General features: G+C 35.1%; 1 pseudogene; it reads right to left on the bottom strand.

The window, feature by feature from the left end:
* Positions 1 to 13,910: 13,910 nt before the first annotated feature.
* On the bottom strand, positions 13,911 to 47,855 carry LOC129494602 (5'-nucleotidase domain-containing protein 2-like; annotated as a pseudogene).
* Between the last annotated feature and the right edge of the window lie 24,234 nt (positions 47,856 to 72,089).

Consider the following 72,089-nt stretch of genomic DNA (forward strand, 5'->3'; position numbering starts at 1 on the left):
CACTGAGCCACCCAAATGCCCCTCTTTAGCTTACTTATAATCTGCCAAGTTCTTTTTGCTATGTAAGGTAACACTTTCAAAAAGGTAGGAGGGGCATTATTCTCTTTAGCATGATGAGTAGAGTAGACATATTCAGGTAGGGGTATAGGTAGCTGCCTAAACTAAGTCTATTTTCTTTCCTGGAAAACTATCCCTCCATCTATAGTGTGGATTCCTCTGTTTTTCTTATTTCCTTGAGCTACCAGACTCCAAATATTTCTCAAGCTCAGGCACACATACAAACACATGCCCCATTACCATTACCACCATCACCATTTTAATAGAGGGATGGTTATTACATTCTAGCTGACCTAATAATTTGTTCCTCGAAAAATTCTGTAGACTCAGGATTAAGAATTCTTATCAGTATTTTCTATAGCTTGAGCAGAAATATGATCAGAAAACCAAGATGAGAAGGCCTTTTGGGGAAAATGTGTACTTATGAAAAAGGGAATAATGCCTCTCTGCCTATAGAAAAAAAAAACTGAAGGTTATATTGAAAGATTAATAGAGAAAGGACCTTGCCTGGTCATTAAGAAACACAAAAAGTAGGCTTGGATATTCATGGCTTTCTAGTTCAAGTTTTCAGTTCTCTTGAAGCCTGCCTATATATCCTGTCCTTGAGTTTTATGTCTAATAAGTAGTCTGATAGAACCAGCTTTTAAGACCCAAATTTGTACATGTCTTCCCAACTCTGCATTTGGTGGCATCGTGCTCATGGCTGGAAATTGACTAAGGTGGGAATATTTACACTATGGAATTAATAGATGCTATGGATGTGGGATGGTGAGCGATTTGTGAAATATTTACCAGCATACTATTGATACAATTGGACATAATCTTAGGTCCTGCAGTCAGTTTCTGTCCTTTTTATAAGTTAGTTGAATAAGCTTCCGTACTTGGAATGAAAAGCACTTTAACCAGAATAAGGATAATAAATATAGGATGTTTATTCTCCCAGGCTGTTACATATTTAAATACATATGTACTTTCCTCTGGAAATTTTGAATTTTTATTCACTTTCTTAATGTAGTCAATTACCATATTTTGGAGAAGACAGGCAAAAAGACAACCAGGTGAAGTAGAAAAAACAACAAATGCTTCTCTTATTCATTACAGTTAGCAGTTAAGGGGTGCCTGGGTGGTACAATCAGTTAAGTGTCTGCCTATTGGTTTTAGCTCAGCTTGTGATCTCAAGGTTGTGAGATTGAGCCCAGAGTTGGGCTCTGCACTCAGTACAGAGTCTGCTTGAGACTTTCTCTCAAGTCTGCTTGAGACTCCCTCTCCTTCTCCCCTCCCACCATCCCCCTTTCTCTCTCTCTCTCTCTCATGTAAATAAATCTTTTTTTAAAAAAAAGATAATTAAGTTTGTTCAGGACTATTGGAAGAGACTTCTAGGATAAGATGCCTATTTGACAGAATTTTGTACAATGGGTTGTATATTTACAAGTGTTACCACTCTGAGGAACTAATGTAAAGCTAATGCATAGATGGAAGAAATTACAGAGTGTAAATGGCTGATTAAAATAATTGTTTCTTGGGATCCCTGGGTGGTACAGTGGTTTAGCGCCTGCCTTTGGCCCAGGGCACAATCCTGGAGACCCAGGATCGAATCCCGTGTCGGGCTCCCGGTGCATGGAGCCTGCTTCTCCCTCTGCCTGTGTCTCTGCCTCTCTCTCCCTCTATGTGTGTGACTATCATAAATAAATAAAAATTAAAAAAAATAATTGTTTCTTGGTTGGCATGTCTTGCTTATTCAGAATAAATTAAGCTCAGGTTCTGAATTACAAATATTAAAAAGGGAAACACATCCTCAAATATTTTCTACTCCAAATTACCATCTGACCCTTGTTTATACAACTTGTAACTAAAAATGTTAAATGCAGTGATGAATACAAGGTAGAAAGGTGACATGACCCAGTTAAGTTAGAAATTTTAAATACCAGATTTGCTCATTAACACCATTGCTCAATAGTTTGTTTTCAATCTGTAATTTTATTTGCCATTACTATGGATGATCAGTAGCTCAGCAGTGATGACAGAGAATCATGAAAGATAATAATTTCTTAGAAATTGTAAAATTTGACTGGTTATATTGACTAATCACAGGACACTGTTTCTAAAACTAGACATTTGGGAGGCTCATTTGGATATAGGAGTGTTCATTGAGTTGCTCAGAAATGGATATTCTTATTAAAGAATGAAGATGTGATTTTTTTATGTTTTCAATAAAAGTTACCCCAGTATGCACAGTGGTTTAAACGTTAAAATATAGAGTTTTAAAATGGAAAAAGGATTGACTTTCTAAATTATTTTGATGACATTTTAAAGAACAATTTATTTCTTTGAAACAGATGTTATCCATTTCTATTTCAAGGACTTTAAATGTTAAAAAAAAAAAAAAAGAAAAAAAAGTTGAGACCAAATTGCATGAAAATAAGTATCAGAGACATGCCCACAATGAGCATACCAAAGATAAGGGTGAGTGATAGCAATTAAGACATTTTCCATTTGGTGGCATCTACCCTTGTTAACAAAGATGTATTTAACTTGGTTAATTTTTTGTTCACAAATCTCCATTTTATATTTATAACCACCTGTAGTGTTTATGACAATGTGAAATAATAATTAAAATATTCCCTTGGAGCTATTGAGCATATGGCATGTTGAATCCTCTGTTGATTTCACTGTGACACTGGTTCTATTTTTTATATGTTTTCTCAACATGGTTATTTTAAGTTTTGCTGAAGCTTTAGCAATGAGACAACCATTTAAAAAGAAAAGAATTAGACTTCTCATCTTTTTTGGTTTTTTTTGCTTGTTGTTGTTTTTGTCGTTAGGGAAATGGGCTGTGTGGTTTCTTTGAATTACACTTTGTCCAAACTTAAAAACATAACAACTTGTTGTATTTGAAATAATTAGGGTAAGATATCAACGTGTCCTAAATACAGTTAAGACTTAAGAGTCAGGAGCCTTACACACTAATGTCTTTCAGTCATCTTATTTCAGCGTGACACACTGATTTTTAACAATCAGCCCCGTATCTAGATACTGAATTTCCTGCCTACAATAGAATGTTTTGATTTCGAATATTGGGATTCTATTTTTTAAGGGCAAGGTTACATATTAACCTTAATAATTGTGTATTAAAAGCATTATATAAACATTAAGAGTATAAAATGTACCATATTTTTTTTAAACTGCCCATCAAAAAGAGACCTAGAAGATTTGTTTCAAAATCACAATATGTTTCCAAGCAGTTTTATCATTGGTAAATCATTCACATCCTTTTCCTCGATGCTGAAAATTCTTATGAGATATCATTAGACTGTTACAACTTATAATGGAAAAATCAATGCAGTAAGAAAATTAAATTTTACTGATAGCCTTTAGGCAAAATGCAATGCTAAAATGCATTTTAGCTTCCCATGTGGTTCATAGGCAAAGGAAGAAATGGAATCTGGGTTAGCTGTCAGTGCAAAATATTTTTTTTAGAAGCTGACAGGCCTGCCTGTGAACCAAACTCTTTCCTAATGCATTTGTTTCTTGATTACTTAATAATGTGAAAATAACCATCCTAATATGATAATTTGAAAGGTCAGAAGTCTGTTCTACTTAAAAAAATAATAATAATTCCCTAGTCAAAATCAATGAGGAGATTCTCAATCTTCCCAGGAAGAGGAGTTAGCAGAAAGAAAATGGATTCATCTCCTGAGTAATAGAGGAATGACATTTGGACCCCTAGGGAGAGAAAGAGTGGGGCAGAGATACAAAAAAAGATGGGGGAGAAGGATAGACAGAGAGACTTGCACTAGAAAAGAAAATTCATCAAGCTGCCACCTGCCTTCTGTGAAGATGTGACACATAGACTAGGCTTGATGTGGTTTGTAATCACTGTAAGTGACCACTTTCTTTTGTTGGCAGACAGATATAGCAGACATGGATTGATATTCCTGTATTTTATTCATCCTGCATCTATAATGAAGTCATGCTTTATAAGAGTGATTTAATGACAATGTTCTTTGCTTAATCACCACGGGAAATGTGCAAAGTTAATTTCTAGATCATAAACAAAGAGAATACTGCTTAATAACACCTTTTCTACTTTAGACCATGACTAAAAAATTCATTTATTGCCCTCATTAAATGCAATGACTAAGTATGAACAGTTTTGACTTCTAGAAAAAATTAGGTTTTTTGAAACCTGCATGTTCTTTAATAGTAAAGATTAATAATTCTTTCTTTCATAGAAAGAGTGTTTTCTTTCTTCAAAATAGAATATTTCATTATATTTAACATTAATATAGTTAATATTTGAAAATTGTTCATAGCTTTAAATTCTAAATAATGGGGGATCCCTGGGTGGCTCAGCAGTTTAGCGCCTGCCTTTGGCCCAGGGTGCAATCCTGGAGAACCGGGATCGAGTCCCAGGTCAGGCTCCCAGCATGGAGCCTGCGTCTCCCTCCTCCTGTGTCTCTGTCTCTCTCTCTCTCTCTGCCTATCATAAATAAATAAATAAATAAATAAATAAATAAATAAATAAATAAATCTTTAAAAAAAGGAAATAAACTTATAAATAAATAAATTTTTCCTAGAAGATAGCCAGTGATTTCAGTAATCTAAAGGATATTGGTTATGATGATTAATATCATCACAATATTATAAATATTTTCCATATTTAAAAATAATTTTTGTGTTTTTCCTGATGATTTTTTGCTTTGTTGATTTTCTAGCTCACACTGTACCTTTCTAAGGTTGCTTACTGTGAGATTTATTTTCAACAACTTGTAGAAAGTCTTTTTAAACTCTTTTAGAGAATCAAGTGAGAAAAGTTAGACAACAAATTATTTAACAGTAGTAATAGAATCTAAGATATGCATTTGAACTATATATAATTTATCTAAAGTAATATGAATTTGATTTAAATTAATATACAAAGTATACTTTTTTTTGAACAGATTGTATAAGGATTCCTTTACTCAATTTTGTGGTAAAAACTTCGTCTGTTGCATTGTTTAAACTATCTGAGAAGTATAATGAACTTTAACTCACAAATTTATTGGAATCATAAACTTGTCATATCTTGGCCAAGTCTTAGAAGTAATAGAATTGACCTTTCTCTCTAGTTGCTTCTTCATTTTACTGATAAGAAGTAAACTGCAGAGATGATAGGTAGTTTCTCAGTAGTCACAGATTTGGGATTCAACCCTTACTTCCTGTCTCACCTTACAGTAATTATTTCAATATACTCTGCTGATTAATTTATTGAGAATGAATTAATATTTTGAGGTTTGGTGGTCCGTCTTCTACTTTCCTGAAAATCTGGGTAGAAAACTATAATCGGGTTGAAAAAAAATCGGATTGGCCATGAAACTACAAAAGTCATAAATTCATTTGCCAATAATTATAGAGAAAATAACCAACTATACTTAAAGTGTTACACACTCTACCTATTATCTATCTATCATCTATCTATCTATCTATCTATCTATCTATCATCTATCATCTATCATCTATCACCTTGGAGATTTTCTGAGCTCTGTGTTCCCACCAATTTCAACGAGATACTTTAAAAATTATTGAATTTGTTGCAGATGCTTTACACAGGACACCTCCTCCCATTTATTGCATTATCTAAATGTCTACTTGAATTATACAGCTAATATTATTGACTTTAGCATTCTGAATCCTTCTATGGTATACCCCATGCATGGCCCATGCCTGTCTAGCATCATCGTACTTCACTGGTTGGGTTTACTCATACTCTTATTTTTTTACTCTTCTAATTGTTTCACTGAAAACAATTTCTGTTCTTTCATATATGCCTTACTTCTCTCTATTAATTTTTAAATTTCATAATTTTCGTAATTATTATTCTTTCTTATTTCTTATTCTCAACATATGTTTGGGATAGAAGTAGTATTTCTCATTCCCAACAAAAATGACTTGAAATGTAAGCAATACATGTATATATCCGAATCTAAATGTGTAAAGTTACTGGATGTGTATACAGAAGTAAATTTGTTGAATTAAGGGTTTTGAGTTAGGGAAACTTGCATTTGGAGCTGGATATATTTGTCAGAGCTAAATAGCATTCAATATCTATGTTTGTGTTTTAACTTTAGAGTAAAAACATATTGAAGTATATGGATATAGGGCAGCTCAGTCAGTTAAGTGCATGACTCTCCGTTTTGACTCAAGTCCTGATCTCATGAGATTGGGCCTCACATTGGGCCCCAGCTTCCCATTCAGTGGAGTCTGCTTAAGTTTCTGTCTCTCCCTCTGCCCTCTTCCGACTCCGGGCATAGGAGCATGTTCTCTCTCTCTCTCTCTCTAATCAGTAAACAAATTTGAAAAAAAAATAAAAAAGAAATATACAGATAGAATTAAAATCATTCCATCTAGTAATATTAACATGTATTTCCATTTCCAGGATTTAAAATCTTGTTTTTCTATTTTTGTGGCCTTTAAGCCTGCTGTATCAGGGACTGCTTATATACTCACAAGTCAGAATTTACGTGCAAATCAAATATCTGAAAATTCTTTTGGAGGTTGCATAGATTCAATCACATTTCATTTGCAACTCAATGGTCACTTTCTTACCCAAACTAAAACATTAGTTCTACATAATACCCTTCCTGGAATAGATTCCTTCAGCCTCTTTTCACCTTAAATCCTCTTTTAAAAAAAGTGGAGGGGCATCAGCAACTAGGCCAGCGTGTGAAAAGGAAGAGGCAAGCTCTGTGGATGGACAGTAGTTCATTCTGGTTCTAGAGAGACACTAATTTTTATCAGTGAAAGTTATTCACCATATTTTCTTGACTCTTAATAGAGCATTGAATACATAGAATAGTTTCATAGAACTATGGAAATTATTCTTAAAGTTTATTCTTACTCTGAGTTATTATTATATCACAGGCATGAACGACTATTTTTTTTTTAATTGGTAAGAATAGCTCTTCCCTCATCTACATGCTGACATCTTTATAGTTTGGATACTTGGTGGAATGGCTTATGATTAGTTTTAAGCTTTGGGAATATTGTTTTCAGCTTTGGGAATATCATGCTTTCTTCCAGCTTATCTCATAGGAATAAGTTTAAGATTTGGTTAAATCATTTTCTTCATAGTGTGGTATTGAGATGATTTGTCCAGAAAACAATTCCCTGTCAGTGAATTATTTCACCGTAATGTACTTTGTGTTTTACTTTGTGTTTTAAACAACTTTCCTTCTCCTCCAGGAACAATAGTATTATAGAAGAACCTATGAATCATGACCCCTTGTGGATGTATAATAGTCCAATGACCTAGACATATTGGCCTGATGGTCATTTTAACTGTTTCACAGCTTTAAAAACACTCATTTCACTGTAATTCCCCCCTTAAGGCCCTTGAGTTGGGAAGAATTAATTATTCTCTAGAAGTATTGTACTTTTCAGATACATGTGTTTCTAGATCTTATCTACTGAGAAAATATGATTTGTTTTAGTCTATAAAAATTTAGATGGTACTAAAAATGTAAAGTTCGTTGTTTCCTGTTACCCACTCCTATAGGGTCCTTCACTGGGAGGAATGCACAGTAATTGAAAGCTTTTTCTTCTTTTTTTGGAAAGCTTTTATATGACTGCTTTTCACATATGCAGTTTTAGTGTAGCATTTTAGGGTCATGATTATGACCAAGTAACAATGCGGATGGGGGCCCACAAAGAACAATGAAATTCCAAGATCACTTATCCAGGTAAGTGACAGAATCTGGATTTAAATCCAGACTTGTCACATTCCAAAGCTAATCTTTCTACTATATTATAGAAGCTTTTTGAAATTAATGAAGCATTTATGATATCTGATGATAACACATAAAATAAAGGTAGCATCCTCTAAGATTATCATCAGGAAAATACCCAAGTGTCTTAAAAATATGAGTGTACTGAAGACAGACATAATGTAAATGTCAGAACAATGTAGCATTAGTTTTTAATAACTGTGGTAAAGTCTCCATGATGTAAATCTTTCCAAGTTAAATTTTTATATCCATAGATAACCAAATATGATATGTTGGTACCTTCATAAAAGAAAAATCAAATTTAAAGACTAGTGAATCATTAACATCACATATTTTTATAGTATTATATGTTCTTAAAATAACAATATGCTGCATTTTATCTGCAATGCCATAAATATTAACAAAATACTACACTATAATGCAGTAGTCATAAAACAGCAAAGCAGATGAATGAAAATGCCACAGCAACTGGCAGCATGACCTTCTAATATATTCTGCTGCACATTTTACAAGTTTCAGGTAGAGTTCTGGTTTCAAAATCCTTCCATTCATTCCTCTCCCCTACAGTGCTATGGACTAAGGGACATGTACATGTGGGGGAGGGGGAGAAAAGATAGCCATATAGGAAAAAAATTAACCCTAATTAACAAGTGGGCAAACCTCCAGGCATGCCCAAGAATGTTGACCACATAGGAGATAATAAACAAGCAGAGAACACAAAGCCTCAGCTCCAGGCTTTAAGACATGATGACCTGTAACCTCCACTACAATAAAGCCAAGTGAATGTCCTGAATTTGGATCAATCAGATTTGCAATTTTTTTTGGCAAGGGAAGGAATTTAATTGGCAGCTAGTCCTGGCTAGGAAAATGCTGTAGAAAGCTATCCAGGGAGTAAAATAGGTTCCCTCCCCACTGTGAATGTATGCATATGTACATGCAGACAACAGTTTTTTCTAGCATTTGATCTAATTCCATTTCAGATTTTTAATCTTACATAAACATTATTCTGTTCTTCCTCTCAGCACCTTCTCCATCTATCACTATTTTCCTTTTTCGTATCTTTTTATAACAATATAGTTGTAAAGAATTATGTTGCCTTCTCATAGGATTGAAAGAGAAAGCGTGCATTGCTAAAATTAAATCTCAGTTTAGCTGTTTAAGCTCACCATGATCACTTGTGACCTTTAGGCTACTTTCTTATGGCGAACACTGGATAATATCCTCTAGAGTTCTTAGTAATTGAGACTGATAATTGAGACTGATATTATTTCTTGAACAGGAAAATATAATGGATATTTCTGCACATTCTAGTTTATCAAAATAGGGAATGTGAGTAACAAATACAAAACAAGTGGTATAGGTCCAGTGGTTTGTGAAGAGGATAGATGGGTGAGAGAGAGTTAGCTAAGGATTCTTTTCTTGAGATTCTTTCTGAAAATCTAGGAACATAAATTAAGAATTTGACTTAGCACTTTAGACAAGATATATTATAGTGTGATATGAAAATGATATATTTAATATATGTAGACAATTAGATTAATTCTATATTATAGTGATCATACTAACCTTGCACAAAGACTATTTTTATATGCTAAATGAGAGGAGTTTTAACTTTACCCATATATTCAGTTTCCTCAGACATTTTATGTCTTTTTAACTATTCAGGTTTTTTTTTTTTTTACCCATAACATTTTTTTCTACCTTTTAAAGTGTGTTCCATTGATTTTCTACCTTTGGAATGCCTTTAGAATCATTCTTTACATGATCCAAACATATGGAATTTCACTTATGATAAAATCTCCTCAAACTCTCTTGGAGAAACCCAATAACTTTTCCTTTCCACGTTTATCATTACAGTCTTTACATTATTTTTTCTATTTGCCAAAAGCTCCTTAAGAACAGAGACTCTGTCATTACTGTCGTTTTAGCATGTAGAACAGTCTGGCATTTATAGTGTTCTAAAACTATTTCATAAATTAGTGAAGTGACTTGTGGCCACATCTATTGCACATAGTTATTGTTTAATATGGCATTTTAAAAAAAGAAATGAGGGATGCCTGGGTGGCTCAGTGGTTGAGCATCTGCCTTTCCCTCAGGGCGTGAACCCCAAGTCCAGGGATCAAGTCCCACTTCAGGCTCCCTATGGGGAGCCTGCTTCTCCCTCTGCCTTTGTCTCTGCCTCTCTTTCTGTGTCTCTCATGAATAAATAGTCTTTATAAAAAAATAAAAATAAATGAAAGTCCATTGAGTACCTATGAGAAAAATAGTTGAATTCCCTTATGCCCTAAAAAAAACTTTATTTCCCCCCTTTAATTTAAAATACACTTATTTGTAACTTCTTATGCATGGTACACAATGTCAAGGGTTACAGGAAGGTATAAGAATTAGGTGCCTGCCATCATATCTCAACAGGAATATACCCATAACAGAAATATCTACCATGCACATTTGAATGTGATAAATGTTATAGGGGAGCTCTGAAGAAAAGATTATAGGCATCCTTAAGAGAGAGAACTATTTCAGCGCTGTTTACTTTGTCTTCATTCATTCAGTAATACTTGTGAAATGATTATTACATGCCAAGGCACTACAGATACAATGGTGAACAAGATATCATCTCCACCTCTAAAAATTTATAGTTTAGGTAAGGTTGGTGTTATGTTGGAAATGCAGGTAAGTGGACAAACAATTCTAATACAATGCTGAATGCCATGGTAGAGACAGAACAAAGGAAACATCTATTCAAAGTAAGGCAGTAGAGGTATCACATGAATAGCACTGATGCATCTGTATCACATTAGATTATCTACTATGTGGAAAACATTTTTCTTTCCATCCATAAATATGTTTCAGCTTATTACTTTTACACCTGATCTTAACTCATTTAAAACTCCCAAAATATGATTTATCTGCAAAATACTTGTTGCATGACAAATAAATAAAGCACAATTTCATAATTTCTTCACTTTGAAGAAAGAAATATGTTTGTGATTGAACCTGACAGATTTAGAAAATTAAGAAAAAGTGGGATGGAGACAGAATATTATAATGAATTACATAGCTATGAAAACAATAATAATTTATCAACCTAGATGCTAGGTAAATTTGCAATATATTTAGATTGCATCTAGTAAATGGAAGTAAAGGCTGTTGTGTATATGCAGATATACACACAAATATAGAGGATGAATTTTTAATAAATTAGATCAAAGAGCATACCTGCAAATAGGTTAATATGCCAATAATTAAAGAACCAGAAAACCAAAACAACAACAATGACACAAACCAGAAAACCAAAGCTGGAAGGGGAGAAAGTACAGATACCTTAACTAAGAATGTTGGCATAGTTGTTTGGCATTAGCTGAGCCTCCTGGAAATAAGAACAGAGACTTATTCTTATTACAATGCAAAGAACATATTAATTAGTTTCAGTCACTGAATGATGGAAACTGTTGCATTTATTTAAATTATGACAATTGAAATTCTGAACTGCATACATATATAATCAGAAAGTTAAATATCAAATACCAAATATGCAATAGACTATCAAATAGAACAAAAATTCAGAGATTATGATATTTTGGTTAATGGAAGTAAGGGTTTTTAAAAAGCAGTATGAAAAAAATAAATAAAAAGCAATATGTATTTATTTATGTATGTCTATACTTCCCATACTACATATTGGTGATTTTTGCACTGTAGTCCATTTAGTTCTTAGCAAAGAGAGAACTTGTTTTGTTTTAATTTTTTAAAATATTTTATTTATTTATTCATGATAGACACAGAAAGAGACAGAGAGAGAGAGGCAGAGACACAGGCAGAGGGAGAAGCAGGCTCCATGCAGGGAACCCGATGTGAGACTCAATCTTGGGACTCCAGGACCACACCCTGGGCCAAATGCGGCTCTAAACTGCTGAGCCACTGGGGCTACCGCAAAGAGAGAACTTTAGAGATAAATCATGGGTATCAAGGAAAAGGGTCGGGGTAGAGGCCCTCACCCCCAAATACAATCAGACTTGCTTCAGATTGTTTTCCAAAAGAAGATCATACTGCAGGGAGGTACTTTGGAAACTACTTACAGAGAGTATATGCTAGAATTACATTGGAAATCTTATCACATAAGTAAATGGAGCTCAGTATTATTATTGCTTTAATTTTAATCTAGCTATATTTTCCTAGATAACACCAAAAAGTGAGAATTTGTATGGTTATGAATATGCAATAGATATTCCTTTTAAAAATTAAAAATATTTAATATTGAAAAAATATTAAAAGGCATTTTAATTTGATTTTTTGGCCAAAATAAGATTTAGAAGAGTATGAATTCTTGGGGCTCCTAGGTGCCTCAGTGGTTGAGCGTCTGCCTTCAGTTCAGGGTGTGATCCTGGGGTCTTGGGATCCAGTCCTGCATTGGACTCCTCACAGAGAACCCTGCTTTTGCCTCTTGCCATGTCTCTGCCTCTCTCTCTCTCTCTGTGTCTCTCATGAATAAATAAATTATTTTTTTAAAAAGGGAAGTATGAATTCTTGTACCAATCATTCTAAAAATGATTCTAAGCATATAAAATATAATCTTTGCTCTTAAAGGTACCCAATATGCAGATTTTTGCAATATTTCCTATTTTAGGAAAGAAAAAGGCAAACATACTATGGAAACAAATGGGGGGAGGGGCATGTGACCATGTGACATGGAGATTGCTTAGGAAGGAAATAGGGGATTTCACATTCTTTGTAGACTAAATAAAACCTCTTAACTTAAATCTTAAGAATTAACATTAAATGTTAAGTGGGAGTTAGCCATATGAAAATGGAAGGGAACATTTAAAAAGTATACTTTTCTATATGTTTGTATAACAACAAGAAATGTTTAAAAGAATTTGTACCAGAGCTAAGAAATTGAATATACAAAAGCTCAGCTGTATAAAAGAATTCTTAAAAATAATAAATCTGGGGATCTCTGGGTGGCTCAGTGGTTTCGCGCCTGCCTTTGGCCCAGGGCGCAATCCTGGAGTCCCGGGATCAGGTCCCGCGTCGGGCTCCTGGCAGGGGGCCTGCTTCTCCCTCTGCCTGTGTCTCTGCCTCTCTCTCTTTCTATGTCTATCATAAATAAATAAAAATAAGTCTTTAAAAAATTATATAAAAAATAATAAATCTGTAATATACTAGTTTGCTGTATTAGATATAAGTTAGGTAAGAGAGAAAGCCAGGTTACTGAAGTTTTTATATGTAATCCTAATCCTAAGAAGTTCTTTTATTTTTATGTATACATTTTGATACTTTTTTTTTTTTTTTGAGAGAGAGAGAGAGAGAGAGAGTACCTGTGCGTGAGAAAGGAATGGGTCAGAGGGAGAAGGAAAAGAGAGAATCTTTAGCAGGCTCCACACCTAGCAAGGAGCCCTACAAGGGGCTGATTCATGACCTGAACCAAAATCAAGAGTTAGATGATTAACCAACTGAGTCACCCAGGTGTCCCCCTCAATAGTCCTTTTAAAATAAAAATTGCAATACTTACCATAAAATTTCATAAATTATTTGTTGAATTTGTTGATTTTTTTAAATATCTATCTCGTTTAGCAGATCATATACTCCATGGGGGCAGAATTGTATCCAATTCACCTATCTCAAGACATTCCACCTGGTGCATAATCATTGCTACAAAAATATTTGTTCAGTTATAGGGATAAATCTCAAAGATAATGAAGAAGCATTGATGGATTTTTATATATTTCAAGAATATATTAGAACAGTGAAGTTGAACATCAGGGAGACATGTTAAGCTTCTATTTCAGTAGTCTAATATGAAAATAAATTCAAAGTTTATAATTTGAGCAGTTAGGTAGATGATAAGGTCTTTGGTGAAATAAGTCTTTAGACTGAAATTTGTGCCTATATTTGTGTATAAAATTTCTGTATATTCCAAATTTTTAAATTTCTATATTAAAAAATATTGTTGAGGTATAATTGACATACAATGTTATGTTAGTTTACGTGTACAACATAAGTGATTCATCTTCTCTCTATGTTATGTTCCCCACAAGCATGGCTACCATCTGTCACTATACAATTCTTTTATTTTTTATTTATTTATTTTTTAAGAGGGAGACCACTTTTATTGCCCGCCCTGGACTGGAGCCCAGTGTGGGTGGGACAGGAGGGGTTAGGACCTGCTGTGGACAATAAAGGTGCCCTCAGCGGATGTGAGCCATGTCGCCAAGAAAGGGCGTGTTCATGCAGCAGGTGCAGAGCTGGTCCATCCAGAGCGGCGCCTCATGCTGCAGGGGCGTGCGCGTGGGTAGAAGGTGAAGTCTACCCGGTAGCTGAGCAGACAGCGGAGGGAGGCCAAGTAGAGGTCAGAGGAGCGCACAAGAAGCCGGGAGAAGGAAGGGGGGCTGTGGAAGGTGCGGAAGATGCTCCCAAACTGAGCATTGAACAGGGCCTTGGGATGCACCTCAGCTCCTGCCGCTCCTTCATCCGGGCAGCCGCGCCTGCCGCGACTCGGCATCCCGGGAGGTCTGCGTGCGCTCCCGCAGCCCGGGGAGCGCCTGCCGCCACGTCGGGGAGCGCATGCACTGCTCCGTGTTGATGATGCGGATCTTGCGCTCCAGCTCGGGGATGATGTTCGCCAGGTCCCTGTACAGGTGGTCTCCGGAGTAGAGCACGCGGGGTCCCCGCCGTTCCGTCAGGCGCAGGAAGTCCTACAGGTTTCCCTGCCGGTAGATTTTGCTCTTCTCCAGGCGGGTGATGCGGCCCCAGTGCAGGGAGCCCTTCTCACCGAGTTTTCTGAAAGGCTTGCGCTGCTCGGTGAAGAAGCTGGGTTTGTCAGCCGGACGATGACCGCGTCAAAGAGCCTACGCCAGTCGGGACCCACCATGTGCCTCATCCCCTTGTCCACGAAGCCGGAAGGGCTGTTGGTGATGAGGAACAGGTGTTTCCCATGTGCCACCAGGCGGCTCAGGACAGCGAACGTCTCGTCCCCTCCCAGGATGTACTTCTCCATATCCCGTTCAGTCCACTGGGTGCATGAGGCCCTTCACATGCACGTCTCGAATGGCATCCGTCACATCCTTGTAGAGATGCGCTTGGTCAAACCCCAGGCCGTGACCCCGAAAGTGGTCTACCACGCAGGACAGCAGCGCCGTCTCCGGCAGCGAGAAGATGTCCATGAACTGCTTGATGGAGGGACCCTTGCCATAGAAGCCGCTCATCTGGTACAGAGGGGTGTGCTGGGTGCCCCCATATAAATTGAACACCTCCTCCTCATCAGGCACAGGCTGGAGGCCCCTGGAGGCCATCCCCAGCTGCAGGTAGTGGAAGGCGTGGGTTTTCATCAGGAGGCTCTTCTGAATGTCTAGTGAGGCCTCGGATGGCAAAGCTGGGGTCGTAGTCATACTTCGGATCCCCTCTGGGTACTAGCAGTGCTCCATCAGACGGCACGGGCAGCACTGAAGATCTCGGGGTGCAGCGCGTCTGCGTCCTGGGCCAGCGTGTAGTCGTAGTCGAAGCCATAGACTTCCACATCACGCAGGCTTATCTCGTTGTTGGCATAGACGGCTGCTGGGTTCAGGAGACTGCAGACCTCCCGGGGCAGGAGGTCGTGCACCAGCCTCCTCATGTCCTGGTGACAGGCCCACAGGTGCGCGCTGAGTTCGGCACCGCCGGCGGGCGCAGAGTGCAGGGCGCCCGGACAGTGGGCAGTGGGACCCGGGGGGCCGCAGCCAGGGCAGGAGGGCGAGGACGAGGCGGCTCGCGGCCCGCGGCGGCCCCTGCACGGCAGCCAGCGCCCAGCGGCCGCCCGCAGCCCTGCACCCCCAGGCGCCGCCTGCGCAGCCCTCGGCCCGTCGGCCAGTCCGCTGCCCTCTGCCCAATTCTTTTCATAATATCGTTGAGTATTCTGTATGCTGTGCCTTTTATTCTCACAATTTATTCATTCCATAACTAGAAGTGTCTGTCTCCCACTGTCCTTTGCCAATTTGCCCACCCCCTTACCTCCCTCCCCTTTGGTAACCAATAATTTGTTCTCTGCAGTTAAACATCTAATTATTGGGATGCCTGGGTGGCTCAGTGGTTTAGCGCCTGCCTTCAGCCCAGGCCGTGATCCTTGAGTCCCGGGATCGAGTCCCAGGATCGAGTCCCATGCCAGGCTCCCTGCATGGAGCCTGCTTCTGCCTCTGCCTGCCTCTGTCTCTCTCTCTCTCTCTCTCTCTCTGTCTCTATGTCTCTTGTGAATAAATAAATAAAATCTTAAAAAAAATAAAAATAAACATCTAATTCTGCTTTGCAGGGCACCCGGGGTGGCTCAGTGGTTTAGCGCCGCCTTGGCCCAGGCCGTGATCCTGTAGTCCTGGGATCGAGTCCCATGCCAGGCTCCCTGCATGGAACCTGCTTCTCCCTCTGCACATCCCTTCTCTGTGTCTCTCATGAATAAATAAATAAAATCTTTAAAAATAAACATCTAATTCTTCTTTGCATTTGTTCATTTGTGGTTTTTTTTTCTTTTTTAGATTTCACATGTGAGTGAAATCCTGTAGTATTTTTCTCAGTCTGATTTATTTCATTTAGTGTGACACCTTCTAGGCTCATCTATATTGCCATGGCACAACCTCATCCTTTTTATGGCTGTGTAATATTCCAGTGTGTGTGTGTGTGTGTGTGTGTGTGTGTGTGTGTGTGTATTACATTTTCCTTACTCATTTGTCTATTGATGGACATAGAGGTTGCTTTCATATCTTGGCTACTGTAAATAATGCTGTAATAAACCTAGGGGTGCATGGGTCTTTTTAAATTAGTGTTTTTGTTTTCTTGGGTAAGTAGTAGTGGAACTAGTGGATCCAAATTTAATCTTTGGATATTACACTTATTATATACAGGCATAATGACTGTGGACAAATGGTAAACAATCTATAGCCTATGGGAAGCAATTATACATTCTTTACACAAAGTCCCTTATCTAATAGATGAGAAAATTGAGGCCAGGATGTGTCAAATTCAACCAAGCCTTCTCTGTTGGACATCACCTCCTTGTATAGTCAACTGGTTATTTCTGGCAGACAGAAGAGGATATTAGGTGTTTTTTTTTTAAATTAAGTCACATATCTTTCTTATGATCATAATGAAAAATAAAACAAAAATAATGCTGTATTTGTATTTGTCAGGTTCTAGTCATTGAAACAGAAACCACTCTTCACATTTCACATGAGGGAGTAAGGCAGTACAGTGACCTGGTCACAGAGGAATTTGTAAGGATAGAATAGCAAATGGCAAATGGAGATGACAATTTGCAAGTTTGTGAACAAAAAAATAATATTGGTGAGCCCATAACTCTACACCTGCTTCTCTGATGTTGAACATGCTATTCAGGTATTCTTGGACTCAGAAAGAAATTTCACCTCTCTCAAGGCTGAAACTACTAAAAGGGAATGTCTCAGGCTACCTGAGTCTTGAACAAATCACCTCAGCCCAGCCAATCTTATGGCCATTTCCAAGAAGTGCCATACCACTTTTATCAGAAACAGAATATTTTTCTCTTTCTTTTTCCCTGCTTCTTATTTCTTGTGCCTCCTATTGCCAACATTTGGAGGAAGTTTGCAATTATAGAAATCTGCAAATTATAATTCACTGGAAAATGATTTTATAAGGTTAGAGCAGTTTTAAAGAGTGGTTATGGGTCTGGAAAACAACAGGTAAGCAACTAGCACAGATGATATTTCAAAATATGTGGATGCATTATGATTTCTCTGTTAAAGGTAGTCTTATAGAAATTACTTTTGAAAGACATATTTCTTACAAATGCTATAAGAATAATGTGATTTTATAACTAAATCAACATGCTAGGAATTCACTTTGAATAGTTTTTTCTTACTTAACAGCAAAATTTGTTCAAAAGAAAAACATCATGTTTTTACAATCCTTGAAAGTGTAAAGATAAAGTCTAGGCACACCCACCTAAACTTAAAAGAATGAAAGAGAACAACCACAGTGACAACAACACCCTTTCAATAATACTAATCATAGTATTTGAGTATAATTTTTAAAACTAAATTTTTATATTAAACATATACTTTAAAAATGATTGTAATTCATTACCTAGGAATTGTTTTGATGAAAGTTAGAATTCTAGTTGAGCTAGAATCAGCTTAAATATGAAGGGGAAAATACTGGTTTTGCAAAATCAAACCATAAGAAATATGTAGCCTTAGGACTCATGAGGCATACATTTATACCTGTGTCTTGTGTGTGTGTGTGTGTATGTGTGTGTATAATGTGTGTGAGTGTGTGTGTGTGTGTGTGTGTTTCTTTCAGTCTCTGTTTCTCATCTTTTCTGTGTGCCTTCTGCCTCCTTTCTTTTTTCTGGCTGTTCATATGACCTTGGATCCATGATGAATGGCGCATTAGAGCTTGTTGTTCATAATTGCAAGATCAAGTGCAAAGGATTCTTTTCTCCCAGCTGGATTTTAACAAATTTTAAGGAAGAGTTCTAATTGTCCCAGTTTCATGTGATCTACCTTAGAAAAAATATGATTGGGAATGAGGAATACTGCACTTGTTTTAGCGTAGTTCATTCTTTACCTATTCCAGGAAGGAACAGTTTTCTGTAAAGTGGATCCTAGAGGACCTTTGAAAGATGGGAATTCCCTTCGAATTACATCTAGTCTGTATAATAGCCTCCCCCTCCTATATGGCCCTCATGCTAGCAAGTTTTCTCAACACTTCCATGATTTTATAAAAAAAATTGCTAATCTTATATTAGCTAGATATGTTAAATATAGTTAGCATCATAGCTGGATGTATATTGCTTTTCATCTTACAAATCATTTCATAAGATATGATATAAAGTTTTCTAAGCAAAGGTGCACTATAAATCTATTGATATGTTTTGCGTCTCTGGGCTTAGAAGTGGCCCTGCATTGTATTGTAAGATTCCAACTCACTGCTGAGTGCCCTTTTCACTACTCTACCCATGTAGAAAACTGGAGTCAGTACAATATTACTTATTTAGATGGCACAATTAAAATCAGAATTTTATATAAATTTAAGGGAAATACATTTAATGACTTAGAGTTGTATTAACATCCTGAAGTATATCATTCATTATTCAGGCATTTTACTCAATTTTATTCATATTCATACTCCTATGATGTCAATATAGTAAAAGAATTATTCAGGATTCCAAAATGTTCCTATTAAGTGATTTAAATGTTGATTCCTGTGTATTTCAAGTGTCTGCATAAATTAAGATACTTCACTGACTTTTGAGTGTTATTGCAGCTCTCTCCTTTCCTTAACAAAACAATCACACAAAACGCTTTCTCCAAAGACTTTTGTTGTTTCTAATTATGGACCACAACTACAGACACTATAAAACAATAGTGATGACAATGACAACTAATAAACATTTCTACGGTTTTCTTAGGCAAAAGTGGAATTGGATAATGTTGAATACTTCTGTTCAATTTTTGTTTGTTCGTACAGTATTTCCTCATAGACCTTATTACTTGCTACATTTTTCTGAGGTTGTGAACAATATCATATTGTCACATTATAAGTGATCCTAGATTATTTTAATTTAAAGTGGATGGGATAATCACTAAAAGATGTTGCAACTTGAATTCTGAGAAGCAGGCACAGTGTACTCTGGCACGATGCCTTCTCTCTAAAAACAGATCATTTTCCAAAGAGTCCCTCAATATAAATGACTTACCATATAGTGTAAAAGGATTCATAAGGAGATAAAACATTAAATTAAAAAGCTACAACAAGAAAAAAATCTTATTTTTAAAATGGGCCAAAGACCTTAACAGAAACCTCACCAAAGACTTGTAGATTGTAAATAAGCATGTGAAAGGATGCTCTACATCATTTGTCATGAGATAAATGCGAGTTAAAACAGCAGTGAGAGACCACTACACACTACTAGAATGCCCAGCATCTGGAACACAAACAACACCGAGTGGTGGTGAGGATGTGATGCCACAGGGATTCTGACTCATTGCTGGCAAGAATGCAAAATGATTCAGCTTCTTCAGGAGACAGCTTTTAGGTTTACTACAAAACTCAACATAAGATCTTACCATGAGATCTTGCCATCATGCTCTTGGTATTTACACAAAAGAATTGAAAACTTGTCCATGCACAAGCATGAAAATAGATGTTTGTAACACCTTTATTCATAATTATCAAAACTTGGAAGCAACCAAGATGTCTTTTAGTAGGTGAATGTTTAAACTGTAGTACATTAAGTGCAATTTTATTCAAAAAACAAACAAACAAAAAGAGCTATCAATCCATGGGAAGACATGAACTAACCTAAGATTCATATTACTAAGTAATAGTAGCCAGTCTGAGAAGGTTATGCATATGATTACAGTTATATGACATCCTAATAAATGCCAAAATATGAAGGCAACAAAAAAGATCAGTGATTACCAGGGATTTGGCATGGGAGAGATGCATAGGGTGGGCAGAGAAGTTTTTAGGGCAGTGAAAATACTCCCTATGATATTGTAATGATGGATTTATGTCATTATACATTTGTCCAAACCCAGTGAATGTACAACACTGAGTGAACTCTTAAATAGACTTTGAGTGATTATGATGTGTCAAAGTAGCTTCATCCTTGGTTAAAAAAAAAAAAAAAAACTTCTGACAAGTGATGCCAATAATAGTGGAATCTATGCATGTGTTGAAATGGGGGGCTTAGGGGAAATCTCTGTACTTTCCTCTCAATTTTATTGTAAACCTAAAGCTAATAAAAAAAATGAAGTCTTAAAAAAATAAAGGAGAGACAATGTTTGACCCCTCTATCAATGTTATCAGTTCTTGTTTTTGAAGTATTATTCTTTCTTTCCATTTAACTATAAATGTAAATGTAACTTTCACTATTCCTTCAAACAAAAAATAAATAAAAATAATGGTAAAATTGAAGTATTATGTGTCATTAGTTGACCTCTGAAATACTTAAAATTTGGTGTTGAATATGTAAGAGGTCTTTATGTACCCGCTATAATGTTTTATAAATGGAAGACACTTTAAAGCTGCATTCCAGAGAATCAGCTAGAGAAGAGTTTGTGGATTCTGTTACTTCATGGAGGAGAATACCTAGGACAGAAATATGATTACTTAAGGTCACGAAACAAAAAAGCAGAACCATATATATATTTTTCTCTATCCATTGCTCTCTGCACTAGATCACAGAGATTCAGGAGTCCTGGGATATGTTCCTTGGTCTGCATTTACCTCCGTGTATAGCATTGGGCACATATTCATGCAACAGATGTTCATTGAATGACTGTTGTGTACTATGTGAAATTCTAGGAAATGTAAATATGAAGATGATAGATGTATATAATCACGTTCAGTATGAGGTGCAGTGGGAAGACAACACAAATTCTCCAGTGTTTATAATAGAAATTTATTGGACATACTAGATGGAATCTAAGGCTCTTCTGGTCAACATGTCACTATACTTACCACAGTGTCTCAAATGTGTTACAAAAGCATTTCAGGTCTTTTGTTTCTAATTTATAAAACTACCCTAATAAGGTATTACTATCACCACTTTACATATGAGAAAGTCATTACTTTGCCAAATATTGTGAGCAACTGAAATAGAAAACCTGACTTCAACCCTGGTAAATCCAAAAGCTAGACACACTCTATAATATCAAGTTGCTACTGATTTTCACTTTTGTTTTGAAGGAAAGTTTACATATCTGTAGAACTGGCAATTGGGAGAAAATTTAAAAGTCAATCTTATGCTTACTATGCTTCTCTGAAAGCAGTGTTCCCTCATGCATGTGTACCACATGTACCCAGGTCACAGTCCTTCCACTAGGACAAGAATTCTTCAGGGTCAATGTCAGTGCTGTGCAATAGGACTTTCTGAAATGATGGACATGTCCTATATCTTCACTGTTCAGTATGGTAGCTACTGGCCTCATGTAGCTATTGAACACCTGAAATGTGGCTAGTGTGACATGGAACTGAATGTTTGATTTTAATTGATTTAAACTTAATTTAAATGGCTACGTGACTGTTGAGTACCTGGAACTTGGCTGGTAATACCGAGGAACTGAATTTTTTAATTTAGTTTAAATAGCCAGATTTTCTTAGTGGCTAGCAAAATTGCTAGTGGATATTGCAGGCCTGTACACAATGGAATGTGCATAAATGTATTTCAAAAGACCAGTAGATCTCCTACAATTGAATACTATAATATGTGTGTATGTGAAATTTTCTTATAGTAAGTTTTTCTATCACATCCTGTAGGGATTCATACAAGTATTAAGAAACGTCCCTCTCCAGGAGGGGCATGGAAATTCTTGTTTTTTTGCATTTTCTAATTCCTGTATTTAACCCATACTACATTTGCTTTTACTCTAATGAAGTTGACTCTTATTAAACTTTGCTTCCAAGTCTGTAGATATTGAAATCTCCCCACCACAATCTATAAAAAGGAAATGGAATTTTAGTCATTTTGGTAAAACATGATCAAACTCTTTTTATTTGCATACTTTTAAAGATATTATTCCAAAGAGGATGTGGAAATAAAGGGTTCTAACTCCAAAACTATGCTAATTTGATGACGTTTGCTACTGTTCTTGAGCAAATATTTTGTTCTGGATTTTAGTAGGTGAGGGAATATAGTCTTTACAAGTGTATCACCACTTTCAAAAATTCTCATTAAATGAATCTATTCATCCTTCCATTATTCAAACACATGAAAAGGTTGTACTGTGTGCTGGTCATTGTATTTAACACTAATGATAAAAATATAAACAGGAAGTGCTAATTTTTAGCAAGGACCTATAAAGCAGTAGGGTAAGTGGACAAACAAGTGACATAAATTATAACACATCATGGTACATGTTATAATAAAATACAAGTGAAGTGTTCTTTAACTCTTATTTAATATCAGATACTGTGCTGAGTGATGATGCGCATTTTCTTTTTTTTAAAGATTTTATTTATTTATTCATGAGGGACACAGAGAGAGAGGCTGAGACTCAGGCAGAGGGAGAAGCAGGCTCCCTGCAGAGAGCCTGAAGCGGGACTTGATCCCAGGACCCTGGGGTCATGACCAGAACTGAAGGCAGATGCTCAACCACTGAGCCTGATGTGCATTTTCTTCTGTAATCCTCACAGCATGTCTTTCTAGCTTGTTACTATTATTTTCTTACATTTTACGATGATTAAAATCAAGCCTGAGAATTGTTAAGTAACTTTCGCTTGGTCACATAGCTGTAAGTAGCTGCAACTACTATATTCTCAGGCTAGGGAGAGTCAATAAAAAGGTCACAAAGAGTTGGGAGAAGGCAGTGAAATATATATAAAGGTACATTTTTATTTTATCTCCTTGGAGGATTTGCTAAGCACTAGGGATTCAAGAACAGTATCAAGACTCTTAAAATCAAATTACTTTTACCTGGACTCTGAAAGTTTTATAATTTTTTTCCTGTCATCTACTTCTAATTAATATCCCATCTAAATTGATTTATATCAAAAGATGATTGAATTTTAATATAATGTAAGATAAATGGTGATACTTCATTATATTATGCATATTAGCATAGTCTTAGGTTACTGTTTTAGAATGTTAGTGCCTACTTTTATCCTCTGTTCTTTAGTGCCCTGAATCTGGAAGAGACAAAAGGGCTCAGTTTTAGCAGATTAGACTTCTCCATTACAGAATCTTAAGTATCTCAGAAGCAAGGACTGTGGTTGGATCCAACTATAGAATTTTCAGGGCCTACTGTGAAATGAAAATGCAGGGGACATTTGTTTAAATATTAAGAATTTCAACAAGGCCACAAAAAAAAGCATTAAACCAAACAAGGGGCTTCTCTGTGCAGGACCTTGTGCAAGAGTACAAAACATGAGCCAATGAAACCAGCCCTGATGTTTTTCTGTAAAACACTTATGTGCTTCTCTAAATGTAGCATAAGTTTGAAGTACCTATATCTCAAACTTTATGCCCTTTCTTTGGCGATGACCTCCACAGACTTTCCTGAAGGAGCTGATGCAGCTGCCTGTATTCGTGTGAGGTAACTCCATGTGTGACATCAGATGATAAATCCAGGGGTGAACAGCTAATCCAAATTAAGACAATCAAATTTCTCCCTTGAGGAACCAGGAATGTTTGAACCTGGAACACAGGAACATGTTCAAAGGTTCTAAATAACTGAAGCTTAAAGTTTGGGAGATTTGGGGATAATGAGAGCAGTATTCAAAGCGCTGTAGATAAAACTTTATGGGAAAGCTGGATGTAAAACATTATGTCAGCCATGGGTTGTGGAGTGCAACAAAACCAGAGACAGCAAAGAGCGAGAGAGGGAGGGAGGAAGAGAGGAAGAGAGAAGGATGGAGGAAAGGGAGGGGAGAGAATATGCTGTATGGAGAATGAGTGTTTATTCTCTTATAAGGCTTTTAAGAATTAATACCATGTCAATGAGGTTGGCATTTTACTTTTATATATATATATATACTTTTAAAGGATAGGATATCCTTTAAAAATTATTTATTTGGGCAGCTCTGGTGGCTCAGCTGTTTAGCACCGCCTTCAGCCTGGGGCGTGATCCTGGAAACCCGATCAAGTCCCACGTCCGGCTCCCTGCATGGAGCCTGCTTCTCCCTCTGCCTGTGTCTCTGCCTCTCTCTCCTTCTGTGTCTCTCATGAATGAATGAATGAATGAATGAATAAATAAATATCTTTTAAAAAATAAAAATAAATAAAAATTATTTATTTGAGAAAGAGTGAGAGCAAGAGAGAGCACAACCAGGTGTTGGGACAGAGGGAGAGGAAGAAGCAGAGTCCCCACTGAACAGGGACCCCAACTTAAGGCTCCATCCCAGAGCCCTGGGATCATGACCTGAGCCGATGCAGATGCTTCACAGACTGAGCCCCCCAGGTGTCCCTGAGGTATCCTTTTAAATGAGAGAAATGGAGTGTAGATGCTGATTACAATTTTCATGAACTCCTTTCAGCCTCATGTGTCTTCTGTTCCCTTAGTATGATCCTGTCACTACTTCTGTTAGTTTGAGTGAATTGCCATTTCTTTCAGTCAAATAACTCTTGATACCAAAAGCTATGCTGGGATTCCAGTTGCTTGTGAAACTGAAGTAAAACTAAATCCAGCCTGAGTTTCATGAGTCGTGACATTTTCTACTGTGAAAATTGTGATCATATTACAATATTAGTATTATTACTCATTTGAAAGTAATGAAAAAAATAAAACAGCACTTAAAGTCCAGGTAATTGGCACAGAACAAGAGCTAAAATTGGGACATAAGGTCCCTGTTTCTGTTACAACCATGCAGGAATATCACTTTCCAATACATTCTCAATTTCATAGGATGTCCACTATTTTACAGGAATACTACTTGTATGTTTCCATTTCCTGCATATTATTTTTTCAACATTTCAAACCAATTATTAGTTTTTCACTTTTGTTCATTGATATGACAGATTGCTTGTTCTGTTGCTTTAAATTAGTTTATCTATTTTTACTATATCAGTCCACCTTGCTGCAGTAAAATTTTAAAACATGACTATGCATATACTTTTGTTTTAACCATTTATTTGCCCACAGATGTTGCCAAAATGTGGCCTGACAGTTATTTCTATAACCTTTTGCATTTTCAATAGGAATTTTAAAATGGAGGAAAATTTAGGGAAATGCATTAATTTTGACAGTGAATTGTCCTTGCTTTTTCCTTAAATAGACTATTTTAAGTGGTCTAATGAGATCTATAAATCATGTTGAATATTTTTAATAATCTAAAAGCATGAAGAATTTTTAAGAAAAGAGACAATGGATTTTTTTTGTGTTTGTGGAGCATATTAAAATTCTATTTTTCAAAGAGCTGGTATGATTCAAGGGCACAGTTAAAGTCAACAGCATTAATGAAGAATTAGACAGGACTTGTTAACTTTTTGGCCTTCCCTAATTAGAAAGTATCATTATATGAAACAAATTGTACTTTTCTTATGTAAATGGACACATAGGTAATATATGTTCCCTGTGGAAATATAGAATGTGCATAAAACTATACAGGGTGATGAGAAGAAAAAACAAAATGACTTTATAATACTTTTGTAACCAGTTTTATATTTCCTTCTATGTGTATTTCCTAAACATTTCCTACTTTATCAAGATCACATTCCATATGGAATTCTGAATTGTTTAATTTTTACCTAACATCTTGGTTGGTCATTTTATAAATAAGTAATTTAAAATTACTGAAGTAATTTTATAATTATGAAGTAATTTCCCTAGTATTTGACATTTAGCTCAGTCTTAATTTTCGCTACCAAAAAATACTCTGTGGTAAACATCATCAGTTGCAAATATTGTTTCAGGTTTCAGATACCTTTTTAGGAAAGCGTCTCAGAAGTATAAAAAATAGTTACAAAAGCTATTTATATATTTAAGGTTATTCTGTATTTACCAAAAGTTGGATTTCAATAGTTTATAATTAACATATTCCTACCAGTAATGCTATTTCATTGTTGTTTCATGAGCAATTTTTTTCTCTTTTCTCCATATTCTTTTCTCTTTTTCTCCCTCTCTGCCTATGTCCAGTTTATTGTTTTCTTAGTATTTATACTTCTTCACAATGTCTTTTTACTGAAGAAAATATATAGGTCTCTAGTTTCTTATATCCATTTTTATCTTAATGCTTATGTTTCTAGTGTATGTCTATACATTTTTTATTTCAAATGCCTTAGACTATCTGAATATTACAAATATTAGACCTTATTTTTTATCAATTAATAAAATATGTTTGTATTAATAAAATAATACTTTTTAAAGGACAGTAATTATAATAATGGGTATTCTTACCTTTTGCAAGGGACTGGGTTACTCTAATATTATTTGGATGATTTTTTTTGTGAAAGGGATGCTAAGGCTGTAAAACCCAAATTCCTCCTAATGGTTTGGCTTTCAGCCCAGAACTACAAAGGAATACCCCCAATCAAGTTAAAAACACATCTGATGGCTAGCTGCTATTGTATAAAGGTAAACTTCATCTGCCTATTGATGCAGTTCAAAGTGGGATAAACCATTCCTGATTTACATGATGAAATGTTTTCCTAATTTTATTTCCTATACATTACTGACAAGTTTGTCTTTTTTATCTTCCTCTGGAAACACTAAACATTTTGACAATATGTTTAGATTGGTTTTACCAAAGTAAAATTGGATACGATAGTATGACTTGAAATCAGGAGTCTTTGGACATTTAAGTTTGCAAGTGGAAAGGTTTTTTCTTTAGCTTAAAGGATTTTTGATTGACCTTTTATAAAATCTATTGTTGAACCAGACAAGGAAGTCATATCACTTTCATAATTTAGGCCAACTGAAATGGATGATAATTTAATAACCACTTTAACACATTCTTTTATAAATGTATCTTTAGAAATGTATAAACCTGTTAATAGCAACTGTCAAGTAATATATTATCCTGGGAAAACAGAATCCTCAAATACTGGATGCTATTATGAATATAGAAGGTGAAGGCAGAAACCATGAACAATACTCAGTGATCAGAAAATTGAACTGCAGTACTGCATCAACAATGAAAGAGAGTAAAACATTATTCTAAAATTTCTAAAATATATATATTTTCTTTTTATTCCCTTGTGAATCTGTATTTTACAGATACACACAGATGGAAAAAGTGTAGTTAAGAAGTTTATAATTGGGCAGCCCTGGTGGCCCTGTGGTTTGGCACCACCTTTGGCCTGGGGTGTGATACTGGAGACCTGGATGGAGTTCCACATCAGGCTCCCTGCATGAGGCCTGCTTCTCCTCTGCCTGTGTCTCTGCCTCTCTCTCTCTCTCTCTCTGTCATGAATAAATAAATAAAATCTTTAAAAAAAATACTTAAAAAAAAGAAGTTTATAATTGGAAATGACCCTGGAAATTATAGTTTCAATCAAAATTTTTTCCATAGAAGAAACTAAAAGTCCATAAGATTATCAAATGACAAAAAAAATTATCAAATGACTTCTCCAGAGAAGCTACATTGAAGATAAAAATAATACCTTGAGAAAAGAGCCAGTTTAAGTGAAGAAACATAATACCATTTCAGAATTAGGAATAATAGAGTTCAAAAGCATATGAAGAAGATTCAGCCAGATACTGGATCATAATAGCTCTTAGTCAATCATATTTGGGATGGGAATTTGCATGGGACTAGAAGATTAAGAAATTAAACCCTATGACTGCTGTAGTATGGAAGTGAGATAGGCAAACTATGACAAATAGATGTTCCTCACAGTACCTATTCAGGTAATAATAAGGGTATATTGAGAACAATATTGGTAGGAAGTAAATAACAGCAGTCTCCTAGGAATTTGAGAATAATTACCCAAATGTAAAATTTATCATCCTCATCCTAACAGTTTCACTTATAAATCTAATCAACTGGTATACCTGTACAAGTCAGCAAAAATCTATATTAACAGCATTCACCGACCAATTTGTGTAACTGCAATATTAAACACACTATAAACATCCCCTGATAGGAGAAGTAGTTAGGTTATTATTATATATATGCTCAAACCTTAAACAAAATGGGTTGAATTTATGCATGCCAGTATTGAGAGTGTCCTAAAATATATTGACAGTTAAAGAAACCCAGTTGGAACTTTATTGTATATGAGTCTTTGTGTTTTAAAAGGGAATGTGCATGTGAATGTCTATTCTTAGGGATATTTGGAGAAATTCTTTAGAAAAACAGGTAAAATAGAGATGTTTCTTTTAGGGATGCAATGCAGGGATAGGAAGATTGTTTATTGTGAGGCGTTTTATGCTATTTGAATTTGTTAATGTACATGTGTTGCCTTTTTAATTAAAAAGATAAAGATAGTTAAAATAAGCTCACAGTCCACAACCTGGGCCCTCTCAGCAGAATCACAGAAATTGAAGCATCACTCAGGGTTTTTTTTGTTTTTGTTTTTTTTTTTCCCAATTCTTGACAGGATCCTTGACACACTTAAAAATGATGTTCCACTTGCAACTGTTACATTTCTAAGTATTGCCTTCTGCCTTGCTAAAGACTGTTTTGTCTTCTACCATATTCCGGACTTGCTGGGCAGGATAGATAAGAGTATGACAACTCCTGGATGTACTTCTGTGATTCTCTGCATAGAGGGATTGCTAGAGATCACTATGCTGAGCTCAGGTCAGTAGGAGGCACAGATGCTGCCTGAGCCCAATTTTGCGTCTCACTTTGAACTTAATTTAACCTATATACGGGTTAACATTTTAACCTATTCATATATGAATATTTATATGGAGTTAAATATAATATAAGACAAATAATTATCACAAATTCTATCATCATGGATGACTATAGCAAACAACTTAAAGTCCCAGAAACTGGATTACCCATTGGGATAATCACAAAACACAATCCAGGACAAAGGTGGGTTTCTTTTTCCCCCATATAGAGAAGGTAGGCATGACTTATTCTGTGGCTAGTTTAGACCTGTATTATTATCCCCTTGCTGCTCCATTGTGAGGGTCTTTTTCCTTACATGGGAAAACATAATAGTCACTTCTCTCTTTCTTTTCATTAGAAGACTAAAAGAAGGGCAGCCCCGGTGGCGCAGCGGTTTAGTGCTGCCTGCAACCCAGGGTGTGATACTGGAGACCCTGGATCGAGTCCCACATCAGGCTCTCTGTAAGATGCCTGCTTCTCCCTCTGCCTGTGTCTCTGCCTCTCTCTCTGTCTCTATGAATAAATAAATAAAATATTAAAAAAAAGAAGACTAAAAGAAGAAAGAAATCTCCCACCATAAATCTGTAATGGCCCTCTTCCACTCAGATGTGTTATTTTTGCCAAAAGAATGGAAATTGAAGAGGGGAAAGGTAGATTGACTAATTAGAGTTGTTAGTGCTAGAAATTTAACTGTAGTGCATTATGATATTCTTGGATGGGTAGAGACAGAGGATAAAGCTGTAAAAATTGACAGACACGGAAGAGTCAAGAGACTATTAAACATGATAAGTAGAAAAAAGATAATGGAATAATGAGGTAACCAGTGTCAAAATAATAGGTCTGGGTCAGTAGGGTAATAGAGTTTAAGGTTTCAAGATTCAAGCAGTTCTTCTTGATGGTAAACTTGAGAGTATGGGAACCCAAATAAATTTTCAAAGAGTGATGTGAGAAGTCACTGATGTTTAGGGAATTTAGAAACTTTTGTATTGGGATGTTAAAACAACCCAAGTTCATAATAAGGAGGAAAAGACAAGACATTTACCAGGACAATGTAAGGAAGTGACCTATTAGTAGAAAACAGAACAAGGGCAGCCCAGTGGCTCAGCGGTTTAGCGCCGCCTTCAGCCCAGGGTGTGATCCTGGAGACCCAGGATCGAGTCCTGCATCAGGCTCCCTGCATGGAGCCTGCTTCTCCCTCTGCCTGTGTCTCTGCCTCTTTCTCTCTCTCTGTGTGTCTCTCATGCATAAATAAATAAAACCTTTAAAAAAAAAAGGAAAACAGAACAAAATGAGTTAAGTTAGGCATAATACTGGCTGAAGACTTTAGTATGGAATAGCCTATATGCGTCAGTTTGGAGTTACATGCATGATACTACCACCGCCAAGGACCACTGATAGTGTGAATGCCAGAATGAACCTCTTGCAATTACAGCAAAGTTGTACTCAGGAAAAGAGACAGTCATGAATGTAGGGAAGATGATACAGGATTAATCCTTTGAAGAAGCAAAATATAAAGATAGCATTTGCATAAAGACTCCAAAGGATGGAGATGCTTGGTGAAACTGGCATGATACTGAAAACATGAACGAACGTAGGGGAGCCTGGATGGTTGAGTCAGTTAAGCATCTAACTGCTGGCTTTATCTCAGGCCATGGTTTTATGAGTCATGATCTCATGGGTCTGAGATTGAGCCCCATATCAGGCTCAATGATCAGCACGAGTCTGCCTCAGGATTCCCTCCCTTTGCTCCTCCCCCCATTCTCTCCCTTGGTCTCTAAAATAAATAATCCTTTAAAAAATACATGAATGTATGGTAAAGACTTAATATTGAGAAGGTATGTGGAAATAGATTAATTGAAGGGATAATTAAAGATAGTGGAGATGAAAAGCAGCTTGTTCCCAGACACAGGATTCTGAATCTAAGTCAATAAAGTCATTTTTGACTAGTTCTTCTTCTAGGGGTAAGTTGTTACTTCTTCATCTTGGCTTATGCCAGAGCCCAAGGTAAAATGTGAAATGGTCTGAAAGCCAGAATGAGAAGCAAGGAAAACGACACATTGTTGTAAATTTGCAATTTTAGTTGTAGAGGTGTATTAAGTCTATGCTATTGGAAGAGGGTTGTTTTTTTATTTTTTATGAGAGAAATGTTTGGATAGTGGTGGCAGAATAAAAATTAGTACCAAGGTGAATAAGGCTATAAAAATTAGACAAAATGGGCAATGACATTGTGGAATAAATAATCTGTAGAGGTGGAAAAGAAATTCATGTTTGGCCACTTATGATCGATACACTCCCACTTTGCATAATCAGTTTTACAACAGCTGTGGTGCAGAAAGCCAGCATCCTTCCTGAAGCACACATCATAGGATATTTCTCCTTCTCTGCCTAAGGGTTTCTCCAAGTTACAGAGTCTCTCAACACACAAATGTGAGTGTGTGTGTGAGTACGGGTGGAAGTTAATGCTCCCAAAGGCCATCTTCAACCAGTGGGAGAAAAGTGTCTATAGATAATTTCACTGGGCTCCTTTCTTTAAGTGTGACTATTCTGAGATGGGTTCTACAAGACTCCTCAGAAGGTCTCCACAGATCTCCAAAGAAATTGATTTCTAGTTGCCCAGATCAGCAACCAGCTAAATGACGTACACTTTATTGGCTTTCAATTTCCCTACTTTCTTACTTCTGCTTGCTAGCATTAACTAAAATTATCTAACTACATTTGAATCCTCATGTCAGGCTCTCATTTAAGAAATCCATATTAAGATGGTGCTTTATTTTCTCAGTAAACAGCTTACCAATGGGAATTTGTGGATAATGATGAATGTCTGGAATAGAAAACTAGTGAACTTTCTAGGGAAATTGATTAGCAGTGGGTTATAGTGAGGAACAGCTTTGTATTTATAATTAGACAATCCCTTGAGTTAGTCTTCTTTCACATTGATGTGCTTTGATTTCATTGTTCTGGATTGTTACCTATGGAATCCCACCCATCCATCCTCATCAGTCCCTCCAGAGGGATGAAATTCTTGGAAGCACCTAAGGCACTAGGATTAAAGGGAAGATGAAGATGGGTAACTTGACTAAATGGAGAAAACAGTTTTGAAGAATAACAAACAGTTTAAGAGGGAGCAGGAGGCTGTTATATGAGCCATTATCTCCTCTTTGCCCATTTGTCCTTACATTTTTGTAAGTTAAATTTTTATTTTTCTTTTATTTTTAAAACTAATCTCGTTTCCCTAAATGTAGTAGGAAACTCTCAAAAGTTTTCAAGTAGTTTCTATGGAGAACACAGAGAACATAAAGGTAAAGATGACTCTACCTAGATCTCAGGATTTACACTCTCTTTAAAGCAGAGAGATAATCCTCTGCAATGGGCATAGACTGATGAATAGGGAAATAGTCCCCAGAGGGCAATGATTCTGGCTAATTCTGTAATTCTTAGTCAGAATTTGTTATCTGGCTTCATGCTCCAAGGTGCACCTAATCTCTGCTGCAATCAGTTGTGTCATCTTCTTCTTCCAGGCTCTTAATCTTTTGGGGAAAAAGAGAGTGAGGGTGAAGCTAGAGATTAATTTGGACTAAACACAGATTAAAATCTCTTTCCTATTTTCCCAACTCTCCCCTTTCCCTTCAGCCAAAATCTGAGACCCACCAGAGTTACCTGACACAACCATGCATATATTCAACTACTATCACAGCATCCTTTCCTTAATAAGCATACATGGTTTAGAGTTAGGAACTCTAGGAGAGAGACTTTTTATGTGCTGTATAGTACTGCTATTCTGTAATTCTGAGTACCATATAGAGCATATATTGATAAGACCAAATAACTATACATTGATTTAACTAATAATATTTTTTATCTTTCTAAATTGAACAAAGATCATGACATTTAAATTTGCCATAATTGTGTCATATGCAAAGATACTTGTGGGCAATGTTCAGAACAGACACGTAATTTTTTTCTCTTATTTTCCTGTGTGATTTATTGGTTATGCGTTCACAGTTGGTTGCTACCCAAAATTTAATGCACGTTAACAGCGTCCTAAAGATCATTTGCATTACTCTCGTGACATATTGTGCTTCTCTCCCCTGCAGAGACTCTATAATTATGCTGAACCTTTTGTCTGTGACACTGGCAGTTCTCCTGGAGTGCACATATCTCCCAGCATCCTACAGATGTTGCTCAAAGTTAATCTAGTGGCAAAGGATGCCTGTTTTTATTCACATTTTGGGAATCACTACTGAGAATCTCAGTGCCACCACTTTTATCTTTGTCTTCAGAATTTGCACGAGTTATTTAAATCCTCTGTGTGATGCCTGGAGCCAGGGACACCACATGGTCAGTGGCTTATGATGAGACTAAGCTGTATTTTTAGGTCTTTCAGATGTTTCACTTTTCATGGCTTTCACAGAACAGCTGAGCCCTCATTGGTGGTAGCTGAGCCCCATGGGTTCCCATTTTCAAGTACTTAAGCTCCTATAGTGATTGATACCATAGATGAAAATACATCAGTAGGCCTGATAGATAAAGTAGAAAATGTATATTCCTCCATTTGATAGCTGTGTAGCAGAGAGTATCTACTTCTGTGTATGATTTATAACCAAGGTCTCCTTATTCTTAGGAGGAGAAACAGCAACAACTTCTGTATAGAGAGCAAAAGAATCTTTAAATTTAAAAGGAGACCTTACTTTATGTATGTGCTTCAGTTTCATTTTACGTATTACTTCAGTCAATTAATGTATAAGCTTCTTTCACATACCAGACTTGTGCCTTACATTACACATAGTTAAATATTCTAATTAAATTTTAATTTCTTTTGACAAGCTTTGCAAATGTTGAAGTTCATTGTCTGAGTGCTCTCAGAAGGCTCATAAAATGTTTTGCCATTCACAGCTGCCACTAGAACTCTGCCTTTCCTCTCCCTCAATAACCCTTCAGATTAATCTGAATTATCATGATTGTAAATATCTTTATTCCATGATTGATTATAATCTTGGAGAGATCCGTCACTAAAACTAACATGTAACTACATCTCTATTAAAACACTATCACAACCAAATAGCATATTGTTTCTCATATAGAATGAGGGGATTAAAAAATATATTGCCAGGATTCATCCCTTGGTAAACAACAACAACAACAATCTATTTTTGTTCTTTCCACTATTACTTTGCTTCTTCTTCTTCTTCTTCTTCTTTATTTTAAATTTTCCAAGTGTTGATAAATCCACAAATGTTAACTAATACAATGATTTGGGAAAAAAAAGTCTTGATGTTACAAAGTACTGCTTATTAGAACATATACTAGAAAGAGATATGCACCATAAATATAAGTATGTGCATTCCTCATTTGCAGTAAATGTGTCAGGTAAGAGGGGGATGAGTTATTTTTTAGCTTATTACTCAAACAAGGAAGCAAAGTTTGATATAACTGAATCAGTGATACATGTAATTCTTTCTAAATTTTGATCCAGAGAATTGTGACAAATAGTATTAGTTGCACAATATCTATCTTTTCTCCTTATTTTTTACTAACAAATTCCAGTTTTTTTGAGATATCAGTGTTCCCAATTAAAAAATTTATTTTTTGGACCTCTTTGCAGTAAAGATGTTCATGTGACTCAGGTCTGGTCAATGAGCAACAAACTACAATTCGCTTTTTTTTTTTTTTAGATTTTATTTATTCATCACACACACACACACACACAGAGAGAGAGAGAGAGAGAGGGAGAGAGAAGCAGAGACACAGGCAGAGGGAGAAGCAGACTCCATGCAGGGAGCCTGACATGGGACTGATTTTCATGTCTGTGATTTCATTACATAAGAGTTGATGAAAATATGCTTTTTAAAATTTTTTTTAAAAAATTAAAATTATGTCTGTGTGACTTCTTATTCTATTATGCTTAGATGCATTTTTTTATTTTTTAAGAGGGGACTATAAGATAGTATTTTAAACTAATTTGATCAGGGAATCCATTTCCAGAGTTTCTGCTACAACTAGTGTCCCATGGAATGATGGCACTAATGTAGAGAAACTCATATATAAGCATAAATTAAATATAATAGAGGAAATGAAGAAATAAATGCAAGTAATTCTGTTGTTAAACAATGAAAGACAATGTTGCTCATGTTGGAGTTCAGAGAGACTTTCTGGGAAAGGTGAACAATTATTTTTCATTTATTTTGGTATATTCGGTGATCTATTCACACTACTTTGTGCAAATCCCTCTTGGTCTGTATGTATTTCATTTTATTTTATTTTTTGGTATAATTTGCCAATTAAAAGTTGTATCCCTTGAAGGGAAGAGAAATTGTATCTATATCAAAATAAATAAACACACTGAGGATTAAAATAAGTTTTAGTTTTCTAAGCTCTGTGCTATAACCAGCTGAACTAATTGGCCATAAACCAGATTTTATTAAGGCCTGTGTGTATAGCGTAAATAGCCTTTTGCAGAATCATGCTAAAAATATCTAAAAGACATGACCATGAAGGCCTAAAAACTGTGTAAACAAATAATACACTTTGTACTTTTCATCTTTATATGAGCTATAAGCAGGTACAGAGAGAAATCGCCCCACCCTTCATCCATCCATCACGGCATTTGAGTGAAGTCCTTAAGATATTTCTTGACATTCAGCACCTGGGCAGGTACCACATGCAGGCTGTAAATGAGGAGGGAATCACTGGAGAAACCACTATGGTGTGAGAATTTCCTCTGCCTGATTGTCCAGCATTCTGTCTGTACTTAAAATAAGACCGTAAGCTGTGCCCTCACTGCAGTTCAGTTTCTTAGCATTCTCCTTTTTTTCACTTGCCCCAAATTTAAACTTTATAAAGGTAAAGAAAAGAGTGATGCAGCCCTTCCCTGAACCAGAAAAAAATCAGATTATTTGGTTTGATTTTATGTTTTATTTCCTAGGCAGATACAGAACAGAATATGAGTCCTGAAATATGATTATATATCTGAAGAACAGTTTCATACACTTTTATAAAGTAATGCACAAAATTTTTAAAATGTATCTTTTTTATGTTTGAAATGTAGAAAGTGTAGATTTTGCTTATAAGCCCTACAGTGAATTCCAGATGTTGGCTGTTACTTCCTATATCCAAGCTGCACTAGGGTCAATAGGAAGAAATGATGCTTTTCAAAAAGCAGATGCTGTCAGACTACACCTTTAGTACTGATGAATCTTGTAAAATGGTTATCTGACCTGATGAGTATTCAGATGTGGAAAGTGGTTCTAATTCTAGAGACTTTAATACTGGCTGCTCTTTTTTTTTTTTTGAAACACATATATATATTTTTTATTGGAGTTCAATTTGCCAACATATAGACATATAGCATAACACCCAGTGCTTATCCCATCAAGTGCCCCTCTCAGTGCCCGTCACCCAGTCACTCCCACCCCCCGCCCACCTCCCCTTCCACCACCCCTTGTTCATTTCCCAGAGTTAGGAGTCTCATGTTCTGTCACCCTCTCTGGTATTTACTACTCTTTTTTTGTCCTTTCCCCTTTATTCCCTTTCACTATTTTTTATATTCCCCAAATGAATGAGACCATATAATGTTTGTTCTTCTCCGATTGACTTATTTCACTCAGCATAATGCCCTCCAGTTCCATCCACGTTGAAGCAAATGGTGGGTATTTTTTGTTTATAATGGCTGAGTAATATTCCATTGTATACATATACCACATACTGGCTGCTCTTTAGCAAATGATCACATCATCATTTAGAATATATTTTTAAGTAGATTATAGAAGATAATAGATTTTGTTCTATAGATTATAGAAGAAAAAAGCAAAAATGAAAAGACATTTTATTATAATAGTATATATACTGGTAAGATCTTATATCATTTTTGCTCTGCTTATGTGATACTTTTTGTCTTCTCACTTATACAAATCTTTTCTAAAAGAATAACATATTTTAGACCATTTTATGAAACTCTGTCCCTGTCACAATTTGTCCTTCAGCATTGTATTTCCAGGGACAACACATATAATAATATTTTAAAGATAAGCTTATGATATACTAAAGACATGTTTATCTCAGTTTTATCTTATATACATAGAAAACATAAATATGTTGAAAAATCATAAAGTGGGAGAGGCAATTATAGTTCCTCATAAGTAGTAATTTTACTTGATTTCCTTTTTTTTAAGGTGGACTCTATGCCTGATGTGGGGCTTGAACTCACAACCCTGAGATCAAGAGTTGGATGCTCTAACAACTGAGCCAGCTAGGCACCCCTTAATTGCTTTCTAAAGTTACTAAGACTGTGATGAAACATCCTTAGAGAAAGTAGTTAGAAAAATGTGATGGAAATTTTGGTGAGATCTTGAATCGTGCAATCACAGGACAGAACTTTTCTTTATGATTGACACCCTCCCTTCACCCTTATTAGACCCCATTTTGGCTCTTTCCTGCCAGAAAGTGATTCTCCCACATATTAGAGTCTGGACATACCTCTAAGCTATAGTTCAAAGTCTACCAAATATTTCTGTTGAGATGTTACATTGTACTTGTTATACAACCATCATTTGTGCTATCAGAGCAAGACTGTTTGGCAGTAATGCATTAGTAGCTCTTGGCTCCAGAACCAGACTTTCCCAGGTCCTGGAAATTTATTTTTCTAAAACTTGGAACTCATTCTGATATCCTTTTTTTAAGAATCTAGAACATCTTGGGATCCCTGGGTGGCGCAGCAGTTTGGCGCCTGCCTTTGGCCCAGGGCGCAATCCTGGAGACCCGGGATCGAATCCCACGTTGGGCTCCCAGTGCATGGAGCCTGCTTCTCCCTCTGCCTGTGTCTCTGCCTCTCTCTCGCTCTCTCTCTCTCTCTTTCTGTGTGTGACTATCATAAATAAATAAAAAATAAATAAATAAATAAATAAAATTAATAAAACTCTGCATCTTTAAAAAAAAAATCTAGAACATCTTGTGTTTAAGCATCATTTATTAAGATACCTGAACTTATTTTCCTATAATGCATGTAGATGAGGGACATATTCATGGTTATAGAAATATTACCTTTATTTCTCAAACGTCTAGAGTCAAGAAAATCAGGATTCTAGTCTTTTCTCACACTCAAAATCTGTGACCAAATTTTTCAGCTCTGGAAAGTACTTTAATCAACTAGAAAATTTGATAGTTGGAGTAGAAGGTCATCAGGGATTCTTCCCGAGTCCAATAGTACATCTGTAGACACATTGCCTAAATGTGAAGATAGACAAACTTATTTTTGACTTTCTCTCCTTCACTTTACTTTGTAAAAATGAAAATATGACAAATAATCATGTTATAATATTTCACTATAAAAGTACATTATAAAACCAAATAATAATTATTTTTTCAACAAATAATTAATACTTATTATATCTCTGACAAAAGACTAATAAAGAATGCTTGTGCATTGAAATCATCTTAATTGACTCAAGTAAAAAGGCAACATTTCCAGGTATTTAAAGAGTAAAATTATGTGATATTAGCATGTTTCAAAAATTCAGGAAAAAATTTTTATAACTCTATGAAATATTAGAGAACTTAGTTGAGAATGACAAAGTTTTCATATAGAGTACCCTGAATTAACTAATATTTTAGGCTTATGTTGTTACTTCTCTTTAAATCCTTACATAGCAATTAAAGCCAAGCAATGACTGGATAGTAAATAGAAGACCATATTTCAAATCCTTTCAGTGAACTAATAAAAAATTTATGCTGTTTTATAATACAGTATGAGCTGATGCAGAATTACCCAGGATTGGCAGGAGAAGGCTATTCTTAGTACAAAGAAGCTGTGTTTATTAAGTAAAAATTGTCATTACAAATACAAGTAGAATTTGACCAAATTTATAATATCAAAAGTATATTTTTTTAATCTTTCAAGGTGAGAAGGAATTACAAAATGCTGCAGTGTTAGACTTCTCCAGTAAGAAGCAATTGGCTATTGATTTCTCAATTGGTATGTTTAGAGAAAATGTTGGAACGTATTAGGAAAAAAAAGCTAAACAACATAATAATTATGTCAACTAATATAATTTCAGTTTGATCTGCGCAGGGGAAAATATAAAATAAAATTGTCAAAGTTGTAAACTCTCTTACATTTTTATTGGTATATTTTGACTACTTATATTTTATCCATTTGGAAGGGTCTTCAAGTTATATGTCATGGACTATTTATGATAAATATCTCCTTATATGACTATATTTTATAGAAGCTAAATGACCATAGAATCCCCTGATTAATGTATTAGATATGGTATTATTTTTATCTTTAATGAAATATTTATTCATATAAAATGTTAGCCATTAAGATAGTAAATAAATATGAAGAATTATTGAGATATCAAGTTATAGTTTAGGAATGGTTTTTTAAACTATTGTTTTATTGACATAATTCATTATTTATATGTTAAATGAAAATATACAAAAAGATAAGGATCAGAAAAAAACACACAAATTCATGATTTTAGTACTTTATTTTTTTAATAATAAATTTATTTTTTTATTGGTGTTCAATTTGCCAACATACAGAATAACACCCAGTGCTCATCCCATCAAGTGCCCCCCTCAGTGCCCACCACCCAGTCATCCCCACCCCCCGTCCTCCTCCCTTTCCACCACCCCTAGTTCGTTTCCCAGAGTAAGGAGTCTCTCATGTTCTGTCTCCCTTTCTGATATTTCCCACCCATTTCTTCTGATTTTAGTACTTTAACAATCAAGTCATATTCATTAAAAATGTATTTGCTTTAAGAATTTGACGCATCCTTTTAATCCCTTTATTAATCCTTTAGGATTAAATTATATAATATACATAAACATCTCACGTGACCATACAGTACTGAAAATTGCTAACATTTTAAAAATGAGCTACATCAATTGGATAAGATGTTTTGTGTGTGGAAATGACAGGAACTGATTTTACCTTTGGGCTGGCCTATTCTTTCAAAACTGATGGCTTAGAATGGTGCTATAATTTTCTTCTCATATCAGCATTTAAAGAATAAATAAATTCCCTATTCTTATAGGGTATTATCTTTGGGAATAAAATATAATTAGGTCTCCTTTCATGACATGAATAATACAAGTAAAGGAAAAATATGTAGAGTACTTTCTCTCCCATCCTTGGGTCAGTGTATACTGCACATTAATGTTTAATGGCTTCTTTTTTTACTTAGTTCAGTTTTATTGCTCATGAAATGAGTGAGTGATTGCAGGAACTAGAGCCAGGCAAGCTTTCCCATACACCTCTGCCAGTGCACTGACCTGCAACACCCCGGTACTTCATTCCTTGGCCTCTGCTAAGTGGAGCCTGCCAGCCATTTTAAATGTGCCAAACTGCATAGTGGTTTTGTGATGTGAAAAACATCCATTAAGTTATAGTTTGAGTACACACCACTTCATATTACTTGTAAACAAATCCAGCCCTCTCAACTTCAGCTTAAAAAAATTTTTTTAAGCAGATAAATATAACAGCTTAACAAGCATATGTGGAACATCCTATAAGATTTAACATTCAGGGGTTAATTGAATTGAATTTTATTTTTTTACTATAATGCAACTGAATTAAGTCTACATCTTTTGTCTCAATGTAAGTTCAAAGCATGAGACAATTGGAGGTAAGGACTTGCTTATACTTGACATTAGTTTTTTGCCTCCAGTACCCTCTATACCCACAAAGTCTTGTGACAAAAGGACTATCCTCAGACAAAAAAAAAGCCAATAAATAAAAATCAACTCTGGACATTATTAAAAGCACCCCTTCATCCTCATTCTCTCTTTTTTTCCTTGAATAACATTGGTATTTTCTTTCTAAATCCAAAGAATAAAGAAATAAAGAGATGGGTGTCATTTAGTTAAAACGCACTGCATGTATATTTAGGACAAAGCCATTCAAATTTAGCCATAAAGAAACACCTCAAAAAATAGAAAAAAAAATGATTATGTTTTTAAAGAATTTAGGACCAGCCACAGAAGCTATTGGCCAAGTTAATATTCCAGAGTTGTTTTGAGGCTTAAAAATAGTCATAACCCTTTGTAAACTATTAATCTAGGTAAAAAAATAAAGTGATTATTTACTAATGGATGAGAAGAATCAAGAAACAGTGATCTATTTGTAGAAGTATTGATAAAAAGTATAAAACTAGAACTTATCAAAGTATGCATAGGAAAAGGGATAATAAAAGATAACTTAACATTTCCCTCCCCCCCATACAAGATTCAGATTAATGACCAGTGTTTTTGCAGGTACGTTCAAACTAATTGAGCAGTTAACAGATTTTGGGAGTGATAACCCAGAAATACTGACTTTACGTTGAACACAATTTAAGAAATATGTTATTTTCACTTCGTTTGCTAAACGACACTGAATTAGTATGTGTGAACTTGAAGAAGAGTTCCAGAGAGGGAGAAAAGTAATTGTTGCTTAATTGACATACAATGATGAAGGCCATTGTTGAAGATACTCCACAGAGACCAGATAAACTCTTCATGCAAAATTTGGTTAAATGTCAAGACTGATGATGCAACACACACTCCAAAAAGTGATGAAAACCATTATGACTCATATAATGAGGCTTTTTGGAAAAAGTAGGGCAGGCTCCAAGGCAGGTCTGAAAATGGCTTGAGAGAGTGAGGGGCAGGATGGCTGCCAAAGGATTTTACTGTGGTTAGTGGGTGTAACCTAGATAAGGCGAACTGTGTGCATATAGGCCAGGGTTTTTGCACAGTTCTAACTTCAGACTGGCACCAAAGAAAGAAGCACCCAAGCTTTCTTATCAGCTTATCCATATGCTGGGCATAAGGGAAAAGAATGGTGGGATTTGAAGCTATTTTCATGTTTGAGCTAAGAGCATTTACTTTATTACAAAGGAAAGCAATAGTGATAAATTCAAATAATGATTTCCCTTGACGGGATTGTTTCTCGTTCCACTTTTAGAAATATACAAGATCAGGATGGAGTTCAGGAAGGTAAGTTTTCAATATTCAGAAATAGTTACATTACTGTAGAAGGAAATGACACTTTTGATCTAGGGAACAGCCAACACCAAAACCTTACTCCATGGAGAATTGCCTGCAGACATAGCTGGTGCCCCAGGGAATGACCAGCATGGAGCTGGGGGAAATGCAAAAGATGGGAACAATGATGGTAATAAATGACTTCTGTCCTAGGTGCTAAACAACCTAGGAATAATAATTCATCTTATTCCCCAAGTTAGCTGATGAAATAGATCATTTTTATAGATGAACAAATTAAGATCCAGAGAGTAACAGCAGGACAGTGAATCAAAGAGCCAAGATTTGAACTTGTATTTCTTAGTCAGATTCTGAACTCTTAGTTATTTCAAAAACAGTTATGTAGTTTCTACATATAAACTACAAAAAGTAGCTTAACATTTGAAAGCATACATTACTTATTACTGTCTCAGTAACTCTTATGAAAATTTACTACTTAAAATTTGCTCTTTTTTCCATGTTTATATCATAATTTCATTGAAAAGATGGGGATAGGAAATGATATTTCTTTGTTATTAGGAACAGATCAAAAGATCATTCCTAAAAAGGAATGGCCATAATTGGGGTTTGCATGACTTGCCATTTCTATTCTGAATCACAGCCTGTTGTATCATTATTATTAAGAAATAAAATTCAGGTGGATAAATGTGAAGATCTATTTGGCGTAATCAACAAATCTTGAATTGGATAGCATCCGATCTGGCAAGTAGAAGGAGCTGGGAAAAACTATATAAAATGGAAGACTTTTAGATGCAGAAAAGAGGCAAGGCAAAGGACAAGTGTATTGTTTTGGGCTAGGTCCCCTATCTTTGAGTAAAAGTGGGTATCTATCCAGCATATTACACTACTAGTAGCACCAGGTAATTCCAGATTGACTGGTTAAAGGTCATATTTCTGGGAGAAACTGAAACTGTATTTAGGTTAGGTGTTAAGTCTTGGTTTGTGGATGTGGGACTTAGCACAAGTGACTCTATTAGTACCTGCTGTTTCTTTCTTTCTCTTTTTAAGACTATCTTATTCTAAAGTTTTGAATGGCTTATCGCTACCGATAGAGTTGTGTAAATTTGTATCTCTCTAATTCACATAATAATTCTATTTTCAGAAAGGAAATAAATAAATCACTCAAATTATTAAGTATTACTTTATTGGAAGTTTTATATCAAAAAACTTAAACTTCTGAGAAAATGAGGTAGTGGAAGCTTATTTAATATTATCTACTGAGTGTGCATGGGGATTCAAAATATTAATTATTACTTAGTAAATACTACTCAGTTTTAAGATCCATATCCTCAACACATAATTAAAATGTTAAGCATTTAAAGAAAAATCATATCTGAAATATTGTATGTGATTTAGATTAGATCCTAAAAGATGAACAGGATTAATAATAGAAATTGATTTATTAAATATATGCTATGTACAGAGCACTTCACCAAATGCAGGAAAGGCCAGAGGGGAAAATTATAGTCCTTATCAGCAGAATTTATAATATATTCAAGAAACCAATCATATAGAACTGGCATGGGGATAGTCACAAAGGAATTACATAAAATAAAGATTATATTTTCAAATATGGTAAAATTGTGTTCAGAGAAGGATGGATTAACCAAGAAAGCTTCCTGAAAATAACTAATTTTGATCTAAACCTGAAGAAAGTGAGTGGTCACAGATTCCTAGAGAATAATGAGAGTAAAATAATATGAATAGTATCACTTGAAATAAACAGAAAATATTTGTCCCTCAGCATCTCCCTCTTAAAGAAACCTTGAGATCAAGATAGCTTTTTCTCACTACCCTGTCCACAATAGTAGGCTTTTGATTAAGGATAGGCCAATCAGGTTGCTCCATTTATCTGACCACAGTGATTGGTTAAGGATGGGCACTGTGATTCAGACTTGGTCAGTCGGGGCACCTGCACCCCGATGTTTCTAGCAGCCATGTCCACAATAGCCAAACTGTGGAAGGAGCCTCGGTGCCCATCGAAAGATGAATGGATAAAGAAGATGTGGTTTATGTATACAATGGAATATTACTCAGCCATTAGAAACAACAAATACCCACCATTTGCTTCAACGTGGATGGAACTGGAGGGTATTATGCTGAGTGAAGTAAGTCAATCGGAGAAGGACAAACAGTGTATGTTCTCACCCATTTGGGGAATATGAATAATAGTGAAGGGGAATATAAGGGAAGGGAGAAGAAATGTGTGGGAGATATCAGAAAGGGACACAGAACATAAAGACTTCTAACTCTGGGAAATGAACTAGGGGTGGTGGAAGGGGAGGAGGGCAGGGGGGTGGGGGTGAATGGGTGACGGGCACGGAGGGGGACACTTGACGGGATGAGCACTGGGTTTTATTCTGTATGTTGGTAAATTGAACACCAATAAAAATTAATTTATAAAAAAAAAACAACTCAATTAGAATGAAAAAAAAAACAGACTTGGTCAGTCAGAAGTTTAAAATTATACAAGTTCTGTCTGACTTCAAAGAAAATGGTTTTATATTCTATACCACATGTTCTCAATTTTTTAAAGATTTTATTTATTCATGAGAGACACAGAGAGAGACATAGAGACACAGGCAGAGGGAGAAGCAGGCTCCATGCAGGGAGCCTGATGTAGGACTTGATTCCGGGACCCCAGGATCATGCCCTGAGCCAAAGGCAGACACTCAACTGCTAAGCCATCCAGACATCCCAACAAATGTTGTCAAATTTTAATCTGGAAGGCTTTTTAAAATATAGCTTTCTGGGTACCACTTTCAGAATTTCTTATTCAGTAGGTTTGGGTTTGATCCTGAGAATATGAATTCCTAACATATTTCCAGATAACATCAAAGAAGCTGATCTGGCTACCACTTCTGGTGACCACACTACTCTACACAAGACTATAGAGTAGTAATGAAGAGCATAATATACTGTTGGGTTTAGACATGTAGGATCTAGTTAAAAGGAAACTTCTAAGAGGTCTTAAAATACATTTAGGATACTATAATTATAAATGTAGATATAAACTTGCTAAATAAAGGATTTGTTCACTGAAGGAGAAAACAGAGATACTTTAGATAAATGTTGGAGGAGAAAGATGTAAAGACAACATAAAAGGTTAATGGATAGGAAAATGAACAGATCATGTGTTGACAGCCAGAGACATAACAAGTGGAAAAAAAAAACATTGAAACAGAGACTAAAAGTTATTTGAGTTTCATTTTTGACAATTTTTAGTTTAGATTAATATATAATATTTTATATAGCCATTTATTTTCCAGCCAATTATGATTTACATACTTGATGTCATATTATAAAAACAAATACAACAATACAAATTAACAGCAGAAAAACAAGTTCAAGAACAAAAATACGAAACAAACAGCAGGTGATGTTAAAATCCTTAACAAAATTTGGAATTAGAGCTGACATTAAGAAGACTGAGTTGTGAGAGATATCATGTCAGCTTAAGAATAAACTGTTTTAGGGGCACCTGTTTGGCTTACATGGTTAAGTATCTGCCTTGGGCTCGGGTCGTGATCTCCAGGTCCTTGGATGGAGCCCCACATCAGCCTCCCAGCTCAGGGGGAGTCTGCTTCTTCCTCTTCCCTCTGCCTCTCCCTCCATGTATGCCCCCTTCCCTGCCTATGTCTTTCTGTCTCTCTCTCAAATGAATAAATTTAAAAAAATATTTTAAAAAATGTGCTGTTTAAACCACATGACCCAATGGTAAGTATAATCTGATAGATTTTTTTTATGCATCTTTATTTGGTGACAATAGTCTTATTGTCCTGTTTAGAATGCTTTCACTCTCAACTGGAACTGATGCTATCTATCTCACAAGAGTCTATTCCAGGGCTGGATGAGAAATGTCCAACTCAATTATGAGATGGTTTAAGATACCCAAAAGCAAAAGAAGCTTTTGGAATACTTCACTTGGAATACTTTACTGCTTTACCATTCCAGTTGCTGGTTTAGGTGAAACTCTAATAGCTGAAAATAAAGCAGTGCCACTTACTAATTAGATTTTTAAAAATTAGTTGAATCATGAAATAGGGCATGTTTGGATGGTAACATCCAAACCTCAGATAGAAGAAGGGAGGTTTTGAGGTATTAACTCCACATTTAAAGAGGCAGCTGTCTTTTTTTTTTCTATTCCCTGGCATGTACCGCAAGCCCATATTATGCAAGCAACACATTCTGCTTTGAGCAGGAAAAGACTGTTTCCCAGTGTGAAGTGTACATTCTTTATATCAGCACTGGACAGCTCCAGAAAAACAGCTAGAAAGCACACTGATTGAGGTTTCTACATTTGTATCACTTTTATAAGATGCTGTGTGAATAATTAGATCAAAATGCTAGTAGGATAGAGAAGTTTCTTAAGTTTTGTTTTTTAATTATTCTCAAATTGCACATACATAGTAAAATAATAAAGTTTACACATTAGTTTAGCTTTTGATTTAAGATAAGTTACATTCCCATGAGTGAGAAACAACAGTTATAGAACATAGGAAACCCTGAAAGGATGAAGAGGTAAGGGAAAAGGCAGAACATAGAAGAAACCAATTAAGTTCTGTGACTTGCAGGAGAATTTCTCAATGCTGCTACTTTTTAAATGTTCAATATCTGTATAGCAGATGATGTTAAACCTACATTTTTGTGTTTTCCTATCTCAGTGCTTCAATAATTTCCCTGTGTATATAAAACAATAATATAAAGGATTTGCCTGGACTCACTCCTCATCCTAATATGGATTAGGGCTTGGCCCAGGAATCTTGACTTCAATCTAGCACCATAACATGCCAGTCACAAGTGATTCTGTTGTAGGAGAATTTCTTACACTGTCTGAGAAGCTCTGTTACATTCTCAATACTGTTATAATTCCCAGAAATCTTTGTATTTGATTTTTGAAGCCAAAAAACCAACTGTTTGAGTGCTAAGACAAACACACCTGTGTGAAACTTATGTCAGCTTCCTCACCGTGTGACAGTACAGGCCATAAAAATGTAAAAGGGTATCTTGGGATAGATTACACCGTATGCTTGAATTTACCTACAACACAGAGAGTTGCTGACATTATGCTAGTTATCAGTTTTCCACATGTGCTCTGTAGTGTCTTGAAGACCGAGAGGAGCTACTGTTTTACACTGAAATTTTATATGTAATGAAGAAAATCAAGTTTATTATTTTTATTTAATGATTACCATCATGGCATCCCTATAAATATTCCTGTAGTATAACTTAAAAAAAAAGCAAGACTGTAAAAACCTTTCCCATGGTGGTTTGATCATTCCATTTTATGGAAAACAAGACACATAATTCTATTCCCATTAGCAGAGTTTATCCTTGATACTTTTTCTTTTTTAAAGAAGTTGGCATGCAGCAGACACACCAGATCTCAAATAAATGGCATTGAAATAGCTTACAGCGAGCGGTAAGCAGATGTAAATTTTCTAATGAATTAGCCCCAAGTCATAAAATATTTAGTTTGTTTAAGGGAGAGAGTAAGTGGTTAAAATAGATTTCCTATGGTGAAATTTGAGAATCATCAAGATCAAGCGAACAGAAACAAAATAGCATTTGGATTTTTTTCCTCCATTTTTTACTTGAGGGCCTGACTGAAATCCAGCATTCAACATTAAAGCAGCAATCTGCTGCAGAGTGGATGAATTTGTGATAAATGGTCCCTTGAGGTTTATAAAACATATTCTCCATAAAACAAGCCACAATATGTTTCTTCACATTAGTCAGTTCCTGACATTCAGGCTGCTGGAGTTCCAGTCCAGTGTTGGTACCTGCCATCCCCAAGCTGTAAACAACTCTTTGTTTATTGCAGCAAAGCTCATACATCCATTTCAAGGTTTTACAGCGATAAAAGGCTGACTGCTTACATAAACTGAAGTGGGCTGCAATGTTGTTATTTTGTTTATTGCCCTTTTACTGCAGTGGTCAAATAGTCCCTTTGAGACCAGATACCAGTTTTCTGCCATCTGCACAGTCAGTGTCAGAAAACTTGTGTTAACTGAATCACTGTGGGAAATATTTATAATGAGAGGACTAATTAAATGAAATGTTGCCTCCCAAAATTGAATAGGAAATGCAGATGATTAATAACAAATATCAAGTAATCTGCCATTTTTTTCTTCTTAGCAATTATTAGTATTTGCCTTAGGGACCTTGACCGGCATAAGTCATGTCTGCCTACCTTGCAAGGGTTGATTAAACATAACTTTTGTCCTTTTGTGTTAAGGTTTTGTGTTTCCACTTCTGAAATTCATATTTCAATGTCTCTAGACAACTTCGACCACATATTTAGGTTTGTGGGCTATAAATACCTCCCTGGAAAACTCATATATTAAATTACTTGTTTTTGTCTTTAAGTATGTTGTCTGAATCAGCAGGTTCAAAAACAAAATCATAACTTCAAGAACTTCAAGAAAACAGTAAAACTTGGTCATGTAAATGAAAATCATGAAAGCTCATAATGAGTGGAGGTAATCTGTTTTCTTCCAAACAATATCACTACATTTTAATTTGAAATGATAGAGGGTTTTCTCTAATAAAAGTCTAAGTATGCCAAGTATGCTGTATTTTAAATATTGAACTCTATAGAGGGTGGTTCCAAGGTATGATTTTGAGATCTTTTTAGAACTCTGATATTAAAATTTAAGATATGTACCTCAATAAGGAAAGAGTATTGCCTTCTCCGAATCTTACAGAACTGATATAAGCCTTGAACAATTTGATAACAGTAAGGGTTTACTTCAATAAAATATGTTGTAGAAGATTTTGAGGTTTTAAACTTTCAACAGAATTGGTTTTGAATAAAAATAAATTGCACTTTGTATTTAGAAGTGAGAGCAAAGTATATTTTATATTTATTATTAAAATGTTCACTTAGAGGGATGCCTGGGTGGCTCAGCAGTTGAGCCTCTGCATTTGGCTTAGGGTGTGATCCCAGGGTCCTGGGATAGAGTCCTGCATCAGGCTCCCTGCGAAGAGCCTGCTTCTCCCTCTGCCTATGTCTCTGCCTCTCTCTGTCTCTCATGAATAAATAAATAAAATCTTAAAAAAATAAAATAAAATGTTCACTTAGAAAAACATTTAAGCACAAACAAGTTCTAATTGAACAATTTTAGTGAAAAAAAGACTTTCTACTGAAAAATCATGAAATTACTTTGTTATGCAACCTGAAATACTTATAACAGTGTCTTCAAGAGAAGGGAGGAAACTAGTATTCAGATGAAATTATGTTTAAAATATGGCTTTGAAAACATAGATAATAAAGCAAATATTTTTATTTTATGTTACATTAATGTTCATTTATAAGTTCTAAGAAAAAGCTTTTAATCTCCCAATATTTATATATTGAATGCAGGGCAGCTGGAAGGGTTAGTGTGCATCATTTTCTGATATATATAATATTACTTAAAAGTATATGATATGAACTTTATGCATACTTTAATCTTTAACACATTACTGATTAAAAAAAAAAACACAACAAAGTGTCCTTCCTATCAAAATAGACTATTTCAGTAGAATGGAATTCAACAAAGTGAGATCCAGTGCAACATTTGTGTATATACCTACTCCAGAGTATGAATTCTCCCCCAAAAGGATTTTCTCATCTACAAATATAGACACAGTATGAAGATATTTTTCATGTCAGTACATAATGAGTTGCTTAATATATAAATGATATATGGATAGATGGGTAGATTTCTGAAAATTTACATAATAAGCCATAAATCCACAGGGGCAGGTAAATAAATGAAATCCAGTGCCTATGAGATTTTTAGTTATGAAGCTTTACATTTTGTTCTGAGAGTTCGCATAAACAGTAAAAAAGAAAAATATATGTATTATATAATTCTCAATAATATGATGGAATAAAATATGTTATTTAGGAGAAACTTTTTCTGGTACTTGATTTTTAAAGAAATATAGAGTAGTCTTTAATACAAGATATTTTATATCCCAAAGTGAATTAGAACAGAGGTCTTAAAAAGGTGCACAAACATGAGGAATAATTTTTAAATCCACTATTAAACAAATTAAATTGCATGCAAAGCAGTATGTCCCATTATTAGTAATGTTACCTGTGATCATTTGATTAGGGTAGCATTTGTCAAATTTCCCCACTGTAAAATTCCATTTTCCACTTTATAATTAGTATAGTTCTGCTATAACATTTCTTTTGAAAACACAAAATTGTTCCTAAGTGATTGATAAATCAGAGAACTAATTGAGCATAAAACTGTGTTTGTCTATGTGTGATTTTGTTCTGAAGATGACATTATGTGAACACAGAAAATATCACCCAGTTGGACCAAGCCCTCTAGGAATACACAAAATACACATATGCACACCCCTCAAACATATGCCTACTACCTCAGTTTGCCATGTGAGGCATGGGACAAACCTATCCACATTTGATGTTACAACTTCTTACCCAATTTCAGATAAACTTTCTTCCACCACTTCACAATCACTTACAAGCTGCAGTTCATCCAACACGAACTAGAAGAAAATTTCAAGTCTTTCTCAAGGTAAAATGTCATATTTATTATAATATTATCTATATTTAACTGCTTAATATGCTACCATTTTTGTTCTTATATTTTCTGTCACTAATTTTATCTTTGTATTTTCCCATAAACCCAATGGTTTTATTTTGCAATTTTGTATGGCATGGTAACTTTTAGGAACACATTCCATAATAGTAGAACTGGTAACTATAATCTGTTGTAGATGCTTTAAGGCTATGTAAAAATCCTATTTTCTATCAAGATTTCACCATTGATTTTAACATCCATTGGTGATTATTAGCTGGTAATAGGAGGCAGTTTTCTTTTTTCTTTTCTTTTCTTTTCTTTTCTTTTCTTTTCTTTTCTTTTCTTTTCTTTTCTTTCTTTTCTTTTCTTTCTTCCTTTTCTCTCTTCTCTTTTAATTCTGGTATAGACAATATACAGTGTTATTTTAAAATTACAAAAGAGTGAGTACAGTGAGTTTCAGGAGTACAATATAGTGATTCAGAAACTCCATACATGGGGAATCCCTGGGTGGCGCAGCGGTTTGGTGCCTGCCTTTGGCCCAGGGCGCGACCTGGAGACCCAGGATCGAATCCCACATCGGGCTCCCGGTGCATGGAGCCTGCTTCTCCCTCTGCCTGTGTCTCTGCCTCTCTCTCTCTCTGTGACTATCATAAATAAATAAATAATTAAAAAAATCTAAAAAAAAAAAAAAAAAAAAAAAGAAACTCCATACATCATCCAGTGCTCATCACAAGCACTTAACCTCCATGACCTATTTACCCACACCCATCCCTACTCTGGTAACCGTCAGTCTGGTAACCACAGGTAACACTACTAATATATATTTTTTTCCTTTAGCTAAGAGTCTGTTTCTTGACTTTCTCCATCTCTCTCTCTCTCTCTCTCTTATTTTTTCCTCTTTGTTCTTTTTTGTTTCTTAAATTCCACAGATGAGTGAAATTCTTTGGTACTTCTCTTTCTTTGACTTATTTTCCTTAGCATAACACCCTCTAGTTCCGCCCGTGTCCTTGCAGATGACAAGACTCCTTTTTTTTTTCCAATGGTTGAGTAATATCCTTTCCCCCCTTTTTAAAAAGATTTTATTCATTTATTCATGAGAAAGAGAGAGAGAGAGAGAGAGAGAGAGAGAGAGAGAGAGAGGCAGAGACACAGGCAGAGGGAGAAGCAGGCTCCACGCAAGGAGCCCAACTCGGGACTCGATCCTAGGTGCCCAGGATTAGACCCTGGGCTGAAGGTGGCGCTAAACCGCTGAGCCACCCGGGCTGCCCTATTCTTTTCCCATTCAGAAGATTGTTTTGTGGATTGTTTCCTTTGCTGTGTGTGAATTGCTTTTTAGTGCATTTTCAGTGCATTATAATCCACTTGGGATAATTTATTTTGATAATTAAATTTTTCAAATCAGGTGAGTGTAAGTTCTTTTAATCTGGCTCCTATCTTTTTGCCACATCCCCATCATTTCTTGAGCTCTTTTTTACTTTTTCACACAGCTAGGTATTTCCATGCTCATTGTATGCTTTCCCTGAACCAGTCCTAGAATCAACCATTTCCTTTTATTGGTTCCTTTTAGTTAACAATAATACTTAGAAACCAAGACCTTGTACTATTTGTTACAAGGGGCTTTAGAACCTTCTGAAGGACACTTGTCCTGGAATATCTACTTTTTGAAACACAAAAATTGAGTTTGTAGCAAACACGCATTTCATGTGAATGGGATTTTAAATTTTTACCTTTCTTAGTTTTGCATAAATAATAATAATTTTGACATTTTCCCTATGAAAGATATAATGGGAAATAGTCACTTCTATTTCCACTAGTGGGATACCTTAAATAATGGACTTTGAATAAAACCAATTCTGTAACTTATGGATGTGTAGAATGATTTTGGGAAATGAGGGCCAGAAGAAAAAATAATTTAATTGTAGATTTTAAGTCTGTTATCTAGTTTTCTAAATATTCTTCAACATTAATGACAACTGAGAAAATGAACTTTCATTGCTATTATAATGGTTGAATTTGTTCAGAGAAAAGGGAATACATCAGCCAAAGGAAATCAAGAAGGTAAAAGTTGTCTTCTGTTCCTATTATGAAAAAAAAGTGCATTTTAAAGTGTGGACAGGTAAACAAACAAAAAACTGAACTAGAGGCTTAACTAAACATAAGCAATTGAATATTTCAGGAGCACCTTTGGTTTTTAATTAAAAAAAAAATCCCCAACATTTGCTTCACCCTCTCCTTTCCCCAAACATACACACAAATCTAACCCAAATCACACAAACATGTAGAGATATAAATTTCTTTTAATGATATTTAATCTGTATTAAAAACTTGAACAAGTGTTAAAGTTTAATTATGGAAGCATCATTTGATGTTTTTGAAATATTATGAGGAACAAGTAATTATTATAAAATAGTTAAAGACAGTTACTGTGAGTTCTCAGCTGCCTTCAGGAGAAGTCACAATTATACAAGCAAAATATATGCCAATATTATTTAGTTCCTAAAATTGGGGTAAACTGTATGCCAACTTATTTTTATGTACATGTCAATTAGGTGACTAAGTAATTGATTCAACCTTCTGCTTAAATAGCATTGTCAATATGTGCTGGCCATTGAGAGAGGCTCTGAGGTAACAAATTATATAAATTTTATATTTTGTATATATTTTAGGAGAATATATACCTATAAAATATATATAATTTTTTTTCTTTTTATCATATGCTGACATTGTTGTGCTGGCAACAAATGTTACAATATATCATAGTAAGTTCTATAACAGACACAGCCCCACATTCATAATAGTAGCTAGCAATATAACATTGATTATGTCAGGTACTGTTTAAGGCACTTATAGGTTTGTTCTCAGTTGATCCTCTTAGTTGACTCTAGGAGTCAGGTTGACTGATAGGGAAGATGGAACCCAAAGAGCTTGAATAATTTGTGATGGTTACACAGCAGGTGAATGGTAAAACTGGGAATCAGACCCAGAAAGTCTGGCTGCACAGTCCATGTTCTTTCTATGGCCTTAAAATGAGGAAAGAGAAAAAGCAAGAAAGAAACATTTTGTCCAGCAGGGTGAGGGGTGGGGTGTTTAAAGTAGGATTCACTGCATGGATTTTTATCAGATCACTGTCCTCATGGGACTTCTTTCACCCTAGTGTGTGTGTATGTTGTAGCATGTGCCTGCCTGTAGGAATTCTGGTCAATGTTTTGAAGGGAAGGATGTTGAATAAACTAATTTGGGGTCACAATTAGTTTTAAGGTTTCCTTATCTTTTCCCTAATTATTATGGATAATATAAGATATGGTATATAATAAAAACAAGATAACTATAATCAATGTTAAGTCACTCAGGAACTGCATAATTCTCTGTCTCATAATGCTGTAAATATTGAATATCCAAATGTTATCTTGAGCCAGGCAGAATGAATCATGTGCATAAGTAATTTGTGTTAAGTAAATCCCTATCCCCTGATATAATGAATCTACATTTTACATGAACTTTAAAAAGCAAATCATTGTAGTTAGTGTTAATAAAATTGTCAGTGTGAATCTTCTTATTTTGATTATATTTATAGGTCCTTAAACTTGATTGAATTTTAGGGAAAATTCTTGAATTAACCTCCTGTTGTTTCATTTTCCAATGGCTTAAATATCCACTGCATCTATCTTTTAAAATTATTATAAATTTATTAGTCCGGATGCTTGTTTAATTATATGACAATATACAAGCCATTTATGAATTTTCTTTGCAGTTGTGTTTTTCTCTGGCCCACTTAACTGCATATGGAATTAGCTTATGTTCCCATACTTAATTTCTGTTTATTAATGGATGCATCATCTTCATACAATAGTTTATGTGTTTTGAAAATAGACTTGCCAGATATGTCACTATTTATTGTTACCTAATGTCTTGTCTCTCAGCTGTTTAGGATTTTGTTCTTTTTGGTATCAGTAGTACATCATGTCATTAATCCTCATGCCTCTTTATTGGAGCAAATTTACCTGACTTCAAGATAGAAGAAGTGGCACAGCCTAGAATCAGTTGCGTTGTTTATTCTTAGTTTCTATCTGTCTACACCATAGCCTGGTGCTAAGTAACACCTTTCTCAATTGCATTTATCCTTCCTCTAATTTATTATTCCACCGTTTGTGAGAGCTATGCTAAGTAAATTAGGTTGCTTTGCAGTTGTGCATTATATTGAGTAAGTCTTTTCTTGAAGTAGGCTAAGAGAAACAAAAATAATACTGGAATTGAGAACCTAGTTAAAGCATGGATTTCCTGACCCAAGATCCTAACTTGTTGCTGACCTGCAATTAAAATGAGCACATGGGGATGCCTGGGTGGCTCAGTGGTTGAGCATCTGTCTTTGGCTCAGATTTTGATCCCAGGGTCCTGGGGTCGAGTCCCACATCAGGCTACCCACAGAGAGCCTGCTTCTCCCTCTGCCTTTGTCTCTGCCTCTCTCTCTGTGTCTCTCACAAATAAACAAATAAAATCTAAAAAAATAAAATAAAATGAGCACATGAAACTTTTTCTGAGAGACATATAACCTGCTTGTTTTGGCCTTTCCCCTCTCTGGGGTTTGCTTGGTAACCCTATCATTGAAGATCTATATAACCAGAAGCACTTCCTACTCTATTGCAGTGCTATATCTATAAGGAGTCTCAATCCCCATTGCTAATAAATAAGCAAGGGGAAGAAATTGCCTTAAAATTTGAGACACTCTTTTATATAGAGAATATCAAGTTAATCAAGTTAAAGAACAGGGGTCAGGGATTGTGAAGGCAGCTTGGAAAGTCCCAGAATAATGAGAAATTAAGAGATTGGGTATAAGAGATTTCTGGTGTGAAAACTCAAGAAGAAAGTTGGATTGTACCCTTTGACCCCACCTTCCCCAGAATTCCCAAATAAATGTTTAAATTATGTGCATTCTTGTACTTATATAGTTTGAAATCTGTCATTCTCATAAGGTGAAGAAGTACTGGCAATGAATGTAATTTTCAACATTTATAAAATGTTCATTAAAGAATAATTATATTTCTATTTAAATATATCCAATGATATAGTCATGCTCTATCAATGATACAGTGATTTATCTTCAAAATATGTGCCCAAGCTATACATAATTTTCTGCTTTAATATGTATTTCCTTTTACTTCCTAACATAACTTTATCTCAGTGAAATATGATATTTTATTCTTTGAAGTCTTAGTTATCATTGACCTGGGGACTAGTGTCCCTTTATTTCCCCTCCCAGGTCTTGTATTTTAGAAGAATATTTTCCTAAGGAACATTCTGTGAAATGAGGATGTTCTAATGTGCACTGGCCAGTACAGTAACCACTAACCACATGTCTAGTGAGCAAGTGAAATGGAATTTTTAAAATATATTTTACTTACTTACTTACTTATTTATTTATTTATTTATTTATTTATTTGAGAGAGATAGAAAGACCACGAGTGAGGGGGAAAGGCAGAGGGAATGGGAGAAGCATACTTCCTGCTGAGCAGGGAGCCCAATGCAGGGATAGATCCCAGGACCCTGAGATTATAACCTGAGCTGAAGGCAGACGCTTAACTGACTGAGCCACCCAGACACCCAGAGGAATAACATTTTTAACCTTATTTAATTTTAATTAGTTAAAACCTGAAGGGCCACATGAAGTTACAGGCTCCTTTATCGAACACCATAATCTTAAGCCAGTGCTCTCAGTTTTGGATGATTGAAAAGTGGGCTTTATTTTTTGTAAAATGGAAGAAGAATGATTGTAAAACTAGAGGCAGAGGAGAGAAGCAGGTGATGACTCTATGGTAGGTGAATTTTCCAGTATAGGATTTTTGTCTGGCGGGGGAGTTGAAACAAGGAAAATCCTCGTGGACTCCCCCCTACTGACTTCTGAAAATCACAGCCTCCACCTTTGGGGAAAATGTTTTTATCCATAATTTTGTGTTATGATTTCTAGGATGAGGTTTGTTTCCTTAAGTATCTTCAGTGAGACCATAGTCTGCCTAAGGCAAGAAGGAAATAACATCAAACTAGAACTATATTACTAAAAAGCTATAAACCAGTTATAGACTTTTAGGTTATGACATGAAATCCTGCACATTATTAGTGGGTTAATATCATATGGACAGTGGTCTGTACCTAGTATGCAATAACTAGATGGCTCAGTGTAGAAGAAGTATTCTGAAAAAGACTAGGATTCCAAAACTAACCAGGAAAAATTTCTTTGGAATTCTTTGCAATGTGGCACAGGTTAAACCAACAGCTATCATAGAAGCTATTCAGATATTTTTAATGATATTTTTACAGGCCTTCTTTTGAAATTTGTGAAGAGAAATATTAAAGATCTTTAGCAATTAAATATTTTATGTGGTTTGAAAATATATAGTTAGAATGCTGGGGAATTAAGTAATGTTTTCGATATATATGCTGCCTTTGTTCTTTTGAAAGAGAGGTCTATTAAAAATAATGCCTCTTCTTTCTCACCATATCCTTTGAGTGAAAGTAAAGATTACCACCATGGAAACAGAAGCATTTGCCTGTAGGAAAGAAACTTAGGATATAAATTCTAGTATTCTAATCTATCTGATCATGTGCCTACCAATAATACATTATACTTACTTGCTTATGTTACTGTAATGTCATAGTTTGCCTTTCTAGTTTACCTCTCTAATTTTTAGTTCATCTACAGTTGTAAGATTTAAAAATAGTAATGGAGAAACTTTTAATGCAAAAAGGAAAGGAAAGTAGATATTATATCCTGAATTTAATTGCAAATCATTTGTTTAGTAGTTGTCCTGGATTTGGATTATTATTTCTCAAAATGACACTACAGGATATGAGGGCATAGAAAAATACCTTTTAAAGAAATTATTTAGTTTTTTTATTTTAATAGAAAAATAAATGACTTCCTCAAAATATATTGAACTCAAATGCTAAAGAGAACATGTGCCCTCAAAAGTAACACACACCTGTTCAAAAAATGTATTTCTTCAAATTATTGTGGACAAAATCAGATATTGGCTTCATGGAGGATCTGGGTTAATAAAACGTTTTGATTTGATATGTTATGGTATTAGGAAAGATTCATTTTTAAAAATTTTTTAAGTTTAGATAGATGTAGTATGTATTCAGATGCAATTTCCTAAATTTAAATTAAATAATAATAACTGATTTTATTATACTCTGAACACATCAGACTATAAGCATTTAGATTCACTGCATGCTATAAATTTTATTATTGGTGTCGTTTTGTGGGTGAGGACAGAGAAGCTTACTGATAAAGCACTTATTAATGTTCATAGAAGTAGTAAGAGGTATAGCCAGGTCTCAAACCCAAGGGTCCAGACTCCCAAATCCAGGAAGCTAATCTACAACTTCCCTGAATTTAAGAACCATGTTAAGCCTCAGCTGTGATGTTCTTCATATTTTTGATAAGACCATTAGAAATGTATTTAGTGATAAGACTAATATTTTTAAATAATACTTTAAACTTATTTCACAAGATGGAGATCATTAATAAGCATAGAAAAAGAATACTCATAGTATGAAACTTGATAGTTATCATTAATTGAAAATATTGTTCAGTATTGCATAAAAATGCTCACCACATCATTTTCATAAATAAATACATTTGACAGTTATATTTAAGTTTGATAAAGGCAATACTTCTTGCCTGTTTTGTTCATTAATATATGCCAGATTCCTAGAAGAGGGTATGCTGCACAGCAGGCATTTGGTAATATTTCTGAATAAATGAATAATTAGTCTTTCCATATATGAGGGCATTTTAATAATTTTTTATTAATCCCGGGCAGACATGTGTGTAATAATTTTGTTATACAAACAATATGTAAGATGAATAAATAGAATTTGAAACCAGTAGAAATATACTTGAAAGAAAGTGAAAAAAGAATTTGTACTTTATAGTTTTTATTCACAGAAAAAGTTCTCAACAGAATCCAGTTTAGAGTGGATGTTGTTATATGAGTATTTGTCTTGAAGACAAGATATCGTTCCAAAACACTACAAGCATTATTCCAGGTCTTCCACATTTGTACTGCCCTTTCAAACAAATGTAAATGTGGTAGGTATGGGTATGACATCTGCTCCCAAGTTCCTAGTTGCTTCAGGGCATTCTATGCTCTGAACTTTGTCCCCTGCTAAATTCTATGTTGAAACCCTAAACCAAGTGTGACTATATTTGCATATAGGATAGGTAGGAGGTCTTTATGGTTAAATGAAGTCATAGGAGTGAGATCCTAACCTGATAGGATTAGTGACCACATGAAAAGAAAGGAGATTTCTTTCTCTCTTTCTCTCCACCTGTACACACGAAAGAAGGAGGTCACAGTGAGAAGGTAGTGGTCTGCAAGTCAGGAAAGGAGTCCTTACCAGAAACTGATTATGCTGGTACTGTGATCTTGGACCTCCAGCCTTCAGAACTGCAAGGACATAAATTTCTGTAGCTTAAGCCACCCAGCCTGTAGCATTTTGTTGTAACCTACTGAGAGAACATATTACATTTTATTAATTAAATGGCAGAATGTATTGGCATCTATAATGTAGTTACCCTGACTTGAAATAAAAGTTAATCGTATGGTGGTTTGAAAGTATGCAGAGTATAAGGTTAGTCTTTTGTATCAGTTGAAACCTGATTTGTGACCCAATATGTGATCTATTCTAGAGAATATTCCATGTGCACTTGAGAGAATATGTATTCTGTTGCTTTATGATGAAATATTCTCGAATCTGTGAAGTCCATCTGGTCCAGTGTATCATTCAAAGCCCTTTTTTCCTTGTTGATCTTCAGCTTAGATTATCTGTCCATCACTGTGAGTAGGGTGTTAAAGTCCTCTACTATTATTATATTACTATCAATGTGTTTCTTTAATTTTTTTATTAATTGGTTTATATATTTTACTACTCTCATGTTAGGGGCATGAATATTTACAGTTGTTAAATCTTGTTAAATAGACCCTTTTATTCTGATATAGTGTCCTTATTCATCTATTATGATAGTCTTTGGTTTAAAATCTAGTTTATCTGATATAAGGATGGCTACTCCAGCAATCCTCTGATGTCCATTAGCATTATAAATGGTTCTCCACCCCCTAACTTTCAATCTGGAGGTGTCTTTGGGTCCAAAATGAGTCTCTTGTTAGATAGCATACTGATGAAACTTTTTTTTTTTAATCTTATCTGACACCCTCTATCTTTATTTGGAGCACTTAGTCCATTTACATACAGAGTAATTTCTGAAAGATATGAAGTTAGTGCCATTGTATTACCTGTAGAGTTGTTCTTTCTGTAGATTGTCTCTCTTCCTTTCTAGTCTTTGTGACTTTTGAGCTCTCTCTTCACTCAAAGGGACCCCTTTAATATTTCCTGCAGGGATGTTTTAGTATTCCCAAATTCCTTTAGTTTTTGTTTGTCCCAAAAACTCTTTATCTCTATTTCTATTCTTTTTTTTTAAGAAATTTTTTATTTATTTATGATAGAGAGAGAGAGAGAGAGAGAGAGAGAGATTGGCAGAGACACAGGCAGAGGGAGAAGCAGGCCCCATGCACTGGGAGCCCGATGTGGGATTTGATCCCGGGTCTTCAGGATCACGCCCTGGGCCAAAGGCAGGCGCCACCCGCTGTGCCACCCAGGGATCCCTCTATTTCTATTCTTATATATAAACTTATGCATAAGTTTATATATATTTCTATTTTTGAATGACAGCCTTGCTGTATAAGGTATTCTTGGATGCATATTTTTCCCATTTAGCACATTGAATATATGATGCCAGTCCTTTCTGACCTGCTACTACTAGCCTTCTGTTTCTACTCTTGTGTGTTAAGGCCCTCTTGTCTCAAACTGCTTTGAGGATTTTCTCTTTACCTTTGATATTTGCAAGCTTCACTATTCTATGCCATAGTGTTGACCTATTTTTATTGATTTTGAGGGGGTTCTCTCTGCATCCTGGACTTGAATGTCTGTTTCCTTCCCCAGATTAGGGAAATTCTTAGCTATAATTTGCTCAAATAAACCTTCTGCCCTTCTGTCCCTCTCTCCATCTTCTATGACCCCTATTACCCAGGTATTATTTCACTCTATGGATTGGCTGAGTTTTTGAAGTCTCTCCTCATGACCAAGTAGTTGTCTTTTTCTCTTCTTTTCAACTTTCTTTTTTTCCATTATTTTATCTTCTATATCACTGACTCTTTTGCCTCATTCATCCTCACTTTTAGTGCCTCCATTTGGAGTTGCATCTGAATAATAACGTTTCTAATTTTGGCCTGACTAGATTTTAGTTCTTTTATTTCTAAACTAAGAGATTCTCTGGTGTCATCTGTGCTTTTTTCAAGTCTAGCTAGTGTCTTTATGATCATTTAAATTCTACTTCAGACATCTTACTTATATCCATATTAATTAAATCCCTGGCATTGAATACTACCTCCTGTTCTTTCTCTTGGAGTGAATTTCTCTGTCTTGTCACTTTGTCCAGAAAAGAGTAGAAGAAAGAAAGAGAAGGGACAACAATAATAAAAGCAACAATAGAAAAAGAAAAACAAGACAGACCAGAAAAAAACAAATACAAAAATAAAACAAAATTTAAAGAAACCAAACAAGAAACAAAACAGAACAAAACAGAAAATTAGATCCTGGGTGTGTTTTTGTCTGTTTGTTAGGAGAAACTAGATCCCAAAATAGAAAGAAAGAAAAACATATGTGTGTGGGTATATATATATATATATATATATATATATATATATATATATTATAAAATAAGAAAAAGAATTGAAAAAATAAGAAAGCTGAAAAATAACTGAAAGACTAAAGAATAAACAAAGAATAAACACACACACACACACACACACACACACACACAAAATGCTATATAATCTTTTCCCAAGAGCTGAAACTTTGCAGTTCTCTATGATCAGTAAACTTAGTGCTATCTAGTTGTTTCTGCTGGTCTTCTGGGGAGGGGCCTGTTGTGCTCCTTCTCAAGTGTCCTTGCTCTGGTGGAAATGAGCCTCTCTTGCCAGAGGGCTGGACTCTGTAAGCAGCTCCAGATTCCACTATGTGGAGCTGTTTTACTCTCTGAATGCTTTCATCACTGATGATCTGGATGAAAATGGCAGTGCCATACTCTCTAGCATCAGACCTGAAAGTTCACACCCCCTACTCTTCAGGGAGCCCCCACAGAATAGCAATCACTCTTATCTCCCTTGTTTCTATCTGAACTGTGTGTTCACTCAGCCTGCTACTAAGCATTTTTATTTCAGTCACGCAACTGAGTTTCAAGACTCCAAATTTTACAGCTCCTGCAGCATGGATCAGCACTGTTCCTCCTGGGGGAGGGAGAAAGTGGGGATATCACCAGGCTTCTGCCTTTTGCTGGACACTTACTAGGAGAGCAGTCACATGACTATGGAGCAGTTCACAGTTCATGGAAGCCCAGAGCAGAGCCAGTGTCTAGACCCACTGTCCTCAGCTGGCTTCCCTGCTGTGATGCCTGGGAACTCTACCACACTCAGATACCCCAATTCTTCATTTATGACCCTAGCAATCCTGAGACCACACTGTCCCACCTGGGGTTCTGCTGTGCTTTGCCACTTGAGTATGTTTAATCCAGGGATGTCCCCCACTATAGCAGATTTCTAAAAGTTCTAATTTTGCAGTCTGCTGCTAACAATACTTTGTGGTAGCCTCTTTAAGCCAGTTCCCTCCCCTCTGCTGAATCCACTAGTATACCACTGGGATTCAAGCCTCCACGCTTCCCATCTTCCAAAAAGTGGTGGCTTTTCTATTTGTTGAATTGCAGCATTTCTTTTCTCATATCTCCAATTGATTTCACAGGTGTTCAGAACGATTTGACAACTATCTAGCTGAATTCCAGGGGCCAGATGAACTTAGGATCCCCTATGACCCCACCATCTTAATTCATCCCCCATTCTATTTGTTTATTGTACAGAGAAGTGCACTTGAAAAATACTGGGGGTTATAAAGTATTTTTCTCATACTTTTTTTCACTTGTTTATTTTTTAAATTTTTTAAAAATTATTTATTCATGAGAAACACACAGAGAGAGGCAGAGACACAGGCAGAGAGAGGGAGAAGCAGGCTCCCTATGGAGAACCCAATGTGGGACTCAATCCCAGGACCCTGGAATCATGCCCTGAGACAAAGGCAGACGCTCAACCACTGAGCCACCCAGGTGTCCCTCACTTGCTTATATTAATGGATTAAAGTCTATCTTGCTTGCAGGAGGATAAATGCCTTCATTATGATTGCAGAACATGCCTGAGAAAAGACTGAAGTGGGAGAGTGACTGAGCTCGAAGTGTTACTTGGGACAGCTGATTTGTCATTGGTATCTAATATATCAAGGTGAATGGGAACTACACATGCCTTCAGGTGAATCTGGGCTGGCAGCAAAGGTGTTGATGAAATGAGTCCCTGTATACATTGATGTGTTGTGGTAAATCTTAGTAATTATTATGTAATTCCTTGGAGAATTTCAGGTATAATATCTTTTGAACATAAGTACCATAATTTTAATGCCATACAATGTGCTATTAAAATGTTGCTGTATATTTCTTAAATGTTGCAACATGTAATACTACAACTCTGATTGTATTTTGAAACCTCAGAGAGATTTTGATGAAGCATGTTCATTAGGCTGCATTAATTATACATGCATCAACCATGAAACAGGTGTTTGGCTGTAAGAAGGGTATTTAATCAAAAAAATTGATCCTAAACTAGTATTTCATATTCTATCCTTATTTATGGGCTCCCTCACAGAATAAAATTATGGTTAATTAATAAAATTTATGGTTAAACACTTAGATCCTCTTTTGTTAAATACAGTTTTTAGAAGAAGGCTGGCATATTTTTACTATAAAACAGTATTTTTATTTGCATGTTCTTAAAACTTTTCAATTTATAAATTTTGTTCAATTTCACTGTGCTTAAAATCACCCAAGTTGAAGATTCTTGAAGTGAAAAACCTAAAAATTGTCCAAAAGAGTCTTGGATATATACAATATAGCTAATAAACCTAAATTAAAACATATGATTGTCCAGATTGAGGTTGCATATCTCAGTTGGATACATGTTTATGCCCTCACACTTACAAGATTCTCTCACTAAATGAATCCCTTCTTATAGGATTTGGAGTCACTTTTCCTACTAGTCCTTTTAACAGGCACAGAGTTCAAACATTCTGGAATAGGTAAGTAATTAGATATTTTTATATCTCCAGAAAGTTCAGGTGTTTGCAAATTACATCAGGTGGTAACAGGTTAAAAGAAAGAAAACAGCTTTTCTCAGCTTTCGATGTGAAAGGCCCTCTTATAATCTTTGCATAAATTTAGAATTATATCTAAGCTCAACTGAGGAAGATGCGTGTGAATGTCCAGAGCCACATAGCTGATGGCTCTTTATTCAGAGTCCCACATTTTACTGCTCAGAGATTTTGGAGATGTTGGCCCTGACAATGATTCAATTGGGATTTTGATTCTTCAAAAAGAATAATTGCTTCTGGGACCCCTTTGAGTTCCTAAATGGCACTCTTCCTTTAATGTTCACAGCTCATCGAGAAGCAACAGGAGGCACTGGCATTGTAGTAAGTCAGGAAGAGTAATTCTTTAGCTCCTTGAAGCCTTGCATCAGCTGAACATTTCCTTCACATCTGAGCTTTCACTCTCTTCTAAATATTACATCTGTGAGCACATAAGCACACACACACACCACTAAATATTATATCTGTGAGCACATAAGTACACACACACCACTTTTCTACAAGTATGTATAACATGCTTATGGATCAAAATATGAGAATATATGCAAAAACTCATCCCTCTAACTTTAAGAGCTGGAACTGGCCTTCTATCCTTTTAAAATTTTGCCAAGCACTTTGTTAGGCATATATTAATTAAGTGCTAGATGCTTGAAACAGTTTTATTTAATTCTTATTTTGTAATAAGTTTTGAATCTTTAGACTTTTGTAATTTTAGTAATAATGCACAGATACTTACCAGAATGTCTAGAGCATGGTATTTTCTCCAAAAGATAATTCACATGTCATTTGATTTTGTGGGGTTGCTTTTCTTGCTGAGGAAATAAGAAAGGAGTTCTTCTAATAACTTTTCCAGCTGAATAGAATGACCTAGATTTGTTGTATGCTGGCAAAGCTGCTAGAGGATATTTTTACATTGCCATTTTGTCCTCAAGAGTTATCTAACTGATTTCACCATATGAAATCCCTTTCAAGTCTGTCTTCTGACAATGTGGATATGCTATTGGATTTGTAGTATCAGAAAGCTGGAAGGCAAGAGGTAAGAGTTAGCTGAAAATAAGAGATAAGAGTTCATATTTCTTCTGATTTTTAAAAAAAATCTACCTAGAAAAGAAAATTTAGCAAGCTCTCTTCTTGTCCCACCTACTATTTTGTAACAACTAAATGATTTAATTATTATAAAACACTTTAAAAAAAATCTTGAATTACCATACCAGTCTCCAGTTTGAAAATAGATAAAAGAATGTGAATGATGTCAACGTAAATTATAACCTTGACCCAGCTGTACACAATTGACTTCTAATGTCTTACTCTAACTTGATGAAATGAAACATCTTTATTTCACAGTTTCCAAAGGACTGATGGTCATACATGATGCTTAATTTGTCCCTGTGTGTACCTAATTAATAGATATGATAAGTGTATTCACCAAATTTTTCAGGTGAGCTGTACAAGAGCGTATGTCATGCTTCTCAGCTTCCCTCGTAAACCATTATTCATGATTTGTGTATCTGGTAGTTAACTAAAAGACAATCTTTTTTAAAGCATAAAATTCTTACTCTAAATTTTCTCACTATTAATATCAAATGCAAATTTTCAAGCAAGCAGTACATAGTTATTCAATTCAGTGCAGTAGTGTATTGTTAACTAGGATAGAATAATGTATTTTAATTTGAGGCTATTGAATCCCCTGTCTGAATTTCTCTCACCTCACTAACTGGAATGCTATGGAATTTTACCTGTATGTTTTACTAGTAGAGAACTCAATAGATTCCCAACCTATCTCTAAAATCTGTATCTTAGTAGAAGTTAATCTCTTTCACCATACAGAAGAGTAAAACTATGCACTCTTTTTGACCTATATAGCATCTCTAAATATACAATATTAAGTCCAGTACATAAACACTTAGAATTGGAGAAATACATTCTTGAAAGAAGAGATTGCCAGTGTTAACATTTCCAAGTTAGAAAACAAAGAGTCTGACCTCTGTCTCTCTACACTCTACCTTCACCAACAACTGTAGTATCATCACACATAAAAGATGGGTCTTACATAAACACATGGGTAGATAGCTATAGCCATACTATCACTTTTGATATTGATATATTTGTATATATTACACCAAACATTAATATTGTGCTGACACTTATTTTGTACAGAATATTGTTTTATTTTACTGATTTGAAAATTAGTAAGAATAAAAGCAAGAATGAAGGAAAATGAAATGGACCTAAAATAATTCATACTGAAGGCATAAAGTTATTTTTAAAACATTGTTCATGAGACCATAGCACCTACATTGTACTTTTCCCTGTTCTTTTAGCTAGCAATAGTCAATATTACCAAATATCTTGCCTTTTTATGGTATTAAAAAATCAAGTAGTCCATAGTGTTTATTGTTGTTTTTGTGGACCACAGCATCTTTATCATTTGATTTTAACTAGTATGCTTTTTTCCCCTTAACTAATCAATTTAGAGCATGCAAGTGGTGTGGGGAGCGGCAGAGGGAGAAGGAGAGAGAGAATCTTAAGCAGGCTCCACACTCAGTGCAGACCCTGGCTCGGGGCTCAATCTCATGACTTTGAGATCATAACCTGAGCCAAAATCAAGAGTTGGTTACTTAATTGACTAAGACACCCAGGTACCCCTAACAGCTGATTTTAAATAAAACATAAAGAAATCATGTTTCTTTCTCCTCTCAAAATTCTTGAAAATTGGTATCTGAGAAGACATTATCATTAGCAGCAAGCATCTATTGAGATTATACTTTCTATTGTGTATTTGGTGCTGGGTTATAAAGTGGTATAAGACAGTGACTTTTGTAAGGTAAATGTTTAGGCTGGAAAGCTCTACTTTCTCTTTGGAAATTTTTGAGTAATTTTACTACATTGTCTTCTATGTACTAGCAATGTCCTAGTCTCTAATGTTCAGAAGAAAATATAAAATGCTATATCTAACATAATATGTTAATGTTATATCTAACATAATCAAATAGATTTTTGAATTTTTTTTGAATTCCAGAAACCATGATTCAGAAAAAAATGTGGAATATTTCAAAAATTTATTGCAATAATATATGAAATAATTTCCTAAGAAAAAATCAAATCACCTTTTTAATTTATAAAATGCTTATTTTTAATATATATATATATAACTATGTGGTTTTTATCTTTAAATATTTTATTTATTCACGAGAATAAATTGTCTATTTTTATGACAATAAAAATTGTTATAATTTCAGAAGTCTCTAATGTTCAGAAGAAAATATAAAATGCTATATCTAATGTTCAGAAGAAAATATAAAATGCTATATCTAACATAATATGTTAATGTTATATCTAACATAATCAAATAGATTTTTGAATTTTTTTTGAATTCCAGAAACCATGATTCAGAAAAAAATGTGGAATATTTCAAAAATTTATTGCAATAATATATGAAATAATTTCCTAAGAAAAAATCAAATCACCTTTTTAATTTATAAAATGCTTATTTTTAATATATATATATATAACTATGTGGTTTTTATCTTTAAATATTTTATTTATTCACGAGAATAAATTGTCTATTTTTATACAAACATAAACAAATAAAATAAATATATGTAGTTTTATTGACTGATTTCATTAATATATGTTTTCCAGCTCATGTGCTGACCCTACTTATTTGTTTTACAAACACAATTTATCAGAAACATAGATTGACTTTGTTAGAAGATAAACATTGACATGGAATCTAGTAGTGTACTTATGTATAGAGCTTAGAAACTGGGTGACCATAAAGATTGTCTAATTATTGATACTTAATTCTCTGTGCACTCTTTGAAGTAGCTTTATTGCCACAGTTTCTGCAGTGTTTAGAACTCTGAGAACATCATGACATATCCTGGTATCCTGTTCATGTTTCTGTCAGGAAGACTAGTTCTTGCTGTGTTAATCATCCCCAAATATCAGTGATATAACACAAAACTGTTTTACTCTTGTAGCCATACTGCCTAACAGGGGGCACTGCATATTATATGTCCTCAATCAATTTTTGTATCTTAGTGGAAAAACAAAAGTAGAAACTCATAAGTGTTAGAGATTTGTATGATGTGCTGAAGGACTGTAATTCAGAATCAATTCATTCTTTCCAGGGGGATATAGAATAATGAAGAAAAGCTATGGCATTAAGAATTTTAGCATGTTCACTTCTCTGTGGAATCAGGAATTAAAAATAAATATATATGCTCCCCTTCCATCTCTCTCTGTCTTTCCATGTATCTAAAAATCAAATACTTTATCACATGAAAAATTATTTTCATTTCAAAAGCTATATGTTAGGAATTTATTGTAAAGCTTTAATTGTCATAACTAAGTTTGACTAACTCCAAAGCCCATACTCTTTGTTTTATTCTGGAATTTAAGCCTACGAATTCTTGAGTATGACTCTCATTGAGTTCCCAGGTCAGCTGTCTAAGGTTTGAGTACTTGAGGCCAGGCTTTAAATTTTTGTAAAAACAAATAAATAAATAAATTTTTGTAGATTTTCCAACAAATGGTTCTAGGAGAGTTAGATGTTAATATGTCAAGAAATCAAAATAAGCTTCAATGTATATGTCACATTGTATACCACCATTACCTCAAAATTTATCATAGACCTAATTTCTAGAAGAAAACATTGGAAAAATCAGGATGACCTTAGATTAGGCAAATAGTTTTATATTTGACACCAAAAGAACATTCTGAGCAGGACACTTAACACATATCATACTAGGAAATGTGTTAAAGTAGATCTTATTAAAACTTAAAATTCTGCCTTGTGAAAGAGACTATTAAAGGAATGAAAAGATTAACAACGATATGGGTGAAAGTATTTGCAAATTATATTTCTTACATAGGGCTTGTCTCCAGAATATATAAAGATCTTTCAACATTCAACAATAAGAGAGCATACTATCCTCCAAAAGTGAGCAAAAAATTAATCAGACACTGCTCTCAAAAAAGATATATGGAGACAAATAGGTATATGAAAAGATACCCAGCAAAATTAATCATAAATGTAAATCAAATCAGTAATGAAATACCAGTACACATCTATTAGAGTGTCTACAATGAAGAACAAACAAATAAAAAGAAATGCCAATAGCAAATGCTGCTAAGGACACAGAGCTACTGGAATTCTCATATGTTGCTGGTAGCAGTGCAAAATTGTCCAGCCACTTGGAAGACAGTTTGGCAATTTTTTATAGATCTAAAGTTACACCTACTACAGGACCCAACAGTTCCACTCCTAGGTGTCTACCTAAGAGAAGTACAAATCTATATTCTATCAAAATAACCTGTCCATGAATGTTTATGGCAATTTACTCTGTAATTGCCCAAAATTGTAAATAACCCACATATACTTCTCACCATGGAATAGGTAAGTAAATCTGTGGTACATGCATACAATGGAATTCTCCAAAATAATAAAATAGACAGACTATTGATTTATACTAAACATAGATGGATCATAGTACATTTTTGCTAAGAGAAAAAAGAAAAATATTGAATAATAAAATAGACAGACTATTGATTTATACTAAACATAGATGAACATAGTACATTTTTGCTAAGAGAAAAAAGAAAAATATTGAGGGATACAAATTGCATAATTCTATTCATATGACACTCTTAAAAAAAGGAAAATTAAAGGAAGGAAAACAGATCAGCAGTTCCCAGTACCTGGGGGGAGAGGTTGTTCATAAAGGTGTACACAGAGAATATTCTGTAGATGTGAAACTCTTCTGTATGGAACAGGAGTGGTGGACTCTCTTCATTTGTCAAACCCATATAACTGTACACCACAGAAAGTCACATTTGTATATGTATATCTAAAAAATAAATCAAGAATATGGGGGAATGATGGGTGAAAGACTGTGACAAATGACTCTGACTATATCAAAATAATCATACAACCGCACTGAATGGTTTGGGGAAGAAAGGAGCTGACCTAAGCAACTTTAAAAGTGGTCTTTGACTCAGAATTCCAAGGCTAAATATCAAAAAAAAAAAGGACATAAACACTATACTGTAGTTGATAAATTTGTTTCTCAAAGGGGTGTAGGTTGCAAATTGTGAAACTAATTTACATGTATACTAGAAGCGAACAAATTAATAGATATATTGCAGATAATGAGAACTAGTATCTCTCCCTGGGTTAAAGAAAGTACAAATAAGAAAATGGGATGGCTAGAACAAACTCTGTCATGCTGAATTAGCATTGGAGGTATTAAAACGGATTTATATTTTTAAATTTTACATACAGATAAATAGAGAAATAAATACATATGCGTATGTATCCATGAGTTGGTATACATGCATTTATATCCTAGCTCTATACAAGAACAGATACTAGAAGTGCGCACCTAGCATCCAGACCTCGGGTTCTAAATACAATCTTTCATTAAAAAAAAAAAAAAAAATCAAGGCTCCTTGGAAGTCTGGTTATTTCTAGGGCTAAAGCAAAGGAAATGCAATATAAGCCAGATCAGAGAAAATGCAAAATGAGTCTGGAGAACCTTGTGATTCTAGAAAGTACAGAAGTGGAAAAATAGGTATTTATATCCTTTTTATATATTCTTTATTAATATGTATTTTATATTTATACATAAATATATATTATGCATGCATATCAAAAAGACACAGGAACCAACATGAAAGAGCAATTAATGACTAAAGTTTGAACAAATTGATCAGTAAAAAACCACATAATTGGATTATAATCCAAAAATAAGATAAATATATCCAATATTATGAAAATAAATACATAGATAAATGAGAAGGTCACAACTCTTCCTTGCAGAACTCCAGTTTATAGCTGTAGAATGAATGAGGAAAGTAGAGAATCACTCTTATGATACCATATTAAAAATTATTACGGGAAAAATCCTCTCATGGGTTCTAAAATAAGTAGGTGAAAATTCACACGGAATCTGAAGATTTACATAGTGTTATATTCTCTTCCCTAAATTACAAAAGAAAAAATAGTAACTCTACAAGGGAGAATCCTAGCCATGGTTTCAAAGTTAATTTTACCAGAAGCCATACCAGCATCACATACAATGTGCTACATTGTGTACAGTGTCATGCACTGAGAAGGGAACATTACCTCAGCGGACTCCTTCCCAATAACTTCAATCTAATTGTGAGGAAATATCATTAAAATTAAGGTACATTCTCAAAATTTATTGACCAGTATTCCTTAATAGAGTCATGGTCATGAAAGACAATGATAGATTGAATAAATGCCACTGAGAAATCTATGGCATCTAGTACAATGTAGTATCCTGGACTGGATCCTATAACAATAACAACAAGAAAATGCAATACATTCATGGAAAAACTGGTGAAATCCCAATAAGTTCTCTGCTTTCATTAATAGTATTGTACCAAGGTTATTCTCTTAGTTTTGATAAATGTGCTGTAATTATATAAGATGTACATGGGGAAGCTGGGGGAAGTTTGTAGAATTATTTGTACTATTTTTGCAACTCTGTTATAAAGCTAAAATTATCTCAAAGATTAAAAAAAAAAAAACCTCAGAGCTTTAAAGTACCCATTCCCCTTTGCCCTTCTACTCTCCTGGATTCATCCAGAATCTTCACATTCTTCTATGAAATGTTTATGAAACAAATGTTTTTTTTTAAATTTTTATTTATTTATGATAGTCACGCACAGAGAGAGAGGGAGAGAGAGAGAGAGGCAGAGACACAGGCAGAGGGAGAAGCAGGCTCCATGCACCGGGAGCCCGACGTGGGATTCGATCCGGGGTCTCCAGGATCACGCCCTGGGCCAAAGGCAGGCGCTAAACCGCTGTGCCACCCAGGGATCCCTATGAAACAAATGTTGCTACCAGCAATAAATTACCTCTATACCTGTCTTTTAATGGTAGCCACTTGTAATGTCACTCAGTTAAAATAATATTTATTTGATAACATGAAACTATAACTGGGTAGAATCTGCAACTGTACTTTCTGTTCTTCTGTAGAGAAAGATGCAGCTTCAGAGAATGGCTGCTTCAAGTCATGGCATGTCTGGTGAGGCCTGCAAAAAGTGTAAATTTTATAGCAACTCAGTGCTTCCTAATATACTTTATTCCTGCTTTCTGAAGGTATATTTTTTGGTTGTTTCTTGATTACCCAGTGGTGGCAGGTGGGAGCTT

Source organism: Nyctereutes procyonoides, unplaced genomic scaffold (genome assembly GCF_905146905.1).
Source record: "Nyctereutes procyonoides isolate TBG_1078 unplaced genomic scaffold, NYPRO_anot_genome, whole genome shotgun sequence".
NCBI lineage: Eukaryota > Metazoa > Chordata > Mammalia > Carnivora > Canidae > Nyctereutes > Nyctereutes procyonoides.